Source organism: Talpa europaea, assembly GCF_964194135.1.
Source record: "Talpa europaea genome assembly, chromosome: 4".
Classification (NCBI taxonomy): Eukaryota; Metazoa; Chordata; class Mammalia; order Eulipotyphla; family Talpidae; genus Talpa; species Talpa europaea.
In genome coordinates, this window is record NC_140070.1 from 106,721,915 (window position 1) to 106,793,554 (window position 71,640).

General features: G+C 42.4%; 4 protein-coding genes across 6 annotated transcripts; 2 read left to right on the forward strand and 2 right to left on the reverse strand.

Annotated features, from left to right (window-relative positions):
- Positions 1-3,566: 3,566 nt before the first annotated feature.
- On the forward strand, positions 3,567-36,054 carry SENP5 (SUMO specific peptidase 5; the record flags this gene model as incomplete). 2 transcript variants are annotated; one of them, XM_084231919.1, is made up of 9 exons in its annotated part: positions 3,567-5,085; positions 17,542-17,647; positions 17,784-17,922; positions 18,201-18,248; positions 21,326-21,403; positions 29,694-29,831; positions 32,462-32,545; positions 34,057-34,107; positions 35,944-36,054. In XM_084231919.1, 9 exons carry the CDS (start codon positions 3,588-3,590, stop codon positions 36,052-36,054), a joined length of 2,253 nt encoding a protein of 750 aa, XP_084088045.1. The 2 variants fall into 2 exon arrangements, with proteins under 2 accessions (XP_084088045.1, XP_084088044.1); XM_084231918.1 differs by lacking the exon at positions 29,694-29,831 and having other exon boundaries at positions 3,588-5,085.
- Positions 36,055-41,107: 5,053 nt separating this feature from the next.
- Positions 41,108-47,710, reverse strand: NCBP2 (nuclear cap binding protein subunit 2; the record flags this gene model as incomplete). Of its 2 annotated transcripts, none has more annotated exons than XM_084232344.1 (4): positions 41,108-41,179; positions 41,990-42,111; positions 44,794-44,833; positions 47,633-47,710. In XM_084232344.1, the coding sequence occupies 4 exons, from the start codon at positions 47,708-47,710 to the stop codon at positions 41,108-41,110; spliced, it is 312 nt and encodes a 103-aa protein (XP_084088470.1). The 2 variants fall into 2 exon arrangements, with proteins under 2 accessions (XP_084088470.1, XP_084088469.1); XM_084232343.1 differs by having other exon boundaries at positions 41,990-42,128; positions 44,652-44,833.
- Positions 47,711-47,948: 238 nt separating this feature from the next.
- On the forward strand, positions 47,949-48,248 carry NCBP2AS2 (NCBP2 antisense 2 (head to head); the record flags this gene model as incomplete). Its single annotated transcript, XM_084232693.1, has 1 exon — positions 47,949-48,248. The coding sequence occupies one exon, from the start codon at positions 47,949-47,951 to the stop codon at positions 48,246-48,248; it is 300 nt and encodes a 99-aa protein (XP_084088819.1).
- A 3,859-nt stretch (positions 48,249-52,107) lies between these two features.
- PIGZ (phosphatidylinositol glycan anchor biosynthesis class Z) lies at positions 52,108-56,754 on the reverse strand (the record flags this gene model as incomplete). Its single annotated transcript, XM_084232694.1, has 2 exons — positions 56,622-56,754; positions 52,108-53,693 (listed from the first exon to the last, which is right to left on the reverse strand). Exons 1-2 carry the CDS (start codon positions 56,737-56,739, stop codon positions 52,108-52,110), a joined length of 1,704 nt encoding a protein of 567 aa, XP_084088820.1. The 5' UTR covers positions 56,740-56,754.
- Positions 56,755-71,640: the final 14,886 nt, after the last annotated feature.

Genomic DNA, 71,640 nt, shown 5'->3' on the forward strand with positions numbered 1-71,640 from the left:
TGTTTTTCATTTCTACTTTTAATTTTCAGGGCCGCTTTATTGTTTTTGATTGTTCTTTAAAAAAAAAAACAAAAAACACGTCCTCCCTGGTGGCGCAGGGGTTAGTCTCAGCACTGTCAAGCAATCACGAGCCACAGCGGCATGAGTTCAATCCCTGGCCAGGAAGCTAACCCATATATGGTGCAGCAGACCGCTCCTGTTTTGCTGCTATGCCCCTCAGCATTGTATTTCAGTAGATCCTCCTGTTCCTGCTCCCCACTCTATCTCTGGTGAATCTTCTCACCCCCACACATCTGGCCTATAACCCCGTTCTTTTATGCATAAATAAATAAATCTTTTTTTAAAAAAAGACATCTTACTCTTTTTTCTCCAGTGGCTGTACTATTTTCTTCTATAAGGATAGTATTGGAGGGCCTCCCTGGTGGCCTAGGGGTTAAGTCTCAGCACTGTTACTGCTATGATCTTAGGACTGAGCTTCATCCCTGGCCAGGGAGCTAACCCACATAGGGTGCAACAGACCTCTCCTGTCTCGCCCACTGCTACCCTTAGTAGTATATTTCAGTAAATCTGCCTGTTCTGCTCCCTACTGTGTCTCTGGTGATTCCTCTCACTCTCTGCATCTCTGGCCTACACCCCAGTTCTATGCAAAAATAAATTTAAATTTTTTTTTTTAAAAAGATAGTGTTGGTTTTGCCATCCCTCTTTTTTTTTCCCATTGTGGTAAAATATACATAATAAAATTTGCCAATTTTCTCATTTTTAAGTATATAGTTTTTTGGTTTTTTTTTAAAAAAGATTTATTTTTTTAAAAGATTTATTTATTTATGCATACAAGGGCTGGGGTACAGGCCAGAGATGCAAGGGGGTGAGAGGATTCACCAGAGACAGAGTGGGGAACAGGAACTGACTGAAACACACTGCTGAGGGAAGCAGCCGGCGAGACAGGAGAGGTCTGCTTCGCCATGTGGGTTGCTCCCTGGCCGGCCGGGGATCGAACGCGTGCTGCAGAGGCTGTGGATTGCTTCACAGTGTGGTGCTTAACCCCTTGCACCACCAGAGAGGCCCAAGATTTATTAATTTATGCCTTTGAGAACTGAGGTATAGGCTATCGATGTGGGAGGGTGAGAAGATTCACTGGAGATAGAGTGGGGAACAGAACAGGCAGATTAACTGAAAAACACTGCTGAGGGGAGCAGCGGGCGAGTCAGGAGAGGTCTGCTGCACCATGTGGTTTACCTCCCTGGCTAGGGATTGAACTCGTGCTGCAGTGGTTGTGGATAGCTTCATAGGTTGCATCTCAACCCCTTGCGCCACCAGGGAGCCCCCTGGTGTTTTCTTTAAATGATCAGTCTCCTCCTGCCTTTCCTCCCTTTGATCTCCTCCTTGGGAATATAAACTTTTCTTAGAAGCTGAACAGGGAAAAAGGTTGAGGAGGGAATTTACTGTGTAAAGTCATTGATCCTTCCAGTGTACCCCTGCCCTCAGCTATGCATCATGTGCCTTACTATCCTGGTTTATCCTTTCAGGAACGTGAAACTTAGGTTATCTCTGAAGATGGGAGAAGGGATCTTCGGGTTTAATTGCTTAATTGTTTAAGTCTTTCAGCTTTGATCAGCCACCTTCATACTCTGACCTTCGTGGGTATTGTTGCTTCTAATTCCTGAACCTTTTTGAGGTACAGTAATTTGCTTCTTGGCTTCCTCTGCTAGCTTAGATTTCAGCTCTTTTGGACTGCTAAGTCTGTTACCACTCATTCCTCTGCTTTCTTCTTTCAAACATTTTTGTGCTCTTATCTCCTTTTTCATTGCCTTTGAGAGTTTTGGCTGTTTTTAAATCCTCATTTTTGTCATCTTAATGGGATTTGAAGAGGAAACTGAGGTAAACATGTATTCATTCCTTTTTCCCCCAGAGAAAACTGATGCACAGAAAGGTAATACAGCTTTTTGTAGTTATTGGCGAGCTGAAATTAGAATATTGGTTTTTTTATTCATAGTCTAGTATTTATTCCACTTCACCTGTAGTGACTGGTGCCTTTTCTTCTAGCTAGCTAAAGAGCCTTTAGTAATATTAGCTCTTACAGATCTAGATCTAAGGGGAAATCATGTTGGTTTTTTTTTCAAAGATTTTTTAATTTATTGATGCATACAATAACTGGGGTGTAGGCCAGAAGTGCGGGGAGTGAGAAGATTCACCAGAGAAAGTGGGAGCAGAAAAGGCAGATCTACTGAGATAACACTGCTGAGGGAAGTGACTAGTGAGACAGGAGAGGTCTGCTGCACCGTGTGGGTTAGCTCCCTGGCCGGATCGAACTCATGCCTCAGTGGCATGAGACTTAACCCCTGCGCCACAAGGGAGGCCCCCATGTTTATTTTTTACTCTGATTTTCATCTACCATTTTCCATAGGTGTGTTCCTGAAGTTCATATATGGCATATGGTCTCCACCCTTCATCTTACATATAAGTCATTTAGCAGGGCCAAACTTAGAAATTCTCTTCTGACTCCCTGCACTGTGTACTCCATCAGAAACTGTCTGCATAGGGCCTCCCTGGTGGCGCAAGGGGTTAAGACGCAATCTATGAAGCTATTCACAGCCACTGCAGCACGAGTTCAATCCCCGGCCAGGTAGCTGCTCACATGCCGCAGCTGACCTCTCCTGTCTCGCCCACTGCTCCCCTCAGCAGTATATTTCAGTTGATCCACCTGTTCTGTTCCCCACTCTGTCTCTGGTAAATCCTCTCACTTCCCACTCCTCTGACTTGTACCCCAGTTCTTGTATGCATAAATAAATAAATAAATCTTTAAAAAAAAAGAAAAGAAACTGACTGCATATTGGGGATGTGAATTCCAAGATATGACTCTTGAAACATTTTTGTCAGAATCAGGCACAGCAGCTGGGGCATGTTGGAATACTCGTCTTCCTCCTTTCCAAACCTTGTTTGGGTAAGATTTTATTATGTCTGGTAGTTTAAAATGAACTTTATATGCTCTTTCTTCAATTTTCTAGCATATTACTGTAAATGTATGTACTCCTCCCCCCATAGAGTGTTCTATGAAACCTTTCATCAGATGAAATGATATAAAGTTAAGGAAGCAATTGACATTAATTTACACAGAAAAAATTTTAGCTTTCCCAGACACGAAACAATCTGCCAAATCATACCAATGATATGATACACAACCTGTGTAAAGTAGTCCTGGGGAAAGAGCTTAGTGAAGCTGTTCTTGCTGCTTTGAGTGTGCATAGCCTCTGACAACTGCTACAAAACAAATGCTGTAAGCTACTTTCGTTTTTTACATTTTAAAATGACAGGTTTATTAGGAAAAGGAGAAAGAAAAAGAGTGACACCTGTGTAGTCTTAGGCAGACAGGAGAGCTGCTATTTTAGTTTTTTACCTTTTACACTAAAAAAGACAGTGAAAACAAGTGATAATAATGGAGGTCTGTCATAAAAGGGAAGTGGCAGAATGTGAACTTTCAAAAAACAGAATTTACATGTTTATCTTTATGACCTTATTTTTAGGGTAGAAATGTAACTTTTCTTTCTCATCTTTACAGCTGCATCCAGATCTCATTATGCATCAGAAAAATGAAAAAACAGAGAAGAATTCTATGGAGAAAAGGAATTCACTTAGCCTTTTCTGAGAAATGGAATACTGGGTTTGGAGGCTTTAAGAAGTTTTACTTTCACCAACACTTGTGCATTGTGAAAGCCAAGTTGGGCAAGCCAGTTACCTGGAGCAGGCAGTTGAGGTATTTCCAGTGCAGAAAAAAGGCCCTTCAAATCCAGAAAACGTGGATCCAGGATGAACCTCTTTTTGCTAAGACAGAGTCCAGTGTGGCTGCTCAAAATGTTATGTCCTCTAAAGTAAAAAGAAAAGACTCTAAACACTTCATTTCAAGGACCTTCCTCAAACTCCCAACAGAGAAGTTGCTGTCATCAGCAGAGAACTCTGACCATGAATACTGTGGAGAGAAAAGTCTCTTGGAGGCAGCTGCTGACCTACCAGCAAATAGTGTTATAGATCAGGCTAATGGTCACAGATCTAGGACGGAGCCACAAGCTTCTGACTTTCCCATGAAGTTCAATGGGAAGAACCAGAGTCCAGGTGAGAGCGGCACCATTGTGGTCACCTTGAGCAACCATAAGAGAAAACGCTTTTATTATGGCTGCTACAAAAGGCTGGAGCACCACAGGAATGGGGGATCCCTGATTCCAAAAAAATTCCATCTTAACCAACATAGAAGGATAAGATTATCTCCTCTTATGATGTATGAGAAATTATCCATGATTAGATTTCGGTACAGGATTCTCAGATCTCAGCACTTCAGAACAAAAAGCAAAGTTTGCAAGCTGAAAAAAAACCAGCGAAGCTGGGTGCAGGTCACTGGGAACCATCAGGAGACCCTTAGGGAGAACGTTGAGGGTGCCAGTTGCAGCCCATTCCCTTCCCCAGAATCTAAAGACCCTCCCTGTCAGCATCAGCCGTGCTTCCCAGATATGGACAGCGATGCGGCAGTGAAGGGAAAGAACTCTCATGTGCCTGATGGCCACAGTAAAGGAAGCCCTTTCTTAGGCAAGGAGCTGAGTTTAGATGAAGCATTCCCTGAGCAACAGAATGGCAGTGCCACATATACCTGGGACCAGTCACCCTGTTCCTCTCCAAAGTGGGAGTGTAGAGAACTGATTCACGATAGCCCCTTACCAGAACATCATTCTAATAGTCTGTTTATCTCGGAAACTGAAAGAGAAGTTATGACTCCGGGTCAGGAAAATCGGACAAGTACCATCAGTGATGACAGAGCAGAACTGCCGGTGTCTGGTGCAGATCAACCTGTGAGTAGTGTAGACAGGGCTGTGTCTGAAGAGACTGTTCATAATGAGAGCTCATGCCAGATGGATGAGGATGGATGTCTCAAGCAGAACATTCTTAGTTCTAAGTTGCTGGACCACCCTTACTGTAAAAGCCCACTGGAGGCTCCTCTGATGACCAGTGGACTCAAACTAGAAAATCAAGTGGGAGGTGGGAAGAACAGTGAAAAAGCATCTCCAGTGGATGATGAACAGCTGTCAGTCTGCCTTTCTGGTATGCACTCTTCCTTTATTCTCTCCCACACTCCAGCCTACGTTTGCTGTCCATTATCCTTTCTAGGAGAATCTTATTTTTTTCCCTTCACACATGGATTTCCTTTTAAGCAGTTAGACATTCTCTTTGAAGCCTTTTATGTTGCTGTTACGTAGATGTTCCAACTTAATTCTTGGTTGATGGACCATTTGTTTTGCTTCTGATAGTTTTCTTCTATCAACAGTGGTATAATGAAATAACTTCTTTATACTTATTTGTGTAGTTGTTTTTGTAAGTTAAATACCTAGTAGTACAATTAATGGTAAGAGAATACTCACACTTAAAATTTTAAGAGAATTGTTAAATTATCCTCCAAAAAATTAAACTAGGTTACCTTTGTTAAACTTTGCCAGTTTTATATATCACATGAGAGTTTTGGGTTTAATTTGCATTTTTAAATTTAATGCTTAAATGAAATGTTTTTCTGTTTGTTGACCATTTTTTGTTTGTATATGATTTTCCTTTGGCCATGTTTCAATTGGATTGTTTGTATTTAATTTATTCAATACAAGCTCCTATGTACCTGGCACTGTGCTAGTTCTAAGAATGTAGTAATGAATAGATAACACCTTTATAGACCTTAACATCTTTCTAGTTTTAAAGATGTTAAATTCATCCTAGATTATAAATGTCATAAGAGTTTTAAGTTTTTTTTTTTTTTTATTTTTTTAAACAGAGGCATGTATTTATTTATTTATTTGTTTGTTTGTTTGTTTTGTTTACACATGCACTGGGTACAGTCAGAAGCGCGGGAGGGTGAGAGAGTTCACCAGAGCCAGAGCGGGGAGCAGAGCAGGCAGAAAGACCGAAGTACACTGCTGAGGGGAGCAGCAGGCGGCAGGAGAGGTCTGCGCGCCATGTGGGACTCTCCTCTGGTGGCCGGGGAGCAGCCGGGGATCGAACCGGCGCCGCAGAGGCCGCGGGCGCCACCGGGGAGGCCCCAAGAGTTTTAAGTTTTTTCCTTCTAGAAGGGAAAAGCTTTCAGCAACCCAACTTTGTGTATGTTTTTGCTTAGCAGAATTTTAAAATTATTTTGTAGTAAAACTTATCTGCCTTCACTTTTATGGCTTCTAGTTATTACATCATGCTTTAAAAAGTCTTACCAAAATCTGCCCCATGAAGTATGCTGGTATAAATATTTTGGAAGACAATATGGAAGTAGTCCATTTTGATCCATTCCCCTTTTTGCAATTTATCTAACATATAAATGAGTACAAAATAGATTTGAAAAGGGGCATTTTTTGTAGTTTTATTTTGGTAGTAAAAACTACAGATAAAACAAAACAAATGTTTGTATGGACGTACAAATTATGACATATTCAGACAGTATACTATGAAGCTGTTAAAAAACAAAACAAGCTGCAAAACAGAATGTCATTTTTTTTTTTAATAGAGGCATGTTTTTCTTTATTTGTTTGCTTGTTTGTTTGTTTTGTTTATACATGCACTGGGTACAGTCAGAAGCGCGGGAGGGTGAGAGAGTTCACCAGAGCCAGAGCGGGGAGCAGAGCAGGCAGAAAGACCGAAGTTCACTGCTGAGGGGAGCAGCAGGCGGCAGGAGAGGTCTGCGCGCCATGTGGGACCGTCCTCCGGTGGCCGGGGAGCAGCCGGGGATCGAACCGGCGCCGCAGAGGCCGCGGGCAGCTTCGTAACCCAGCGCTCTACCGCTGCGCCACCGGGGAGGCCCCAGAATGTCATTTTGTTAAAAGATATGCGCACATGTAGGATGAGTACCTTTGTATATGTGTGCACATACATTTCCATAGGAAATGTCTGGACTAATACATCTATTATCTCTTGGGGGGGGGGGATTAGAGGCATTAGTTTTTAGTGGTTTTAATTATTTAAAACACTTTATTTTTGTGTATAAAAAGTTTTTCCTCACAAAAACAGTCCTAGAAAATCTTTAAAAAAAAATTCTGTTATTATTGTCTTAGAGAAAGACAGATTTCCCTATAATGAGGTTAGCAGAACCATGATACTAAAACCCGAAAGAGTTAGCATTACCCATAAACACCAATTAAGTTATAAATATAGTTGTGTCACTTTCAAATACAATTGATAAATTGAATATACATATAGTAATGGTAAAACTCTAGTGCATTGTGAGAAAGGGGGGATTTTTTTTTATATATATATAAGAAGAACCCAAATTAGATTTGGCATGGATGGTCAATGATTTTTTTTTTTAAGATTTATTTATGCATACAAGAGCTGGGGTACAGGTCAGAGATCCGGGGAGTGAGAGGATTCACCAGAGACAGAGTGGGGAACAGAACAGGCAGACTGACGGAAACACACTGCTGAGGGGAGCAGCTGGTGAGACAAGAGAGGTCTGCTGTGCCATGTGGGTTGCTCCCTGGCTGTGGATTGCTTCATAGTGCAGTGCTTAACCCCTTGTGCCACCAGGGAGGACAGAGAAAGTGGGGATTTTTACAGAATTCACTTTTAGTGTTCAGTAATGTTTATTCATTGTTTTAATAGGTTAAAGAAGAAAAAAATCATGGCATCTCAGCAAACACTGAAACTTGCTACTAAAACTCAGCTTCCCTTTTTTAGTTTAAGTCTTTTAGAAAACTAGGAATGGGGCCTCTCTGGTAGTGCAAGGGGTTAAGTAGCAGCACTATGAAGCTAGCTGCAGTCGCAGTCACTGCAGCATGAATTCGATCCCTGGCCAGGGAGGTGACCCACATGGCTCAGCAGACCTTTCCTGTCTCACCCTCTGCTCCCCTCAGCAGTGTATTTCAGTTAATCCACCTGTTCTGCTCCCCACTCTGTCTCTGGTGAATCCTCTCACCCTCCGCACCTCTGACCTGTACCCCTGTTCTTGTATGCATAAATAAATCTTCTTTTAAAAAGCTAGGAATAAAGAAATCTTCTATTACTTAGTTAAGAATATCTGCTAGAAATCAGTAGCAGTTCCAATTTTAAGAGAATGAAGTAAGCACATGAAATTTCTTCCGCCTACAACATGCATTAAAGTTATGAAAAAAGCCCTTAACACATATGTGGAGACAAAGAGGATAGCTTCGATGAATCAGGACTTGAGAAACTACCACAAGACAGAAAGTAGAGGTCCAGAGGAGATCCCCGATGACAGAAAGATCAGTTCAGGGAAATGGTATAACACTAAGAGTATCCCACTTCTGGAGATGGGGAAGCTGGGAAGGAAAGTGAGAAACCATGGCAAAAGGCTGAATAGTTGGGGAATCTCATGGAAAGCATCTCTTCCTATCTGTGCCACATATATTTAATGCCTGTGCTAGAATAATATGTTATCCAACTGAAATTTCCCTCCTTCAATTTTATTGTGATATAATTGACACAGCATCGAAGTTCTAAGAATATGAAATCTGCATGGAAAAACAGGATATTTCCCATCCCCTTGCCCCATTACTTGTAACACCTGGCAAGACTAAGAAACATCAGTTTCCAAAAGAACAGTATTTGGGATCCTTAGCAATCCCACTCTGGTTGAAAATAGCTTAAGACCAAACTACAGTAACAGTTCACCCCAGTCCCCACACCACCATCCCCAGCAAGTTATCCAAGTAGAGGTGAACCTACAATCTATCACCAAACATTGAGGAGAGCCAATATGACTAAAGAGACAAATTCAGCAAATAAAAGAACTAAATCAGTAATCAAAATTGATAGAGCAGTAAGAATAGGAATCAATATAGGTAAATCAGCATGGTAGATGCTTTACTGACTTCTGTAGCATTAGCCAATATTGAGTTCCATGGTATGCTGAATGTTGACTCTTCCTTAATGTAACTGCATATTATGCTTTTTTCAGTTGATTTATATATTTATCAAGAGCCCATCATGCTTTTTACAATTTACTTACTGTGTTCATAATTTTTTGTCTAAACTAATGAAATGAGTGTTGAAGGATAGCCACTCCTTTAAAATCAAGATGAATGCAGTGTCAGTGAGTTGCTGAAAAAAAAATTAATGCTGAGTTATAATTGTGCAAGACAATTTTAAAAGATCTGATAGGGGATGTAAAAATCTAGGATTCTACACTGTAGTAGATTAGTTTTTTGGGAAGGAAAACAAATAAATGCTAGTGTTATATTCTAGATGGATTAAAAATTTAATTAGGAACAAATACAGACAAAAACTTATACATGAATGTTCATAGCAACATTATTCATAATAGCCAAAAGATGGAAACAACCTTCTTATCCACCAGCTAATGAGTGGATACATAAAACTTTATATATTTATCAATGGGACAATCTGTCAAAAAAGGAATGTGGTACTGATAAAGACTATTTCAGTGTGGATGAATCTTGAAAATATGCTCTATGAAATATTTTACATACAGAAGGCCACATATCATATGATTCTCTTGATTTGAAATGTCCACAGTTGGCAAATGCATAGAAATAGAAAGTAGATTAATGGTTACCCTGGGCTAGGGCGAGGGGGTGAATGACAAGTAAGTGCTAATGGGACAAAATTTCTTTGTGGGGTAATGTAAATGTTCTGGAATAGGTTGTAGTATAACTGCACAATTCTGAATACACCCAAGTAACCATTGACTTGTATACTTTAAGAGGGTCAGTTTTGTGGTATGTGAATCATAACTCAGGAAAGCTGTTATAAAAATACAAGACATATTGGTAAGACATTTTGAAGCATGATTAAAATATAGCATCTTGATTCCATAAATGTTAAAATCTTGTATATGTATATAACAGAAGTCATAAATAAAAATTTGGAAGATTTAGATATGCATGCTCTTAGACGCAGAAGTTTGACATTTAGGAAGTCAGAATTGAACAAGAATATATCAAAGGTTTTAACTGACATTATTTAGAGAACTAAAGATTAACAACTTTCATGGTTCTTAGTAGGGAATTGGTTAAATTATGGCATACCCATTTAATGGACCACCAGATTGTTTTGAATTAGGAAAAAAATCATGATGTATTGAATGGAAAAAAGGAGCTTCGTAAGAAGTAAGTATAGTATGCTATTTTGTGTTTAAGAAATGCATATTTATAAGGGCAGAAAAGTTCTAAAGGAAGTATGGGCTGACTGCCACTTTATTTTTAAATGTTTTTGGTCATATATTAGAAAAACAGCTTCTGCTTAAAAGTAAAGCTTGTTGCCATTTCAAATTTATAAAAATGTTTAACCCTGGTTTTTCCCCAGCTGTTAATGTATTGTTTTTACATTTAGCCATTTGGGAAAAAGTAAAGAAGGAATTCCAGCTATGAATAGTATAGTCAGTTCTACTATTTACTAATAGTAGTTTATGTTATTTATTAACTAATCATCTCATGGTTATGAGATGCTACCTGCCATTGGATGTCTTGCTGGACTTGGCTTCTCTATTTCTAAGCTAGCACTATTCTGTTCTAATTACTGTAATTAGTTTTATGATTAAGAAAAATCTTTTTACATAGAAGAACTGGGGTACAGGCCAGAGGTGCAGAGGGTGAGAGGATTCACCAAAGACAAAGTGGGGAGCAGAGCGGGCTGATCTACTGAAATACACTGCTGAGGGGAGCAGTGGGTGAGACAAGAGAGGTCTGCTGTGGGTTTAGCTCCCTGGTGGGGGATCAAACTGATGCTTCAGTGGCTGGTAATAGTTTGGTAGTGCTGAGACTTAACCCCTTGTGCCACCAGGGAAGCCCCTGGTATTTTATTTAGAGATTAGTATAGGAAAATTTGCATTCGTTATAATATCGAGTTTTCCTGTCTTAAAAACAAAGAATTATTTCCATTTGTTGATGTCCCTTACTAGAAGAGTAGGTCCCTTACTTGAATTTTATAATGCTTTTCACTTAGGTTTTGCATAGTCTTTTAAATTTCTTCTTAGATATGTCATGCCTCCCTTATGTTGTTTATTTTCTAATAGGGTGTAATAATTTTGCAGTATGTAAGTATCAAATCATCAGGTACACCTTAAGCCTTCACATCATAGGATGTGAATTATATTGCGATAAAAATGGGGAAAAGTACAGCAGCGATCTCAAAGAAAGTTTTCAGTAGCAAATCTGAAATCAGTAATCAAACACATAATTCAGTCCAAGCATTGATACTAATTGGCTAGGCAGTTTTGCAAACAGTAGACAAAAAGCATACATAAAATATCAAAGGCCGTGGGAAAAACAAGTATGTTAGAAAGAAACGTGACAAACAAGCTCATTTGAATTGTATAGCCTGAAGAGGTCTTGGAAGTGCAGGAGAATGGCCACTGGTCATGTTTGATGTTATGCTATCCTGTGGTCCCACCGTCATTTCATTGACATTAATGTGCTCTTTGGGACTGGGAGGAGTCTTTAATAATACTAATTGTGACAAGCAAGGTAAAATGAGCCACCTTTTTTGTCAGTTCTGTAGCCAATTTTTTCTTAAAGATTTATTTATTTATGCAAACAAGAACTAGGGTACAGCCCAGAGATGTCTCTGGTGAGAGGATTCCCCAGAGACAGAGTGGGGAACAGAACAGGCAGATTGACCGAAGTACACTGCTGAGGGGAGCAGCGGGCGAGTCAGGAGAGGTCTGCTGTACCATGTGGGTAGCTCCCTGGCCTGCCAGGGATCAAACTCTTGCTGCAGTTGCTGCCGATAGTTTCATAGGTTGCTTCTTAACCCCTGTGCCACGAGGAAGGCCCTCTGTAGCCAATTTTACTTTGGGAGTTCATTCTTAAAAGTACTAAAATTTTGAATGCAAATGATATCTGCAGGTCCTTAGATCTGATAGTGAAACATTTCTGCAAAGATACTTTCACAAGTGCTTTCATTTTTATATATTTTTATTGTGGTATAGTTGACATCCAGCTATGTATTAATTCTAGTTGTGCAACATAGATTTAATATTTGCATACATTGTAAAATGATCACCACAATAAGTATACCTAGTAACAAAACATTTTTTCTTGTGATGAGAGCTTTTAAGATCTATAGGTATGTCTAGTTTATTGTGTTTTGCTTTATTGTGCTCAGATAATCACACTTTTTTACAAATTAAAGGTTTGTGGCAATCCTGTGTTGAGCAAGTCTGTTAGTATCATTTTTTCAACAGCTCAGATGGTGGTTAGCTTATTTTAGCAACAAAGTTTTTTTTTTAAATATTTATACTAGAACTGGGGTGTAGGCCAGAGGTGGGGAGTGTGTGTGTGAGAGGATTCACCAGAGACAGAGTGAGGAGCAGAACAGGCAGATCTACTGAAATAAACTGCTGAGGGCAGCAGCTGTGGAGACAGGAGAGTTCTACTGCGCCATGTGGGACAGCGACCTGGCAGGGATTGAACTCGTGCTGCAGTGGCTGCCAGTAGCTTCATAGTGTTGAGACTCAACCACTTGTACTTTAAAAAAATGTAATGCTAGTCCACATTTAATAGATCACAGTAGACTGAAAACATAAGTTTCATATGTACTGGGGAAACCAAAAAATCCTGTAATTTGCTTTATTGCAATATTCACTTTATTTTGGTGGTCTATACTGTTAGCACCTTTCAAATAAGCAATTCAGTGTTAAGGACAGTCACCCTACTGTGTTTTACTTCCCCATAATTTACTTATTTTTATAATTGGAAGTTTGTATCTTTGAATCACCTTCCCCATTATGCCCATTCTCTACTCCCACCTCTGTCAACCACCAATCTAGTCTCAATTTATGAGCTTCAAGTTTTTTTTTGTTTTTTTTTTAAAGATTGATTTATTTATTTATACAAGCACTGGGTACAGTCAGAAGCGCAGGAGGGTGAGAGAATTCACCAGAGCCAGAGCGGGGAGCAGAGCAGGCAGAAGGACCGAAGTACACTGCTGAGGGGAGCAGCGGGCGGCAGGAGAGGTCTGTGCGCCATTGGGACCCTCCTCCGGTGGCCGGGGAGCAGCGGGGGATCGAACCGGGCGCTGCAGAGGCCGCGGGCAGCTTCGCAACCCTGCGCTTAACCGCTGCGCCACCAGGGAGGCCCCTTGAAGGGTTTTTTTTGTTTAAGATTCCATGTTTAAGTCAGATCATGTGGTATTTATCTTTTTCTTAGCATAATAATCCCAAGGTCCATCCATATTATTGCAAATGGCAAGATTTCATTCATTTTTGTGGCCAATATTCCATTGTGTGTGTGTTTGGTGTGTGTGGGAGGATGGGGGTGTAAGTTATTTCCCTCTCTTGACTGTTGCAAGTATTGCAGCAGTTAACATAAGTATGAACAGTTTTTTTTTTTTTTTTTAAGTATGAATAGATTTTTTCGAGTCAGTGTTTTTATTTTCTTCAGATAAATATCCAGAAGTAGAACTGCTGGAACATACGGTAATTCTATTTTTAATTTTTTGAGGAACCTCCATACTGTTTCCCAAATTGCATTTTTCAAAATGTACCAATTTGCATTTTCACCAATAGTGCACAATGGATTTCTTTATCTTTTTGATTATAATTATCTTATTGTGGTTTTGATTTGCATTTCACTGGTAATGATTAGTGATGCTGAGCACCTTTTGGATATCTGCAAATCTTCTTTAGGAAAATGTTTATTCAGCTCTTCTTCCAATTTTAATTGGACTTTTTTTTTTTTTTGCTGGAGTTTATGTATTTTGGCTCTTTACCACATTACCAAATACATAATTTGCAAATATTTTCTCCCACACACTAGGTTGCTGTTTCACTTTGCTGATGGTTTCCTTTGGTGTGCAGAAGCTTTAGTTGATGCAATCCTATTTGTTTATTTTTGCTTTTGTTGCCTTTGCTTTTGATGTCAGATTAAAAAAAAAATCACCAAAACCAACGTCAGGTAGCTTACTGCCTGTGTTTTATTCTAGGGGTTATGTCATTTTGAATCTTACATTCAAGTCTTTAATCCATTTTGAGTTAATTTTTATATACTTTGTAAGGTAGTAGTCCAATTTCATTCTTACTGTATTTTTTTGTTGAGGTAGCATTGGTATACAACAGTGTATATGATTCAGAGGTAACAGGTTCACACCTCCATTTTCCTATCACCATTTATTGAAAAGACTATCTTCTTTATATTCTCACCTCCTTTGCTATAAGTTAATTATCATGTATGTAGGTTTAAAGCCCCTTCCTTATTTTTGATGGGACCTTGCTGACATCTGTGTTGTATTTTGTTGGAGGACCAAGTGGTTACATTTCTTATGTGCATACACAATGGACCCCATTCCATATTCAGAGTGGATTCAGTAATTTAAAGAAAAAACTGTCCAATGTAATTGATTTAGCATGATGAGTAACTTCTAAGATAGCACCTCAGGTTCTTTTTTTTTCATTATTACCTTTTATACTTCCAGCATGGACTGTAATTTGGACTCTGGGGTTTTTGTTTTGTTTTTTTCCTAACGTATTTTTTTTTTTTTTTTTGGGAAAATTTTATGCCATTTATTCAGATAGGTATAAGAGCTAGGCAAAAATAAATATACTTTACTGTGAAAACTAAATAGAGTTTTAAATTAGTGTTCAAATCATTCTTTTTTTTTTTTTTTTTTTTTTTAAATAAATTTTATTGTTATATTCCCCATACAATTGCAGCCCCCCCATTCTGACCCCAATCCCTCCCCTCCCGCCCCTCTAAAAGTGTCTCTGGTTCATAGTTTTTTGTTGATTTTGATTTTCACTATCTTATAGTTATTCATTTTCCTGGTCCCTTATTTAAGTTTTCTAGATTCCTGCTATGAGTGAGACCATCCGGTATTTTTCTTTTTCTTTTTGGCTTATTTCGCTGAGCATGATCCCTTCCAGCGCCATCCATGTTGCTGCAAATTGCATGTGTTTATCTTTTTTGAATGCTGAGTAATATTCCATGGTATATATGTACCACATCTTCTTGATCCAGTCATCTATTTTTGGGCATTTGGGTTGTTTCCAAAGCTTAGCTATTGTAAACAGTGCTGCTATAAACATAGGGGTGCAGGTGTTCTTTGGAATTGATGTTTCTGTGTCCTTTGGGTAAATACCTAGGAGTGGAATTGCTGGATCATATGGAAGCTCTATGTTTAGTAGGTCCAGAAATCTCCACACAGCTTTCCACAGTGGTTGCATCCCACCTAACGTATTTTTTTAAAGATTTATTTATTTATGCATACGAGAACTGGGGTACAGGCCAGAGGTGTGGATGGTGAGGGGATTCACCAGAGACAGAGTGGGGGAACAGAACAGGCAGATTGACTGAAATACACTGCTGAGGGGAGCAGCAGGCGAGTCAGGAGAGGTCTACTGCACCATGTGGGTTGCTCCCTGGCTGGTCAGGGGATCGAACTTGTGCTACAGTGGCTGTGGATTGCTTCATAGGTTGTGACTTAACCCCTTGTGCCACTAGGGAGGCCCTGTTTTTTCCTAAGTTATGTTTTGTTTCTTGGCCCCATTGAAATTATAGTACTTTTGGAGTAAAAGAAATTATGTATTCCAAGTGCATTTTTCCTTTGGTTCATTAGTTTGGTGAAAGCTGGTGGGTAAAGAATAATGGATTTAGTTTTCACTTTAAGTGAAGTCTGTTTTCTGAGTAATTTTTGGTCCTACCCTTAATTATTAAAAGGGAAAGGTGAAGAACCAAGTTGCTTTTGTAATGAAAAAATAATAGGAATTTTTTGATTTGGAGGTGGCGCAGAATAGTTAACTGTAGTCATATGACCTACCACTAGACTCTTAGTTACTAACTGTCTTTACTTCCTGTTACTTTACTTCCCTAGACTTCCTGTTTCCCTTTGTAAAGTGGGGATAGTCTTTAACACATAGAGTGGTTATAAGGAAGAAATGAGATGTGTTAGTGCTTGATTTATGACAAGAGCTATTTAACTGTCATTTCATTTATAGTCCCAGTGAGATGATGGTATGCATGGGTGAGACATTGTCATCTAGAGTTCTCCTTCAAGATCCAGGTGGGGGCTTTCTACTGTATTAGGAATCCATGTTTATCATCTGAAAATGAAAAGAAAAATGCTGATAAGAGGGAAAAAATATAATAAAATCTCCAAAATATTAACTTCCAAATGTAACACTGTTAATGAGGCACCTCTTTCCAGTGATAATAGTTTGGGATAAGGGTACATATCACTTGTTAAGAGTACACTACTTTGTTATTTGAATAGTCTCAAGGTTGCTATACCTAAAGTTTAATCTTTTGTTATTAGGGACATTATTTTTGTACAACGTTTGTTTCTTAAATGCTATTTCTCACATGTTGGTATTACGTTTTGTTTGGGTTCATTCTCCCATGCAGACACAAGTCTATGCTTAGATAACTGTAATACTGATATAGTAAACACCAGAGGCAAACATATACTCTATTCCTAAGTTAGAAGCCCCGATTCATAATCCCCTTCTCTGATTAAACTGGAACATGGGACTACCCTTCTATCTTTTTTTTTTTTTTTAAAGATTTATTTATTTATACAAGCACTGGTTACAATCAGAAGCACCGGAGGGTGAGAGAATTCACCAGAGCCAGAGCAGGGAACAGAACAGGCAGACTGAGACTGACAAAATACGCTGCTGAGGGGAGCAGCGGGTGGCAGGAGAGGTCTGCACGCCATGTGGGACCCTCGCCAACGGCCCGGGAAGTGACCTGGAGCTGCAGAGGCTGCACACAGCTTCGCAGCCCAGCGCTCAACTGCTGCGCCACCAGGAGAGGCCCCCTTCTATCTTTTGCATGCCTAAAACCTAGAATAGAACCAGGTTTAAGCAAGCTGTGCCCTTACCTTTGCTTACCAAATTGGAAGCCACTTTTGTAGAAGACTAGCAGAGGAAAAAGGTTTTTTGCACCTTTGCTGCCCCTGCCCCATACGAAACAAAATACTCCATTCCCAGAACAGTTACTCTGTTGTGATCCTTTTTCTGTCTGTTTTGTATTGATTCATAGCAGAGACCATTCTTGAAGTTAGAAAGGGAGCTGGGTAAAATAAGTGGCTAACTGTTCTCATTTTTCCATTTTCACTCAGTAGACTTGTCAGACTGATGATTAGCCAGGCCAGTGAGCATTAGTGAATAGCTTAATTCATGCCTGCACTTTTGTGAGCCTGTGATCCTCCTTCCCTGTGCAGCCCCCCCCCCCCCCCGCCAGCTTCTTTGTATTTACTTAGAAATAATGTCCTGGTTTTATTTCTTAGGCCTTTTTAGGTATGTTTCTTTAGTGGGCCCCCTTGGAAGCCATTAAAAATGTATATGCTTATTCCTTAGATTGATCTGAAGACTATCCCATGTACTAGTCAAGAAATCACTCTTTGTTTCTCCTCTGAAAATACGCCTCATCAGCTGCTATACAACCAAGCTCACTTCATTGGGTTATTTAGTATCATGAATATAACTACCATAAATGAAAAATCAATTTTCTCCCAATTCTTAACCTATACATAATACTTAACACATACCTAACCTATATTTAATGACTGCTGAAAATGATTTGCTTTTTCCATCTTAATTTTTTTCTTCCTTTATTTAAGGATTCCTAGATGAGGTTATGAAGAAGTATGGCAGTTTGGTCCCTCTCAGTGAAAAAGATGTACTTGGAAGATTAAAAGATGTCTTTAATGAAGACTTTTCTAATAGGTCTGTCAATGATGCTTAAGTTAAACCTTTGAAAATAAAATTGTTGTTGTATGAATTTTATCTTGATTTGAAAAAGTTAGCGATAAATTAAGTAGAAGTCATTTTTTTCACCTTTTCCAAAATTTTTCTATTTCAGAAAACCATTTATCAATAGGGAAATAACGAACTATCGGGCCAGACATCAAAAATGTAACTTCCGCGTCTTTTACAATAAGCATATGCTGGATATGGATGATCTGGCAACCTTGGATGGTCAGAACTGGCTAAATGATCAGGTTAGTATATTGCATGGTCTTGGTGTGGAAAAGTTACAGAGAAAAAAAAATTGCAGAGGATGTTGGAGAGTAAATGTAATTGATAACCTCAAGGTTTGGCCTTACAGTTACCTTTTAGAATCAAGGATTCTTTATTCCTTACTGTAGTGACTCATTCACTAACTCCAGTATCCAAGAGGTTTGATTACTGTTTGCAGTATCAGTATGTTATTCATTCTGAGTGGAACGTTCTGAATTATATAGGGTTAGTAAGCTGGTTTTATGTTGACTTTTTATAGGTCATTAATATGTACGGTGAGCTGATAATGGATGCAGTCCCAGACAAAGTAAGTGAAAACTTACTCTTCTTCAGGAGAGAGACTCCTTGTGTATTAGAAGGAGAAATTACTTTTTTGAAAACTTTATGTTCTCATCTTAATACTCTTAGGTTTTTTCCAAGTGTTAGATCTTGTCTTGATCATGTGCTAGGTTTGGAGATAAGTTTTATTTTTTTAAAGATTTACTTATTTATTCATGCATAGAAGAACTGGTGTGTAGACCAGAGGTGCAGGGGGTAAGAGGATTCACCAGAAACAGAGTGGGGAGCAGAACAGGTGGCTCTACTGAAATACACTGCTAAAAGGAGCAGCAGGCGAGACAGGAGAGGTCTGCTACACCATGTGGGTTAGCTCCCTGGCCAGGGATTGAACTCAGGCCGCAGTGGTGGTGGCGCTGAGACTAAACCCCTATGCCACCAGGGAGGCCCTTGCAGATAAATTTTATAAAATCATTTGTTTAAGAAAGTCATCATAGTGTTTTTCTGCTTATTTGTTTCAGAGTGCATATTGCTTATTGAAGCATATCTTCTTGAAAAGGGTTTTTTTTTTTTTTTAGTGGAGAGATGCATTTTATTTTATTTTTTATTTTTTTATTTTTTTAAGATTTATTTATTTATTTATTTATTTATTTATTTATTTATTTATTTATTTATTTACACAAGCACTGGGTACAGTCAGAAGCGCGGGAGGGTGAGAGAATTCACCAGAGCCAGAGCGGGGAGCAGAACAGGCAGAAGGAGCGAAGTACACTGCTGAGGCGAGCAGCGGGCGGCAGGAGAGGTCTGCGTGCCATGTGGGACCCTCCTCCAGTGGCCGGGGATTGAACCAGCTGCGGCAGCTTCGCAACCCGGCGCTCAACCGCTGCGCCACCGGGGAGGCCCGAGAGAGATGCATTTTAAATTTAACTTAGTCTTACTCTCTTTCAAAATATAGTAAAGCAGTATTTATCTTTACTTTTTCTTGGATTAATCTTTGTTCTCAATTCAAATACAAACTAACTTGCCTTAAATGCTTAAATTCCCTTAAGAGTTTAGTTTCAGGGCCTCCCCTGGTGGTGCAGGCAGTTGAGCACAGCACTGTGACGCTGTCCACAGTCTCTGCAATGCGGGTTCAATCCCAGCTGGCTGATGATATACCCACATGGCGCGGCAGACCTTTCCGGTCTCGTCCGCTGCTCCCCTCAGCAGTGTACTTCCATCAGTCTGCCTGTACTGTTCCCCACTCTGTCTCTGGTGAATCCTCTCACCCTCCCGCATATCTGACCTGTACCCTGATTCTTGTATGCATGAATAAATAAATCTTGAAAAAAAAGAGTTTAGTTTCATATTAAAACTACTCTTTAATACATTAATTTTTCTTTCTGATTACTCAAATGCTTTATATTATTTTATTTATTTATTTTTTTTTTTGGCGTCCTTGGGTGGGCACGAACCTCATTACTCAAATGCTTTATAGGAAGCTTTTGGTTTCACAAAGCAAAACTTTTCCAGGTACTATGTAAACTTTTATAAATTGAATAAATTAAACAGGTACATATAATAAATCTCAGATTCCAGTATTATTTATGAATATAGGCAAATTATCTTATTGCTTTCCACATAACATCATAAATCTGTTATGCATTTAAATTGGAATCATGAGGCTAATCTTTCAGATTCTCTATTATGACAGATTTTCCTAACCATTTAGAAAGTTTTCATCTAAACAATTTACAGATGATTTTTAAGATGAAAGTATTAGTCTTAAGAATTTAATTTACCTTAATTACCTCTACATTGAACTGTAAACATTCACTTTATTGAAAGGACACTTATTAAGGCAGTGTTTCTCAAAGTATAGTCCCTAGATTAGCACCAGCAATGTCATCTGGGAAATTGCTAGGCAAATTACTATTTAATTTTAAAAAAAAAAGATTTCTTTCTTTCTTTATGCATCGAAGGGTTTAGGCCAGAGGTGCAGTTGGTGAGAGAATTCTCCAGAGACAAAGTGCAGAGAACAGCCGGTTCTACCGAAATATACTGCTAAGGGGAGCAGTGGGTGAGACAAGAGGTTTGCTGTGCCCATATATGGCTTAGCTCCCTGGCCAGGGATGGAACTCAGCAAACTCAGGCCTCAGTGGTGAGGTGATAGCGTGCTGAGACTTAACCCCTACACCACCAGGGAGGTCCACTAGGCAAATTTCTATACTCCAAACTAGACATAAAGAATCAGAAACTGAAGTGGGGCCCAGCAATCTGTGTTCTTGTGCAAAGTATGAGATTCACTACACCAGAGAAATCTACTTTTTATCCATATCTTAAGCTGCATGGTTCTCAAAACAAACTTACATCAAAAATCATCTGGACGGTTTATAAAACTAGCTTGCTAGACACCACCCTCAGAGTTTCTCCCTTAGTTGGTTTGGGGTGGACCCTGATAATTTGCATTATAACCAGTTCTCAAGTGATTCCAGTACTGCTGGTCTGGTGACCACATCTGAGAACCTCCACTCTAAGGAAACAGTTTTATCATCTCAAGTGAGTAGGAGTAACTAAGAGAACATTTTAAGGCCACAATATGTTTTTATTATCTCATATGTGCTAATACTAATTTATAAGCCAGAGATTTGAAACTGAGAACACAGGGCTCGATGCTGATATGCCAGCATAATTCTTTCTGTGCCAGAAATGATCATGCTAAGGCCTTTTTGTGGTGGTTGTAACAACAGAAGTCTCCAGCTCCACATTCTTCAGATGGGCTAGTTTTGTAATCTTTGTCCCTAGTGTTCTGGGTAATCAGTACTTCATTCTTTCATAGCCTCTTTCAAGTTTATCACCTGATTTGGAGAGTTTTGTCACATTGCTTCTGATTATGGATCATAGCTGTAAGGTCATTGTAATAAAAATTTAGAACCAGAATCTTCTGTGAACTATGTATTGTCTATATTTTGATCATTATTTTTAAGAAGAAACTTTTCCTCACCTTTTATCGATCAAGTATTATCAAATTTCCATTTTCTTCTGAAATTAAATCTGAGTATAGCCTATTATAATCTGGATGCTTATCTTTTACTACTTTCCACTTAAAATCACAAATATCTCTTCTAGGTTCACTTCTTCAACAGCTTTTTTCATAGACAGCTGGTAACCAAAGGATATAATGGAGTAAAAAGATGGACTAAAAAGGTATTCTCTTTATTTCCTTTTTATTCTAAATTTGAAATGCAGGTTATAAGCCAATTTGGGTTGAAAGATAAGAACTTTAGTGCTAACATGATGTTAATTAGAAACAGTTGTTTTTGTTTCTTTTTTTTTTTTTTTAAAGGATTGATTGATTTATGCATACAAGAGCTGGGGTACAGGCCAGAAATGTGGGGGGTGGTGGTGAGAGGATTCACCAGAGACAAAGTGGGGCAGACTGACTGCAATACACTGCTGAGGGGAGCAGCGGGCAAGACAGGAGAGGTCTGCTGCACCATGTGGGTTGCTGTCTGGCCGGCCGGGGATCGAACTCATGCTGCAGAGGCTGCGGATTGCTTCATAGTGCAGTGCTTAACCCCTTGCACCACCAGGGAGTCCCTGTTTTTTGTTTCTTTTAAATCTTAACTATTTGAAAGGCAAACACTAAAGAAACTCTTTAATCTATCCAGAGTCTATCAGTGGTTCTAGCATAGCTGTTGGCTTGCTATGCAACTTGGATAAGACAGTTAGTCTGGGCTTTAGATTGCTTATTTATAAAACAGCATATAATCAGAGTAATCCCTAAGGATCCTTCCAACCTTAATTTCTCTCTATATTCATTGACTATGTCAGAAATATTTTAAAAGCCCATTTATATTCTACTTTTAATATTTTGACAAAATTACCAGCAAGTTCAACGTCCCTCATTATAGGTCTACAGATATGTAACTTTTCACTTTTTATATGGGTTGGAGAAATTAAGAGTAACTCCTTAGTAGTTTTGGATGGAAATAACTTCCAAGTTACAGTCACCTGACTCAACATTGCTATTTAGGTAATATGTAAAAGGCATCATCAGTAGTGCCAAGATGAATGAAATGTGGTTGCAGAGGGCAAATCAGGGAAATAGAACTAATGAACTCAGGAATCAGCCAGGGGACAGAGCCTAGTTTAGCCTAAGACTGAACTTCTTTTTTTTTTAAGATTGATTTATTTATTTATACAAGCACTGGGTACAGTCAGAAGCACGGGAGGGTAAGAGAATTCACCAGAGCCAGATCAGGGAGCAGAACAGGCAGACCGATGAAATACACTGCTGAGGGGAATAGTGGGCGGCAGGAGAGGTCTGTGCACCATGGGGGACCCTCGCCTGGCGGCTGGGAACCGACCCTGCGCTGCAGAGGCTGCTGGCAGCTTCGCAGCCCAGTGCTCAACCGCTGTGCCAGCGGGGAGGCCCCTAAGACTGAATTTCTGTAAAATAGGAATATCAGTATACCTTGTTGTAAGGGTTGAGAAGTATTATCTCATTAAGTCACATGGTAAACACACAGTAAGTGATACTCATTATAATTGTAGAAGGATGGGAGAAGGCTAGTGTAGCTGGAATGCAGAGAGAAAAGAAAAGATTGATATGAAGTAGACCTGATTTTAAAATGTTGGGCCTTTAGGTCTATGATTTGAATTTTATCTTAAATGTAAAGCATCTGTTGAAGGATTTTAGGTGACATGATCCAGTATGTCATCTTTGCTATAGCAACACTGAAGATAGTGAATAGGTGTGGCAGCAGAGTTGATGTGGGTAGAACAGGAAGCCAGTGCAAATTGCTTCTATTTTGGACTAGAATGGTAAAAGAAGAGATGGGATAAGTACACAAATATGAGTGTGTACTTGTCACAGTAAAGTACAGAGACAGTAAAGTTAACAGGACGTGGAGATGGGTTGCTTATGAGGATGAAGGAGAAGAAAGCGGAAAGGATGAAATGCAAGTGTGTGGCTTGTACCACGAGATAGGCTATGGTGGTGTTCATTTTAGAAAATTGAGGATAGCTAATTAGTAGGGAATGCTCAGATTAAAAATTTATATCCACGGGCCTACCTGGTGGCACAGGGGGTTGGGATGCAACCTATGGAGCTCTCCGCAACCACTGCAGCATGAGTTCGATCCCCAGCCAGGGAGCAACCCACATGGTGCAGCAGACCTCTCCTGACACGCCTGCTGCTTCCCTCAGCAGTATGCTTCGGTCAATCTGCCTATTCTATTCCCCACTCTGTCTCTGGTGAGTCCTCTCACCCTCCATGCCTCTGGCCTGTACCCCAGTTCTTGTATGCATACATAAATAAATCTTAAAAAAAAATTTATATCCATATAATAAGTAGGACAGTACTTAAATCACAAAAGTTATGTAGATGAGGAAAGAGGATCATAATGTGGAACAGAGAAAGGTTATAAATAGCATGAAAAAATATGCATTTCATTCATAGAAAAATATGTGAATAATAAGAGTGTGAAGTTCATGAGTAATTTCATTAAATGAAATAAATTAAATCATAACAGCCTCTCTATTATCTCAGATTGGGCTAAGTCACAGCTGTATGCTGTATATAAGAAATAAATATAAAATATGAAAAGGAAACATTGAAAATAAAGTGGCAGTTGAAAAGGTACTAGATAAATGCAAGCCAATGAAGAAAAAGCAAAATTAAGAGCAAATGAGTTAGAATTTAAGGTGAAAAGCAAACTGTGATAAAATCTTAATACATAGAAGATAACAATGATTATAGAAGCAAGGAGACATTGATAAAATGGTGAGAATGGAAATCCTCTCATAGTTGGACAAATCTAGTATAGAATAAAAGTATAAATAATAATATATAATACACCACTACAATTGATTTAATAGGCATATATTACATCTTCATGTCTTTCTAAAAGAGTACATACATTTATTCCTATGTCCAAGAAACATTTGTAAAAGTGTACTATGTAGTTGGCCACAAAGAAAATGATTACATACATTATTCCTTGATCACAATTCAAATTAAATGACAAAAGTTGACTAAAAAAAATAAAAAACATTGAAAAATGTGCAAATACAACATAATGTTATAATAGATATAACCCTTGTATCTAAGAAATTGAAAAAGGAAATTGTCTACAAACTATCTACGAATGGAAGGAAAATTATATACAAACTGTCTAGAATGGTTGAAAAGAGGAATGTATTTTACCAACCACTATGGGACATAATGAAAGGTATTTGGAGGAAGAATAATCTTTTTTTTTTTTTTTTTAAGATTTATTTATTTATTTATAGAAGAACTGTGGTATAGACCAGAGGTGTGGGAGGGTGAGAGAATTCACCAGAGACAGAGCGGGGAGCAGAACAGGCAGATGGACCGAAGACACTGCTGAGGGGAGCAATGGGTGAGGCAGGAGAGGTCTGCTGGGCCATGTGGGTTTCTCCCTCGCCGGCCGAGAATCGAACCCATGCTGCAGAGGCTGTGGACAGCTTCACAGCGCTACGCTCAACCCGCTGCGCCACTGGGGAGGCCCAGAATTAATAATCAAATAACTTTATAGTTAGAGAAAAAATGAAAAAGAGAAGTCTAGACAATCCCAAACTTATAATGGTTCAACTGACCATTGGATAGTGGGAAAGTGATAAACATTTAGAAGAAACTATACTTTGAATTTTCATCTTTTCCTGGGCAAGTGACGTGCAGTATGATCCTCTCCTGTGCTTCTGGGCAGGGGCCGTCAGCTGCAATTCCCAGTGACACAAGAGATCATAAGGGTAAATAACTGATATGCCACAGTATTTTTCACTTTCAGTATAGTATTCAATAAATTACATGAGATAGTCACACTTTATTATGAAACAGGCTTTGTGTTAGATGATTTTGCCCAACTGTATGCTAAAATAAGTATTCTGAGCATGTTTAGAGTAGGCCAGGCTAAGTTTTGATGTTTGGTAGGTTAGGTGTATTAAATGCATTTTCTGTTTATGATAACTTTAAACTTTCAGTGGGTTTATTGGGACCCCACTGTAGTTGAGGAAGATCTATATTCAGTATGTTAGATTACATTAAGATTACAACATGGCTGAGGATTTGAATGCAACAAAAGAGAAACAATGAAAGTATTGAGAGAATCCATAAGGGAACTTAAAAAATATCAAAATAGTGAAGGCCTTTCATTATACAAGTTAAATTTCAGATGCTTTAAAAGAAAAATGAATTAATTCAATTATATAAAAAGAAAAACCAGGCCTCCCTGGTGGCGCAAGGGGTTAAGCACCGCACTATGAAGCAATCCGCAGCCTCTGCAGCACGAGTTCGATCCCCGGCCAGCCAGGGAGCAACCCACATGGCACAGCAGACCACTCCTATCTCGCCCGCTGCTCCCCTCAGCAGTGTATTTCAGTCAGTCTGCCTGTTCTGTTCCCCGCTCTATCTCTGGTGAATCCTCTCACCCCCCACATCTCTGGCCTGTACCCCAGCTCTTGTATGCATAAGTAAATAAATCTTTAAAAAACAAACAAACCTAAAAATAGGAGTGATGTTAAAAATTAAGACAAGTGTAAAAGTGGGGAAAATATTTGCAAATAATACCACAGAACTAATTTTCCTAGTATAAAAGGTAACTGCAAATCAAGAAAAAGACCCCACCAACCCAGTAGAAAAGTGAGTGAATAATATGAATGGATGGCTTGTAGTAAAGAAAGTATTATCACTAAGTTGTCCTGGTTATAAATCATTTGTCAAAGCTATATTTTGTTATTATCTAATCTCAGTCTCATTTTTCTATTTTTTTTCTTAACCATGTCACTGGATGAATTGGCATTATTTATTTGGATGAAATCTAACTTATTATTTTTTTCTTTTGCAGTTTTTGCTTTTTATATCCAATCTAAAAATCATTTTATTAGGTATTATTCTTCTGATACTTTTATAGATTTAGGTTTCATGTTTATATCTTTGCTATAGATATATCTCAAATTTACACGAGTAAGAATCATGGTTCTCCCCCCATATAGATATTCAGTTGTTCCAATGTTGATGTTATTTGTTAAAAAGATTTTTCTTTTCCTTCTTAATTCTTTTAGCACCTTTGCAGAAAGTCATTTGACTATATATATGTATCTATTTCTGGACTTTCTGTTCCCCTATATTGACCTCTTTGTTCTTATGCTAATACCATACAGTCCTGATTACTGTATCTTTATGATGTGTTTTAAAATCCAGTGTAAGATGGCCAGATTTATCCTTCTTTATCCAGATTGTTTTGGCAGTTCTAGGTCCTTTGCATTTTCATATAAATTTTATAATCAGCTTGTTAATATTTTTTTAAAACTGTTGGATTATGAGTAGGAATGTGTTTATTGTGTACATTTGAGGAGAATTAACATCTTCACAACATTGTTTCTAGTCTATAAACATGTTTTTCATTTATTTAGATGTTTAACTTTTTCCAGCAATATTTTATAATTCTAGTGTACAGGTCTTATACATATTTTTAAAATGTATCCCTAAATATTTCCTATTTCTGAAACTTCTGTAAACAGAATTTTGAAATATTTTTTGATTATTTGCTTGCTCTTAATGTAGAAATAGTTGATTTCCTTATATTGATCTTATATCATGGGACCATTCCAAACTCATTCACTGGTGCTAGGAGCTTTTTTGTAAAAAAATATATTTTTTTAAAGATTTATTTATTTATTTATACAAGCACTGGGCACAGTCAGAAGTGGGGGAGGGTGAGAGAATTCACCAGAGCCAGAGGGGAGAGCAGAACAGGCAGAAGGACCGAAGTACACTGCTGAGGGGAGCAGTGGGCAGTAGGAGAGGTCTGCGCGCGCCATGTGGGACCCTCGCCCGGCGGCTGGGGACCGAACCAGCGCTGCAGAGACTGTGGGCAGCTTCACAACCCTGCGCTCAACCGCTGCGCCACCGGGGAGGCCCTATTCTGTAATATTTTTATAGACAATCATGTCTGCAAGGAGTGACAGTTTTAGTTCTTCCTTTGTAATCTATGCTTTTTTTAAAAAAAGCCTTACCACAATGGCAAGGTTTCTAGTACTATTTTGAATAGAAGTAATGAGATAGGTATCTTTGCCATGTTCTCAACCTTGGGAGGAATGTATTCAGTCTCACTTCTGTGGTGTCATTTATAGGTTATTTTATAGATTTTTTAAAATAGATGCTCTTTATCTCTACTATTCCTACTTTGCGGAGAATTTTAATCATAAATTGATGTTGAGTTTTATGAAATGATTTTCCTGCATCTAAGGAAATGATGCTAAGTTTTTCTTTTTTCTTTTAATGAGACCCAAACTAAAGGAGCAGTACCTAATCTCAAGATATGCCAGTCTTGTGGTCACGTGATGGCTCTTGAAACTTCAGCTTGTCATGACTTCACTTTTGTTTACAGCTGATTGGTTAAAACAAATCACATGACAGGATGACATTTCTTCACCTGAGAGGGGCAGTGACGCCACAGAGCAATAGACTTATTATATAATTTTTTTATAGGGAGTGCGATAAATAATTGGGGTCAATAATATAATTTGTCATATACAAGTTATTAGTCATATACAAACTATAGGAATTATCCTTAATTCCTATAAAGTGTGTGAAAATTAATATATTAAGAAAATTTGGAAGGATATACTAAGAACATAAATTTGGTCTCATTTCATACAGTATTTTAAATAATCCCTTGTTTTAGATACTCAGAATTTTTAAGCTGCAGAGGACCATTTGTCTATAGTCTAATATTTTCTTCTGTCCACCTAACTTCCCAGGTTTTATGGATAGACAGAAACTGAAAAGTGAAGTGCTTAGTTAAGTGCTTTGCTTCAAGGTCATGTATACTGTTGATAGTAATGTTCTACTAGCAGGACATTTTCTAACAGGAAGAAAGAAAGAAAACTTGAGAAATAGTTTCTAAGAATCTGATGTAATTTAAAATAGATTTTAATTGTTTCAGCCCAAGGAATCACTAACATTCTCAGAAAATACCTGAGAAAAGAAATTCATTCACTCTTACAGATGTTGAGTGCCTACTACTTTATCATCTACTTGTTTTATACACAACTGCAATTGAGTAGAATAGCATTATTTTTAGATTGTAAAGGGTATGTATCAGGATAGAAAGGATGTATTAGAATATAAAGGATATGTAAAGAATTATCAAGGATAGGGCCTCCCCGGTGGCGCAGCGGTTGAGCGCTGGGTTGCGAAACTGCGCGCGGCCTCTGCGGCGCCGGTTCGATCCCCGGCTGCTCCCCGGCCACCAGAGGAGGGTCCCACATGGCGTGCAGACCTCTCCTGCCGCCCACTGCTCCCCTCAGCAGTGTACTTCGGTCCTTCTGCCTGCTCTGCTCCCCGCTCTGGCTCTGGTGAATTCTCTCACCCTCCCGCGCTTCTGACTGTACCCAGTGCATGTATAAACAAAACAAACAAACAAACCAGCAAACAAATAAATAAAGCATGCCTCTATTAAAAAAAAAAAAAAAAAGAATTATCAAGGATATTTTTCTCAATTTTGACATCTCAAAGAGCAAAGTTAATGATAATAGGTGAGGTTCATTAGCTACTCATACAAAGGCCGGTTTTATGCATTTTATATGTATTCTCTTATCACACACAACTTTATAAGATAGTCACTATTGCTACATTGAGGAACTCAAGACACAAAGAAGCTTTTACAAAAATGTCCAAAGTTATTTGGCCAAGAAGTAGAAGAGCCACAATTTGAACTTGACCAGACTGACTGCAGCGTCCATCATTTTAACTATTATGCCAAGTTTGTAGAAAGATGGAAGGCTTATTTATAGATTATGCTGTTTTCTATTTTTTTAATTTTTTAAAAAGATTTATTTATTCATGCATACAAGAGCTGGGGCACAGACCAGAGGTTGGGGGTGGGGAGGAGGGGTGAGACAGTATTCACCAGAGACAGAGCAGGGAACAGAACAGGCAAACTGACTGAAGTACACTGCTGAGGGTAGCAGCGGGCAAGCCAGGAGAGGTCTGCTGTGCCATGTGGGTTGCTCCCTGGCCGGCCGGAGATCAAACTCATGCTGCAGCACCTGCTAGTGCTTCTAGTGTGATGCTCAACCCCTTGCGCCACCAGGGAGGCCCTGTGCTGTTTTCCAATGCCATGACTCCTCCCTAGTAAGAGTGTAGTCTATATCAAATGTGTGCATAAGAAAATTAGCATAAAAATAAAAAAACAAGTCATATTAGGCAGTTGGTAAGCATAGGTCAAACAGCTTAAATGTAAAATAATGCTTTCTGTATCTTCAAGGGGTGTGTGTGTGTGTGTGTGTGTGTGTGTTATAGCTTAGTTGGTTACAAGCATTGGCTTGTAACTAAGACCTGGGTTCAAATTCTGGCTTCACCACTTGCTAGTGTTAGGACCTTGGGCAAGTCAGTGCAAGCTGCTGTTTGTTGTTGGTTTAAACAATCTGTAGTGATGGCTGCATTTCTTTTTCTCTTCTTGTTTAGGTGGATTTGTTTAAAAAGAGTCTTCTGTTGATTCCAATTCACCTGGAAGTCCACTGGTCTCTCATTACTGTGACACTCTCTAATAGAATTATTTCATTTTATGATTCCCAAGGCATTCATTTTAAGTTTTGTGTAGAGGTAAGTTAATATACTGCCTATTTTTTCATTTATCCATAGCATAAGGGATTAGTTTCTGTCATGAACGTTTTCTGAAATATTGGCAGAGAAAGAGGAAGCTCTAGGTAGGGAGAATAACTATATGAGGTCTTGAACCCTCTCTTAGGGACATGCCCTATTTCAGCATATCTTTTTTTCCTGCCTTTCCTTTGAAACTACATTTTGTATGTGAGTAGAAATTGTTTTCCTTGGCTTCTCTTACAACTTGACTTGATTTTCAAAACAAGTTCTACAGAATTATGAATTATAATTCAAGAGAATCAAACGGTAACATTAGAGGTTAGCTAGCAAGGATTCAACAAGAATAATCAGTAGTTTTTCTGATTTTCCTGTTCAAGTAAGAACTAGTAAGAAAATGTTAACTGAAAAAAAGAAATATTTCATTTTCAAAAGCAACAAAGATGTAAATTATACGGGAATATACCCTAGCAAAAATGTAGAAGTTCTTTAAAATGAAAATTTTGAAGTACTTAAAGGAAACCTGAATAGACAGTAAGAAAGGCATACTCAGTATTGGAAAGATATCAGTTATCTCCAAAGTAATATATACCAATTATTGCCCAATCAGCTTCCTTATAAGATTCTGAATGAAATCTGATAAGCTTATCCTAGAATTCACATTGCAGAATTCATGTGCATGAATAGTTTTGAACTAGAACAGTGAAGGAGGGAATATTTGGTCTATTAATGTCAAATGATTATCACAGTGTAATTAAAACTAGTTATATGGGCTATGAATAAACAAGGAGAATGGTAGAACAGCATAGAGAATCTAAAAATAACTCATGTATAGTAAGAATTTAGTATATGATGAAGTTGGGAAAGGACAGGGCTTTCAGTATATGCCATTGGGAAATTAGCCATCTATTTGGAAAAGGAAAATACATATTCTTCATATTATTTATGAAAACAAACCAAAAAAACCTATCAAAAAATAAAAATTAAAAACAAATTGCAGATGGAATAATGACCTAAGTATAAAACATAAAACTGTCGATGTTAGAGTAAAATATAGAAGATGTTATATTCTTAAGAGTAATGAAGGCCTTCTTACACAGAACAATAAAAGCAAAAGATGTAAAATAACAAGTTGATAAATTTGACCATTATCATTATATAAAAAAACTTTAGTATGCCATAAAGTTTAGATAAGAGATTAACTTGGAAAAAAAGTTTCTGAAATATATAATAAACAGTCACTATCCAGAATGTATAAATAACTTCTACAATGAAGAGAGAAAAGCACTAACAGAAATGAACAAAGGATAAAATAAGTTTTTTAGGAAACTTTTGGGAAAATTGTAAATGTGATATAGGAAATACAGAGAGGCTCAGCCTTACCAGAAATAAAAGAAATGCAAATTAAAACTGTACTAGGGTTTCATTTTTCCCTTTTACATTAGGAATAGTTTGATGGTATTGAAATGTATGTGGGTGTAAGGAAGCAGACTCATATTTTCTTAGTGATGTGGATCAACTGATATTGCCGCTTGGAGAACAACTGCAGTTCTAGTTAGTTCTAAGTACCTTATACATTAGAAAAATGATGGGATATGTTCTGTTTCTTAGTATCTACCTCATAAAATGAAAAATATGCATACCAAGATGGGACATGCACCCAGATATTTATTGCAGTATTATTGATAATGTAAAAAATCAAAACGGCCCAAATTTAGTTCCACAAAGAGAATAACTAAATACATACACCACAGTATTTTCATACTATTAAACAGACCATAGCAGTTAAAAAGAATATAGCACATCTTCATGTCCTGACATGGAAGCATCTCTAAGACATACTGAGTTTAAAAACAAGTTGCAGAATGGTAGTGTAATATGTTTATGGAAAGAAAACATACTTGGCATGTATGTATGTTTATACAAATACACTTTCATGTATACACATAAATACATACATCTATTCACACTTCAACTTCTACTCTATCTTCAAGGGGATTAATTTAAGATGTAATCTCTGACTTAACCCTTAGAAGAAATATGCCGAGAGAGAGATGCAGAGAGAGGTTGAGGGCATAAGAGTAAATTTGAAACTCCAGTAGACTTAATCATGATAGAGTTCAGCAGTGAAGTTAACTATATTTTACAATCCATAAGGGTCTAAGTATAACTTTCCAGAAATTGAATCACTCCTTTACCTGTAGCCCTCAAGAACATTCAGTAAATCTGAGGCTGAAAGTTTTTCATTTAGTTTCAGCTAGTGATTTCTGCCAGTTTCCTTCCTTCTGTTAAGCACTGGCAGTAATTAAAACTTTCTTTTTGTCTTGCCAGTATTTAAGTTTCAAATTCAGCAAGTTGACTTACTGTTGGAAAAGGCTGATCATCTCATAAAAACTTTTATTTAAAACGTGTCCACAGCCCAAATACAGAATCTGAGGACAGAAGGTTTGAGTCCTTCTTAACAATATTAAGTGAAAGGTGTGAAATAAAGTTCCAGCTTTAAGCTTTTTAATGCATACTCTGTCCAGTGGTAGGGCCACAGCCCCTTCTTTGCTTCTATTTGCTGTGGGCAGGTTCCATTTTTCACCAACTGATGGAACACAGCATCTGTGTTGTGGTTTCTTTTTAACTAGAATATAAGAAAGTATTTGCTGACTGAAGCCAGAGAAAAAAACAGACCTGAATTTCTTCAGGGTTGGCAGACTGCTGTTACAAAGGTAAGTGTAATAAAAATGAAAACCAGGCATGTGAAGGGGATGGAGTTACCTATGGGGTGGGTGTCTTCAGAGCATTTGAAACTGGTGACGAAGATAGCAACAGAGAACTGCAGCAGGAGGCAGTGCAGCATAAACCTCAGCTTAGCATTCATCATCTGGCTGCTCTATTTTTCAGTATTTGCTGGGAACAAAGTCAGTCTTTTCATACCTGGAGCAGCTGGTTATGTTGTATTTACTTTCTTTGTGTGTAAATATATATATATATATTTTTTTTTTTTTTTTTTTTTTTTTTTTTTTTGGTGGTACCTCATAGCTCTTATTTCCAGAGGACTCCAAGAAATACTAAAATGACTATTTGGATCCATTAATGGAGCAAGTGCTGCATTACTTTCCAGGCACTAGGGGAAGACAGTGGCCTGAACAGTCAGAGAACAGTACTAGGTTTGGCCCATAGACATTAAAAAAGCTGTATGTGGGCGAGTGTCAGGCAGAACCTCTCAATCCTGTCACAGATACCACTGTCTTACATTTCTGGTCAGTGCTTGTTTTCAGTGTGTTTCACAGGTATGATCTCATTTGATCCACACAACCGATGACGTAGGCAGGCCATTCAGGGCTAATAATCATCTTTATTCTTCAGATGAGAAATTAAAGTTGATAGACTTCCTCAAAGTCTATCAAAACTATTGATGGAATCAGTCCTTGTGTCGGAGTCTGTCTGATCAGTGACACAGTATTAAAGAGGCAGGGTCTTAAAATAAACCTTTAATTCAAAGCCTTAAACTTAACCAAATTTTTAATCTGTTTTATATTGTAGATAAACTAGTACATTGGTTTAAACCAGATCTGAATATGTGCATTTTTTAAATTTACTCAATTAGCGTATCCAGGCATTCTCTTAAATTTATTCAGGGTTTTTCATATTCCTGTTTCAGGTAGAATATAGTAACCAGTTCTTTTATAAACATTCTGCTTAACTTTACAATTTCTCCCAAAGAATAGGAGAGTTATGTAATATCAGATGAAAAGTGGAGTATCTAAGCAGGGTTGATACCATCTAAATATTCTGAGTCCAAGTGTGTGCTCTTAAACAATTCCATGATCAGTGAATTGATAGCAAACTAATGATCCAAAGAAAAGTTTTGAAAATAGGACTTTATGTAGCTCTATACCCATAAGACATATTGTTGTAAACCAGTGTTACCTCAGTAAAAAGTAACACAACAAACCCATAAAAATAGAATTTTGATTTCCCATTTATACTAGGCAAAATGTTCTTCTATAAATTTGTGGTTAGTTGATAGCTATTTTCATGTGGCCAGATACTGCCGTAAAATTAAGATGCTTAAAATACCAGAGGTATATATACCAGCTGTCCTGGATAGACAAGTTTCCTGCCTCACTCATTTTTCCATAAAATACTTTTGCTTGGGACATTGTTTTGCTTCCATAAAATAGTTCTGAAGAGTCTTTGGTCTTATTTTAATAATCATTTTATTTTTCTCCTCTAGTGTATTCCACAACAGAAAAATGACAGTGACTGTGGAGTTTTCGTGCTCCAGGTATACTTTTTTTTCAGAATTTGTAAGGTGTGAATTAAATGTGCTAGTTTTAGAGGAGATGGGAATTCAATGATTTGTACATGGTACTAGGTACAGGCAATAGACTTTTCTCCCTCCCTTTTATTGTTGAGAAACAGTAGTTTCTGCATTTTCAAATGCTCTCATTAGAAAGAACCACTTTCTAAGGCCAAGAATGAGTAAAGTATATCATCTGTGTCTTATCAGACCTGAATTAGTCCATATCATAGACCCTTGACACTTACAGAGTAAACTTTGTATTTTTTAAAGATTTATTTATTAAGGCATACAGGAACTGAGGTACAGGCCAGAGGTGTGGGGGATGAGAGGATTCATCATAGTCAGAGTGGGGAACAGAACAGGCAGATTGACTTAAGTACACTGCTGAGGGGAGCAGCGGGCAGTCAGGAGACGTCTGCTGTGCCATGTGGGTAGCTCCCCGGCCAGCCAGGGATCGAAATCGTGCTGCAGTGGCTGCGGATAGCTTCATAGGTTGCACCACCAGGGAGGCCCTAACTATGTATTTTTAACCTTTGGCAAATGTTCTTCAACCAGAGTGAAAACTAGATTTAAAAAAAAAAAAAAAAAAGATTTATTTTTAAGATTTTTATTTATTTATGCATACAAGAGCTGGGGTATAGGCCAGAGGTTTTGGGGGGGCGGTAAGAGGATTCACCAGAGACAGATTTGGGGAGTAGACCAGGCAGATCTACTGAAATACAGAGTTGGGGAGTAAAGACAGAGTTGGGAAGACAGAGTTGGGGAGTAGAGCAGGCAGATCTGTTGAAATACACTGCTGAGGGGAGCAGCAGATGAGACATGTGGGTTAGCTACCTGGCTGGGGATCAAACTCATGTCACAGTGGCTGGCGATAATTTGAAAGCGCTGAGATTTAACCCCAGCACCTGACCAAGTTGGAGCAGATGGTTTGTTACTTGAATCTCCAAACATGTATTTGGATTTTTACAGATATTGCAGATCAATGGTGTGGGGCCACCAAGGAGGCCCCTTAAACTAACTAGATTTTGAATAAGGGCTACACTACAAATCTGCTTTCGTTCTAAGATTTCCTTCCTCAGTGGTCTAGAAGGCTATTCAAATATTTGTTATGTGTTTATGAGGGGAATTTTAGAATATAATCCATGACTTTAGAAATATGCAAGGATCTTGGAAGATGGGGCTTTTTTTTTTTTTTCATTTTTGAGTGTGTTTTATTTATTTTTTTTTAAAGATTTATTTATTTATTTATACAAGCCCTGGGTACAGTCAGAAGCACGGGAGGGTGAGAGAATTCACCAGAGCCAGAGCGGGGAGCAGAGCAGGCAGAAGGACCGAAGTACACTGCTGAGGGGAGCAGCGGGCGTCAGGAGAGGTCTGCACGCCATGTGGGGCCCTCCTCCGGTGGCCGGGGAGCAGCCAGGGATCAAACCAGTGCTGCAGAGGCTGCGGGCAGCTTCGCAACCCAGCACTCAACCACTGCGCCACCAGGGAGGAAGATGGGCTCATTCTTATGGCTCATGAATGAATGGTGTTTGTAAACAAATTCAAGTTCTCACAGGCTTCTCAGGCCTGGCTGTATGTCAGCAGGTTGCACCCTGAGAACTTGAGCCTGGTCAGCAGTTTCAGCTTTTCACTGTATTGAGAGGGAGGTGCTTCCCAAGTCATGTACTTGCCTGCATAGTTGACTATAATTTGGATAAGAATGTCTCAAAACTGTGTTTTACAAGTTTAAGCAAACTTTAAAATGCCACTTTAGACCACCTACTGTGCTGGTCCAGCACCTCACATGGCGCTTAAGCATTTCTTCCACCTTTGCAGTACTGCAAGTGCCTCGCCTTAGAGCAGCCTTTCCAGTTTTCTCAAGAAGACATGCCCCGAGTGCGGAAGAGGATCTACAAGGAGCTGTGTGAGTGCCGGCTCATGGACTGAAACTCAGCAGGGACTCTGGGAAGTCTGACCAAGTTGGAGCAGATGGTTTGTTACTTGAATCTCCAAACACTTATTTGGATTTTTACAGATATTCAGATCAGTGGTGTTGGGCCACTATTGTTACCTCAAATTTATTTTTTGCCCTTATTCATTTCTCTAGCTACCATATACTATTTTTTAATGTTCAGTTTGGTTTCATTTTTAATTTTATGGATTCTGTGTGTTCCCCTCATATTTAATATTTATTATCCAAGCGCATGCATATAGACAGAGCATGCAGTGCAGAGTATTAAAAAAAAAGCCTAGTAGATTTGGTGCAGCTTTTGAAACTTAGTTAGATGTGAACTGAATACAGGTTTAAAATTTAACCCCAGAACCTAAAAATGCAGGATGTTTTTTTTCCGAGAATAGATGTTCCTCAGCAAGGGTAGCTAGGAGTGGGTTTGACAAAGCCAGTCCTGTTTTACTTTTACCAGCAGCACCTTTCACTGACCTCCCTCTCCAAGGGAGTCTTGAAGAGCGAGATGCATTCCTTTTGAAGGTGAGAAGGAAGTGGCTGTTAACTCACTGGTGTTTCTACTCACGGAGGCACACCTGCGAGCAGTGCCTACTGTGGGAAGAGTTAAGGTATGAAAAAGACACAATGACCTTGGGGGCCTGTTATCTTAACACATGAGAGATTTCAATTTTGTTAAGAAGAATGACAATAAATGGCTAAATCTTACAAAGGCTTTTGCTGGAAAATTGAATTCCCTGGATTTTTCTGTTTTTGACCCTTTAAAAAACTTAACATTCATCAAACTGGTGGTCAAATACATGAGAACGCAGCCTATCTAAGAGTAATATGCAGGTTGTCTCTTCCCTTGTGTTGTCTCCCATGTGGGAGAAATTAAGATTTACCAAATGCCTTTATATCTCAAAGGTATTTAAGATAAAAAATTCAAAACTGAAGACTGACTTCAGGCCCCTGGCAGGTGGCCAGGAGGAGAGGACGGTCTAAAGACTTGACTCCACAGGAGACGCGCGTGCTAGTGGGGGTTCTTTCCGCTCTTCAGTGACCTCAGTAGCGACAGGGCTCCTCCCGCGGCTGCTGCCTGACCGGCCCTGAGACTCTAGCACAGTTCTTTTTCTCCTATGAACCTCATTCTCTGAGGAAAGGCAGCAGTGTCCTTACACGTAGCTGCATTTGGATTTGCATCATTAACCTCTTTTCTATAATATTTGGAAAGGAAATAAGGAAAGATGCACGTTAAAACTTCCCAATTTATCTGCTCTGAACCAGGGCGGATGAACAACAAATGTGTATATAAGAAACTCACAGAGGCTTGTACAGTACATGGCAAAAGGCACTTGTGATTTCTGAACAGTTAGGTGCGGGGTGTTGAAACAAAAAATGCGGTATAATTTGACCTTAAGGCTGACTGCCGGCAGTTGAGGCGTGGAGTCAGAATGTGTTTACATGCAGGGTTCCTGTCCCCACACATTCCAGTACCAACACCAGTGTTTACATTGTAAACAGCCCCAGCACTTTCCTAAGTCCCCCAGACTCCTCAGGATAAAACCAGGTCAGTATTAGTTACTGTGCTTCAAGTCCTTAGAGACTGAGATTAGAGGCACTTTATGCTGCTACAGGTAGGATTGTGTCAGCATCAGGAAAATGACAATTTAAAGTGGGGAGGATGTCTTGAGATTTTCAGATAGCATTATGCAAACATGAGATTTTTCACATCTGTATGGGAAACATTGGCCTTCCTTACCTTTCGGGGTAGCTAGACATTGTAGCTAGGCTATTCAAAATACCCTGTACTTTGAGTTCCACATTATTCTTCCTCACTGACAGAACCAGGCACACAGGAGAGACAGAATTGTGTTCTGGCAAGAATCTTAATTTTAATGACCAAAGCTTGAGTTGCTGTTTCCTATAGCATGTGAAATGGCTGTCCTCGGCACTGAGGCACACACACGGACGAGCAGAGAGAACTTAAGTGAGCAGTTCCAGCCTGCTTCCTCCTTCACGTCCAGCTAATGGGATACCTGAGGTGCACTGACCAGCATGATTTAGCCTAAATGTCAAATATATTAAGTTTGTTTAAAATGTTTCTGTCATTCATTGAAACTTGGTTTTAGCACACAATCTCGTTCCCCTCTCCCCACCTTTTCCTGTGACTTAGGTATAAAATCTAATAGTACATTACAGTGGCCCTTGTCCTATTTGCAAAAATTGCTTCCTTGCAACAGACATTTTTGATGTAGTCTGGGCTGTTGGTGGAAAAGACAGGCATTGTACTGTCACTAGCTGGGCACTGAGCTGTTTGGGTGCTCACAAGGTGGGGAGACCTTATGCTTTTGGGGTTGAGTGCAGGCCTTGTAGAAACCAAAAGCTACTTATGATGTGCCTTTAACAAGCTGCCCAGTTCTCTCCACCAGCAAACACCGGGCTATAGTTGCTTCTTTCCAGAGCTTTTTCTTCATTAAATCTATAGCAATGAATGTAGATTTGATTCAACGTATAGTTAAGTTCTCTCAAGAAACCTAGAGAACCAACCTTCTCTTAAGGGAAAGGCAGCAGTTGCTGCCTGTACTCCCATATCACTTTTTTAATTTTAACATACTATCTACTTATCACTGAACACAAGTGACAATGGTCATCTTGAATTCATAGTTGGAACAAAACAGTAACAGGCCTAACTGGGACACAGCCAGCAATTAGCTTAAGTTGAGCTGCCCTTCTTTTCTGCAGCTGTGCTTTCCTGGGTTAGAAAAGATAACTGAGGCCTCTGGCAAGAAAGTTTATTACTAGTGTGAATAAGAGACACCGACAACCCGCTCTGCTTAATTATGGTAAGAAACTGAATTAATCAGCAGTTTTAAGCACATACTCTAGTATGTGCTAGGCTCTGCCTTCTGGCCTGTAGATAATTAAGAAAGGCATAGGGAATACCATCAGAGAAGTGGAAACTGTATTTGGGTATTACAAAAGCAGACCTAGACAAGCTGTTCACTTAAGTGATACTTTTTGGTCAGAAAAAGAATTTATTTAAAGATTGTGATCATGTAAAATTACTCAAACCTTCTAGCAAAAATATTTTTTTGAAAAATAAACTAAATGCCTTTATAAATGTGTGTTCTCTTGTGTTGAATAACATGTACTACTGAGTAGCAATTTTTTCCAGTGATATTCTACTCATGACAGAGCTTTATGAACCATCAGGGAAGGCTCTAAGCAGCCTCCCCTTAAACAGCACCATCCATTGGTATTTTCTGTAATGATGTAAATGCTCTGTATTTTCATCTACTACAATGGCCACTAGCTATTGTGGCCACTGAAATGTGGCTAATGTGACTGAAGAACTGAATGTTTTAATTTTAGTTAAATAGCTACATGTAGTCAGTGGCTACTCTCAGGTAACTGTTAGATCAAAATGGACATGCAAATTCTGCACATTTATAGATTTCCCCCCATAATGCATTCATGATATTCCAGAGTAAAAGAATTCCAATGTCCTTTACACGTAAGGAAATGGGCGCAGACAATAAGTTGGTCCAACTTTATTGAAATCTATTACAGAAGACACAATTCAAATAGGAACCACTGTCTGTGGTCTTAAGGCCTGTAGATATCAGTTATGTTTTACTACAAAAGAATATAAAATACATTAATTCGCACGATAGTGTAAAAAAATTTTAATGAATAGTATATCCTCATTAAATTAAATGTTTGCAAATGTGTTTTTTTCCTAAGCAGTTTTTAAAAATTCAAATAACCAGTTTGAATTTAATGAGAAAAATCTACACTTAGTGTACATGAAAGATGCTCACACTGAGATACTTCAGCCCCAATTTTCACAATTATTGGAAGTTAGGAGATGCTCTGTTGCTAGATGAACATTCCACTTACATCAGGGGAAATGATACCAGACTAGCAGTTTTAATGAGCAACAGTTCACCTATAATATCAGAGAAAAACCACCTCCTGCTTTACAAATGCAAAATAAATTCTGTAGATTCCCTTCTCTGTAGAGACCATTAACTCACTATTAAGGCTCTGAAACTCAGTAAGCACCATTAGGGGAAAAAAAGATCAGTATGAGAACTGGCCAAAGCACATTTCCTAAGAATCATTGCTGATCTTTCTGTTACATATTTTCGTATCTTCAAGCCTTTTATTTTTAAGCCCATTCCAATACCAAGATCACTCCGAAAATGAAAAGAATGAATCTGGTGGCCCTTATAGCAACCATCATGATGTCAAGGTGGTGTTTTAACCCACATCTCCCTTGGTATTTCCTCTCTTCTCTTACTGACAGTGTCTCCCCTTCCCCTCATTTAAGAGTATTAAGTTGAACTTATATAAACCCCTTGCCTTTTTTTTTGCTTTAGGTAAAACATTTACATCTTTTGAAAAATATGTTTGGTAAATAGCCGTCAAGTCCCATATCTCATTTTCTGATAGAAAGCATGGAAGCAGGTGGTGTCCCCTGGGATTGTCTAAGGCTTGCTTTTGCACCAACTATTTAGGAAGTTCCCTTGTCACCTAAGTTTGCCTTTAGAGATTAGAATTGAACCCAGAAAACCAAACCAGCTGTCAAACACCTGTTCCTAAGTTAGAACAAAAATAAAACTCCACTTATTAAGCTTTAGCTCATGCAAACTTAAAATTGAAGAAATGTAATTTCAGGTCCAAATGTAGACCATGAACTTACTGAAACAGTAAATAAGTTTTTTACTTTTTCCAGCCTTCCTAAAAGAAGCATGGTGTTTTGGCTCATAGATCAATCAACAATACAGAATGAATCTGTTGCCAAGGAACACAATTTTTGACCTGGTAACAGAAACTCATTCTGGAAACCTGACACATGGTCAAGATTCTAAAACTATAGAATCAAAGGCATACTTTTGGATGCTGTCCTTTAATTTCTTATGAAGAGGCTTCTGGCTTGGTAGGGACATTGATCAAAGCTTGGTAAAAATGGGCAGGTTTGTAGACCTTGGTATAAACGTCAACAAATTCAACAGGCTAACAGACTGTTTTTCATGATGGGGCTCTCACCACTCACTGGTTTTGGGCCAGTTTTCCGTAGCCTCCTCTCCCAGCATCATAGTCTTGCCGATACTCATCTCGCACCTTAATTAAAAAGAACACAAATTACAGCATACAGAAGACTCATGTAACAAATATGCCTCCCACCAATACATCAAACACACAAATAAAGCCTTTGCAGTCACAATGTGAAATTCAAGCAGGACATTTTTTAAAAACTGTTACAAAGCTCAATCATCTAAGACCACCTATTTTTTTTTCTTTTTAATCAAGCATCAGGCTCATACTTCAGCAGCATTCAAAACTAGTACATTCCAAAGAACATGCATTTAAATTAGGTTATTTAAAAAAAAAAAACAAACTCATTTCAGTGCTGTTTGCTTGTTTTAGACATTCCTGCAGTGGAAAATATCTGTCCCCTAGTAGGCCAATAAAGGTGGCTTGTAGAAAATATATAACATACTTAAAAAAAAATCAGGGCCTCCCCAGTGGCACAGCAGGTTGAACGCAGTACTGTGGAGCTGTCTGCAGCCTTTGCAGCACTGGTTTGATTCCTGGCTGGCCAGGGAGATTCCCACATGGTGTGGTGGACCTCTCCTGTCATGCCCACTGAATCCCCTCAGCAGTTTATTTCGGTTGTCTGCCTGTTCTGCTCTCTGCTCTGTCTCTGGTGAATCCTCTCACCCTACCGCGCCTCTCGCCTGTACCCCAGCACTTGTATAAAAATAAAATTAAAAAAAAAATTAAAAAAAAAATCATCAATCCTAATGGGTGGTTTTAGGGTCATTTTAAGCCAAGGTTTTAGGCAAAAAGTTACTTTCAAAAGAGCAAACATATGTTGTTGGAGTCTAGAACTCCAAGTGAAGGCTAAGCTCAGAGACCCTTCTGGCATACCTGGCCCCCAGATCGCCCACGGCCATATTGCCTGCCCTCCTTAAAGCCTGCGTCCCAGTCTGTGCGGATGATGCGGTCATCCAGACGAGTTCCATTTATGTACCGCATGGCGTTTTCTGCATCTGCTCTTGAATAGTACCTGAAGTTCAGTGTTAAGGAATACTTCAAAACATTTCTCCAAACATTTTTAGAAGTACAAAAAGCAACATGGTTGAGTTGTTAAAAAAAAATACAAAATTGAATATAACCAGATGCAATTCAAAAAATTTGGTTTGCACAACAGGCCTATTTCAGTTGGTTCAGAAACACTAAGGGTATTATGTATAATACTTATCCATGGCTACACTGATCATGATTTCCTGAACAGTTTTGTTAATAAGTATTGGGTCCCACTAGCCTCATAATTTGGTTTGCAGAATATAAAATATTAAGTGTACATTTAGACTGCAAACTGCATACCTTTTAGCCAATGAAACAGGAGCATCCAAACTTAGAGCTGTATATTCGAGAACGATCTTAATAAAAAGGTGAAAGTGCATATGAGCTGCTATTGTATTTCATGAGAAAGATTCAAAGTATTGCCCAGATTAGTAGTTTCCAAAACTACTTTTTTGTCAGATCCACTATATCTATCTTTGGGGTGGTTTTTTTAAATAAAAAAAAAAAAAGATCTGAATAAGTAATTTTATTTATTAGCTGGGTTTAGGAAATGCTTATCTAGACCTTCTTCCTAGTCTTTAATTATACAGGGAAACATTTGCTGAAACTCCAGTGTCCAGCACCTAAGACAATGCCTAGCGCATTGTGGGCCTTCAATAATTTTTTGTTGAATGAATGAAATGAATGCTCTCACTAGAAGGGCAAACTGAGAAGGGGGGAAAAAAAAAAGGCTGGCAATGACAGCCTCTCAGGTATTTGCCACAATTGCTGATTTATTTATTTATTTTTTATCTACAAGTGCAAAAACTCCAGTTTTTAGAAACCAATGATTATTATCTATGAGGTGAGTTTCTTAACTTTTTTTTTTTTAAGTTGCTCTGTTGTCCCCTATGAAAAAGTTTATACCTTTGCTAATTGAGGGAAAAGTAAAACTTGGGCAGTCTGACCCCTTGTGTTTGGAGAATGGAAGAAGCTTGCAAAGCCAAGAAATCAGACACCAAAATCAAAAGTGGGGAAAAAATTAAAGTAGATAAGAGTGAGCACAATTTTCTCCTTTCCTTAAGACACAGATTAAAATGACAGAAAAGAAGCCAAGAATAGAAGTGAGCATCAGCAGGTTAGTCAACAACAACAGATGGATGGAACAAAGCGTGAAATATTCTTGAAGGTGCTTAAAGGAGAAGGCAATCTCAGGAGGCTCTTAATTCAAATAAGTAACGTGATGCAAGTAGCATTTAATTAGAGTTCTATGTGGGAAGAGCTGCTAGAAAGAAGGCATTTAATTCTAGGCAAATGAAAACAGAATACACGGTTCTGAATGAATTGTCTGGAAGAACTAGGGCAATATCTTTGATATTAACCAGTCAAAATAAAATCCCTTTCATTCTGGCATTAGGGAAATCCACATATCCACCTAAGAGAGCAGTTCTGCCAGAGTCCACAAAGTCAACTTTTTTCCCCTGATAATGTAGAAAACACAGCCAATTTCAGGAAAATTTACAGCAAAATACAGCCAAAAGAAATATAATTCAGGGCATAGGAAAAAAAAGTTCAAGTGATATATTAGATCAGGTCAAGGAATTTCTCAGAATATAAACTAAAATGACCAAAAAAGGAAATATTAGTAAAATAAAAACAATCCAAAACACACCAAATTATCAGTCCAGGCAGCACCGTATTCAGTCTTCAGAGAGAAAATAAATGATGACAAATTTTGGTTTTGACATACAAAATCAAACTTCATACATGTACATAGTGAAATATACAATCATTTTAGAAAGAGGCACAGGTACATGAATTGACAGAGCACTCTCTAAGACAGGTGAAAAATCAAACTGCAAGGTGCATCTACACATCTACACAATTACTTCTGACGATACCAAAGAGGCTGGTAATTTATTTGTCTCTGGACTTAGAATGGTAGAGTGATTTTATTTTCACCATACCCCTTTCACTTTGTCTTAAAACCAAGAGCATAGGGCCTCCCTGGTGGCGCAAGGGGTTAAGTCTCAGCGCTATGAAGGTATCCGGTAGCCACTGCAGCACAAGTTCGATGCCAGAGAGCTACCCTCGTGGCACAGCAGACCTTTCCTGTTTCACCCGCTGCTCCCCTCAGCAGTGTATCTCAATAGATCCGCCTGTTCAGCTTCCCACTCTATCTCTTGTGAATCCTCTGGCCTACATCCCAGCTCTTGTATCCATAAATAAATAAAATAAATTAAAAAAACAAAAAAATACCAAGAGCATATATTCTTGAAAGATTATTCTTAAAGAACAACAAACAAAGAGTGGATTTCAGAATGGAATATAAAAATTATCAATAATCACAATCTAAGAGTGTAGCCAGACACACTGAAAAGAAGGTAGGTGGTAGATGAAAGTAGCAGAGATAAAAGTGTTGGGATGCTAATTAGCAAATATCCACACTCATGTTTTCAAACACGTGACAGCTACTCTCTGCCCCTCCCTCATCTAACAGGGACATATGACCCACAAAGGATACTCCACAAAGCAGAACCCACATGCTGTCTTCTTAATTTTATCCAGGCCCATAATGATTTTCTTTATGTCACCACTTTTGCTGAAGAGTTCATAGATTTGTTCTTCAGTTGTGTAAAAGGAAAGATTTCCAACATATAATGTACAGCTTTTCTTCAGTAGTTTTTCCTGTTCTTCATTGTCACCCTAGAATTTCAAACAGAAAAAATTAAGCAACACAATCTAAGGAGAGTCCAGCTTAAATAGTATTCCTATTTATACAGGAAAACCTTTCATTAATTCTGACTTGGGAATCAGCTTCTATCATCCCAATTCACAAATTCCTGGCGAGGGAGAGGTGCACAAGGTGCAGACTGCTTTTAGTATAGGGCCAAGGTTTGGAAGTTACTTTGCTGGTAAGCCCTTTTTCTCCTGCACCATATTGCCACACAAGTGGGATGCTGTTCTCCTGCACGCTCTATCCTCAGCACTGGCTCTCATAGCCCACATTTAATGCCTTAACCTTGACGCAATACATTAGGAAGGGCTCTTTTAACCTTTATAGTAAAAAAGACCCAGGTTTTCAGAGATAGGTACCAACTGTAATACTCCTCATAGAGAATGTTCAAACAACTGCTTAGATGGCTTACACACTCATTATTTTTTTCCGATTTTAAGAGAAAATGCAGTGATCATTAAAAACAAGAGATCTCACTTTGTTGATGGGGTTCCTAATGTGGAAGACAGGGTGAAACCGAAGACAGAAATATAACCAGACTTCAGCCAATACACCTGGCTCATCAAAGGGCCCTATGTCCCTGGGCCTTCTCTTTTAGCCTCCAACTGGGGAAGACAAACACCGATTAAACCGAAGGTCTATTGAGTTCATCTGCTCTCAAGTCCTTTTGACCCAGTAGGGCTCTAACATCAACCACACCGCAGTAGGTCATGCTTGGAAGGTAGCTGAGGATACCTCCCACATTATGGCCCTCAGAGCACTTTCCAAGAAGCCCCCCCTCTTCATTTACTACACGGGTAATGCTGATCCAGTTTCCTTAGCTCAGAGAACAAGATTGTATTTCCCTCTGAATGTTTTGTAGCTCAGTAATTAAGAATAATAGGTCTCATGTCATCATATTAATTGATAGAGAAAAAGAGAAACTACCTAAACTCACATCAAAAGGAAACTGATAAAATTATGGTACACCAATACAAACAATGCAGCCTCTCGAAAAATGTACACTCGCAATACTGTGCAGATTGCAAAATACTACAAAATGTGAAAGGTATGCTCCAAATCATACTTTTTATAGCATGAATATATACCGCTATCATATACAAGAAACAGGTAATTATGTTTGCTTCTAGGGAGAACCAAGGGACTGCAGATCAGACTTTCATGAGAGCTCATTTAGAACTTAGTAAGATCCTAGTTTTATTATCCCCATTTTACACTTGAGGAAAGACAATTAACTTGTTCAAGGTCACATAGCTACTAAGTATAAGTAGCTGGAATCCAAACCCAGTATTATCCCCAGCCCCACACTGCCTTAAAATGTCCACAGGACAAGAGTCAGTCTATGTCAAAAATAGGCTTTTGGAATCTTGGAATGACACATTAAGGAAAGCTAATTCACTTTTTATTTTACTGATTATTTATTTGTTAAAATTTTGGTCAGAAGGCATTTTTTTTTCCTTTCTGCTTTTCTCACACATGTAAATAGTGTCCAAACAAATAGCTTTATGGTTTAAAACAATTGTGGTGTAGTACTTTCTTAAAATATGGCATTAATGTAAATTCCATTTAAGGAACACTAGAAAGTCTGCAGAGCAGTATCTTACTATTATCTAAATAAAGTTAAAGGCTTTAGACTGCAGAGACAAATAACAGCAAAAGTCATATCCTTTCAGTTTTAATCTTGCAAGATGCTTGAAACTGAAGTGGAAGTGGAACTTTATAAAGTAATGAAAACTAAAAGTTCTAGAAGCGAAAAGCACATCTGGCATACAGTAAGCATTTAAAAACTGACGACTGGTCAAAGAATCTAAGATTCCATTCACCTAGGCTTCAAAAAATATCCTTTTCCCTATCCTACTAACATAATTTACACATTCTTCGCGTCTACCATCTCTGATGACTTGCTCCCATTCCCAATCATACGGGTTCTCTATCCTCAGTCTCGCCCTTTCCACTCATTTCTGCTCTAGATTATGATTACTTGCCTCCATTTACAATTCCAATTAAAGGATTAAGAGCTCTTGAGGATAGAAACTGTTTTCTCTTCCCCTACTAGGGCGGAGCAGAACTCAGCGCAACTCAATAAAAGGTTAGCAAGTAGCCAGAGGTTAATGAGTGTCGCCCTACTCCACTCCTTTGCTGATACTGCAGAGCCCACTTTAAATATGTGCCGCTACCCTTCTCCACATAACCCACTATGCCAGTTCAAACTAAAATTTCATTCTTCTGAAATACAGCAATCATCACTGAGACACCCCACGTGCCGAAGTTGGCCGGTCCGGGCTTTCCAAGGGTCTCACACCCTCCGCGTCGAACTTCGTAGGGCCATCTCACCAGGCCAAAGAAAAGGACCCGCGGCGCCAAAGGGCAGCTTAACTCACGTAATTCAAAACAAAAAGTAACAAACGCCCCGGAAGCTGGGTCAGGAAGGCGCTTTCACAGACTCCATTTCCCTCATCACCAAGTCACCCTCCCGAGGCACGGCGTGGAAGCGCGAGCCCCACGACGCCGCCGACCCGACTCCTCGGCCCGGGAACAGCCCCGGCAGCTGGGAAATGGAAAAGCGGGCCTCAAACTCCCTTTATATGAGAGACGGGGATTTTACTGCTCTCCAAACGCCCGTCCACCATCTACTCCCCAGCAGACACGGGGCCCCATGTCGCGGGACGGGAACCCGCGTACGGGAGACGACACAATGAGACAAAAGCAAACGGCTCCCCGGCGTCCTGACCCTGGGCCTCCCCTTCTCGCGGCCCGGCCTCTCTCACCCGGAAGTGCTGGTCCCGGTACTGGCTCAGTTCCACGTAGGAGTCGCTGCGCAGCGCCTTCAGGAGGCCACCGGACATAGCGCAGACAGGTGGACAAGGACGCCGCCACTTCGGGAACAACGAGGACGCCGCGACGGCCGAGGAACCGGAAACGCAAGACGCAGGGGACGAAATTGGGAAGCGTGTGCACCAATCCCGGCGCGGCAGTGTCGTCACCTCTCAGCGCCGGCGCAGACTCGGTCCTCTCCCGGGCTCTGCCGATCGGAAGCCAGGGCGTCGTGCTCCGGGTTCCGGGAGCTCGCGACGCGCCCCGACGATGGTTCTTCGGCGGCTGCTGGCCGCTCTGCTGCACAGCCAGCAGCTGGTGGAGCGTCTTTCCGAGTCGCGGCCCATCCGGCGAGCGGCGCAGCTCACGGCCTTCGCCCTGCTGCAGGCCCAGCTGCGCGGCCAGGACGCGGCGCGGCGCCTGCGAGGCCTCGCGGCTGGGCCCGCGAGCTCCCTGTCCCGCCGCGCTGCCCGCTTCAAAGACACCTTCACGCAGGAGCTTCGCCGCGGCCTCCGGGACCGCACGGGGCCGCCGCCCGGTAGTCAGCGGGGCCCGGGCGAAAACCGCTAAACTTGGACTGGACCCGTTGAGGTCACCTGCTTTACCTGTTAGGTTCGACACAGGCCTCGGCCCCAAGGAGTAATCCAGGTATTGCGCACGACTTCGAATATGGCTGAGATCGTCGGCTTGCGGAGCTCAGGCCAAGGCCACATCCCTGTGATCGCACAGGGCACGATTTGTGACGAGCCGCCGAAGCCTGGCAGAATTATAAGTAGGCTGAACCCGATGCACCTTGTAGAGAACCACAAACCAAACCACAGCACGAAAGGGAGCCTGCCTTCTGTGAATAGGACTGACTCTTGATAGATGGTGCTGCTTTTGCACTGATGAAGGGTGATTCCAGGAAGAGCGTGGATGGAAAGACAACTAACTTTGCAGCTGCCAAAATTCTCTGATTAAACGTGTGAGCTGAGTAATGGGTCTGAGTGTGGTACTTCTCCGGCAAGATGAATTAGGTTTCCTGAGGACTGTAGACCATAATAATACTGGTTAAAACATTGAGTACTTACTGTGTGCTGGTGCATGCTTATTGCACTCTGTGGTTTATCTCACTCCTTACAATCACTTTCATGATGAAGCATAGACTACTTAAGTTGTTCTTGGCCTCCTTAATCACAGCTCTCTGCAGTATTTACCCAGATCTTCGTGCCCACCTTCAACTCAGAGATAGGACTACTGCCTACCGTAGGACACGTTGGATTCCCGTGCCTGTTCATTAAACAGTGTCTGGAGACAGTCTAAAGACCATGATCCTGTTAATGGACCCATGGTTAGGAAATACCTTGTATAGAGAAATGCATTGTCATTTGAGGGTTCTGAGTGAATTTCTGATCACCTCTCTTTAGGCTACAGTCATGCAATCTAGGAAGTTCAAAGGCACAGGAGAAGTCACAGAGAGGGAGTTGTTGAGTGCTAGAAACCTACCCTGGGGCTAGAGAGCGTAAGACAGATTACTTTCCACTTTCCTAATGGTCCAACATCTGATTTGACACCCCACCTTCCAACTTTCCTGTCACAGGTACTGCTATTTAATCCTCTCTGAGGCCCGAAATCTCACACTCCTAATGACCAAAGCCTTGGTTTGGTGTACATGCCCTCTCCTGTCTTCCCATCAGACAAATCCCCCCTCTTTTCAGAGCGGAGGCACCTCACTGGATTCCCCTTTGAGCTTGAGTAATTATTCTACTGTCTTGTCTTATTGATCTCTGGTTATCAGAGCAGCAGAATATTAGCAGTCCCCAGCCCAACTACCTACCCTCCACATAATCATACTCACTGCTGTGTCTTTTCCTAGATTGGTAGAGACAAAAAGGGTAGCAGCACACAAAGCAGTGAGCTGCAACTTGGCAGAAAGGAAGGAAAGCAAGAAAAGGGGGAAGTTGCTAATTTTTAGTGGAAAAGATGTATAAGAACAAGTTCCTTCCGTTTTTGTAGGAGTTGGACCAGAGAGAAAACTGGCTGCTTTTGGTACAAGTTAGAGGTGACTTGGTTGCCCCCACTTTGTAGGAGACGCCCTGTGTTTATAGCCAATGGTTTGCCAGCCCATTAATTACTGAAGAAACATCAAAGTCTTCACTCCAATGGCATACCTTTCCCAGCATACCTTTCAAGCTCTTCAAGTTCTGCCAAAAATGAAGTAGGGAAGCAATCAACCCACTCTCCTACTGGGTAATTTGTGTTCACCTCTTGACGCTACACAGATCAAGATACCAACACTTCATGGACAAATTAGTGCCCAGGGACCACCACAATCTTCATGGGCCACTAGGCCAACAGTTCCTCTAGGGAAGTCTGGGTTGTGGCCTCAAGTGGGGGAGGGAAGAGGCAGAAGTCCAAAGAAGCCCAGAGTAGTTTGGGATCCTAGAGACATAGTGTTTCTCCAAGATGCACTTGGCTTTTAATCTACTGGGCAGAAAAGCCATCTTTGGCTGCAAAGAAAACGTGCTTGTCATGTGCCAGATATGCTAAGTAATGAGGGAATGGAAAATAATCCAAATTAGGAACAAACCACAAGGAGAAAGAATTCCATGAGTGGGTACTATAGTTTAACAGAGGGAGATCCAGTTGTGTGGTAGATTCTACCTACATTCGCTCACGAGGGCAGGTCCTTGGCATCTCCTCCCAACTCAGAACCTAATAACATCATTTTAGTAACTTGAAATCAGCCCCGGTGGGAATGTTTATATGACAAAAATTGGCAAAAGCTAAAAGTTGGGGCTTTCCTCCCTAAGAGACCAGGTTTCTGAGCATTTCCCAGCACATGCCTGACTTCTTCCTGAGGTTGAAGTCAGGGCACTCTGACAGCAGTCAGAGAGCAGCATGCCCAAGAGGAGTGGAGATTTTCCCCTTGTGAATCTTGCTATTGTTGGCGTGTAGAAGATGGGTTGGGAAATGTCAGCATGGAGTATGCCCCGTGAGGGAAATAGACATTCTAATCTTCCTGGGATCATTTCGGGAAATTTTTTTTGTTTGTTTTCAGAGCTGCTGCTCTTGCCAGCAGCTTCTTCAGGTCTGCTGCTGAGTGGTTCCCCCTTGGAAGAGAATTTGCTCTTTTTGTTGGAGACAACCTATTTCCTCCCTCTTATGGCTAACTGGCTCCTGCTTGGGGAAGGATTTCTTCCTCTCAGAAAGACTTGAGAGGGTTGAGGTTTTAAGATGACCCAAGGTTTTAGCCACAGAAGACAGGACTAGAGAAGCACTCAGACTTGATCATTTGTATAGGTTTGTTTGCCTGCTCTGTGCTGGCCTCCGGTTCACTCTCCCTTGTGGCATGGGTGCCCCTTGTTCTCATTTGCGATGGTAGCGATGTGAAAGGAAGAATGAGCAATGGGCTGGTGCCACCGCTTCCCACAATGGAGGCCTGGGTAGAGGGTACCCTGTGTTGTGGGGATTAACATCCCAGGGGACATAGGGGTGGGAACTTTACCCAGAGCCTTTGGTTTGGCATGGGGTTTGCTTTCCATCCTGTTTCACAGGTTTCAGACAGGCATTTTGTGCTTGGAGAGTGACCGGGTCACACTGAAGAAAAGTCTCTGATAGTACCAGGTTGTCCTCAAGTGCCACCAGATACTGACTAGCATTGTGTGTTCTCCATTCCCACTGGCAGACGGGGGAGAACATCTGGGCTTTCTAACCTGGAGAATGATCCTTAAAGGGTGAGCTGCAGAAATGGCCACTTCTCAGGGATAGGAGTTGAAGAGAGTACAGAGAAAAGTTCCAGAGTGACTTGTTTTGGTAATAATAGAACAGCAAATAAAAGAATACAACAGGCACCAAAATGCCATTAAATACACCACCATACCCACTTCTGTGCTTAAAAAGGCTTTAGGAAAAACATGCCTTGCTCCCCGGGGGACATGCTGCAGACCCAGGAATGATTGCGCTAACTGGTAGATACCTCCGCGACCCTCTGATCCATATACAGACTGGAAAACTGATCTGTATCAGTAAGGGTAAGGGACTTCCTTAAGATCACACAGCCAGTGAGTTCAGCAAGGGACTAGGATTCACTTCTGTGAACCTGAGTTATCTGCGTGCTCCACAGCTTGTCAGTATCTAGGATGCTAAAGGGTTGTCATGACAGCAAAGAGGTAAGGCATTCTTGGGTTGGGAGAGGTCACTCAGGTGTCCTCTCTTCTGTCACCAGCAGAAGTTCTCTTCACCACCAGGTGCTACTATATATTTAAAACATCACAGTGGCTAGAAGGAATAGGGCAGAGACAGATAGAGATTCTTTGGGGACCTTGAGTGACTTGTCTGATCTTTGGTCTTTGAGGGGAAAGAGTGGCAGCTCATCCAGAAGGACAGAGCAGCCAAAGGCTGTGCACATCCCATTCCTGCATGGAGTCTGCTCTTCCTATCCCTTCAGCTAGAGTGATGCCTTCGCCTGTGGCTGAGAGTTGGGTGGTGCCTTTTTGGTCACATTGGCAGGCTTCTCTCCCAGCTCCAGGATGTGAAGGCTGAGATGGTCCCTCCAAGCCCCACTCAGCAGAGAGGACAGGGCAGGTGGGTCCTCCATGGTCAAGTGGGGAAACATGAGTGTCTCATTTTTGAGGGGGAAGCTGCACTTCTCCATGGCAGGCCTGGTGGTGCCAGGGGTCACCACAAAGAGACGGCAAAGCCATGGCCCACCAGCCACCTGGCAAGCTGGTTGACTGGTGAAGTTGTTCAGGGCTTGGCACAGGACCTGGTCCTCCGTCCCCCCCAAGTCCACCACTTCCACGGGCGATCCCAGGCCATGGAGGTATAGGAGGTGCCGAGGTGGCATGTAGGTATGGGTGAAGAGGAGTGTGTAGTGGGTAGGGATGCTTGGAAGCCCAGGTGTATGAACTACATGCTTCAGGTGCTCCAGGCCAGGCACTAGGCCGCCCTGGTGCAGGCAGCCAAAGAAAAGGGCACCTAGGGTATTGAAAAGGACAAGCATACCCTTGCAGGGCACACGCTGGGTCTGTAGACTGCAAAGCAAGACCAGAGGAACTAAAAGGGGGATGAGGAACCTAGCTTCCTGGTGGCTAAAGGCAGACAGTAGGGCCAATGGCATGAAGTAGAGGAGCAGGAGTTGAATCCTGGGACTGGACAGCAGGCCCCTGTCACCCAGTGCCTTCAGGATGCCCATTTGTGCAAAGGCTTGGAGGCAGGCTTGTAGCTGCTGCCATGCAGCCTGCAGGGCCTGGGCATGCAGCACCCCAAAGAGCAGGAAGCCATTGACTGCCAGGTGAGTGAGCCGCATATGTGTGCCATGCCTCGCCAGGTTTTGAGGATTCAGGTTATAGCGCAAGAAGTTGGCAGGTGTGAGGACCAGGAAACTGGGCCTGGAGGGACTGGAGAAATACCAGCTGTCCACAGCCACAAACACTGCTGCTGTGAGGGTCGCCCCTGGGAGAAGCACCAGAGCTTCCTGGGTCAGTGACTTGATGCCAGGATTCGTGGCTCCACAAACTCCCCAGAGGAAGAGGGGGACCACAGCGAAGGCCAGAAATGTGGGCCGGTTGAAGAAACCAGCAGCCACGATGCCCCCGAGAAGCCAGTTGTGCCACTGTGGGCTCAGAGCAGCCCTCTTGGTTCTGGGGCTCCAGAATAGACGGTGGGATACTAGTACCAGCAACCATGCAAAGAGCAGCCCCTCGATGGCATTGGAGAAGGTCCTTGTGTAGAAGACCAGGGTGACATAGGAACCAGACAGCAGGACCAGGGCATTCCAGCGATCTGCTCCCCACAATGGGGCCAGATGGTACACAGCCATGTCCAGGGCAAAGGAGAGGGCAGTGAGGAGGAGTCGGGGCCCCACCAACAGTACATAACCACTCACAGGGCCAGGCCATGGCCCCCACTTTTCCCAGAGCCTGAGCAGCCAGAAGGCAGAGCCAGAGGTCAGCAGTGGGAAAACCACTGTGCGACAGGAGCTGCTGGGGAGAAATTCCCAGGGTCGTGCGGCCTCTACACCCAGGATGTCCTCTGCAGAGAGAGAGAGAGAGGTGAGCCTGTTTCAAGATCAGAGAATATGGTGGGCAAAATTCTGGGGAGGCACCCAAAATTTCCCAACCCCCTAGTATATCAATACATGCCCTGATAATCCCTGGCACTGTGAAAATGGTGAATTTTATAGGGAAAAGCTGACCAAAAAGGCCTCTCTGGTGGCTTAGGGGTTAAGTCTCAGTGCTATCACTGCTGTGGCCTGGGTTCGATCCCCAGCCAGGGAGCTACACACATGATGCAGCAGACCTCTCCTGTCTCGCCCACTGCTTCCCTCAGTAGTGTGTTTTAGTAAATCTGCCTGTCCCTCTCCTCACTCTGTCTCTGATGAATCCTCTAACCCCTGCACCTCTATCTTACACCCCAGTTCTTCTGGGGAAAAAAAAATTAAAAAATAAAAATAAAAAAGCAGACAAGTTTTCTCCAGATGGTGGCAGAAGAGGAAGCCTCAGAGATTCAAACCTTGACTAGCGCTGGATGCATCATTACTGGCTGAAAGAAGAAGGGGCCCTTGGGAAGGAATCTGGGTGGCATTTAGGAACTGAGTGCAGCCCCTGGCTGACAGCCAGCAAGGAAATAGGGACTATAGTTCCATGGCTGAAGTAGACTTCTGCCAACAACAAGAATGCACTTGAAGTAGTTTTCTCATCCAAGCTTCCAGATAAGAACCAGCCCAGCTCTCCCCCTGATCTCAATCTTGTGATCCTGTGGGCAGAGAGGGCCTCAGGACTTCTGATTTATAGAACTGTCAACTTTATACATACAAGAACTGGGGTGGGTCCTCCCCTGGTGGCGCAGGCGGTTGAGCACCGCCCTGTGAAGCTGTCCGCAGCCTCTGTAGCGCCGGTTCGATCCTGGTCGGCTGGCGAGGGTCCCACATGGCGCAGCAGACCTCTCCTGTCTCGCCTGCTGCTCCCCTCAGCAGTGTATTTCGTCAGTCTGCCTGTTCTGTTCCCTGCTGTCTCTGGTGAATCCTCTCACCCTCCCGCGCATCTGGCCTGTACCCCAGCTCTTGTATAAATAAATAAATAAACAAACAAACAAATAAATAAATTTTATTTATTTATTTAATTTTTTTTTGTGGGACCCTTGGTGGTGGCCAGGGATCAAACTGGCGCTGCAGAGGCTGCGGGCAGCCTCGCAACCCAGCGCTCAACCGCTGTGCCACCAGGGGAGGTCCTAAATAAATAAATCTTAAAAAAAAAAAAAAAGTACTGGGGTGTAGGCCAGAAGTTGGGGGAATGGTGAGAGGATTCACCAGAGACAGATTAGGGAGCAGAACAAGCAGATCTACTGGGATACACTGCTGAGGGGAGCAGTGGACAACATAGGAGAGGTCTGCTGTGCCATGTGGGGATCGAACTCATGTTGCAGTGACTGGCGATAGCTTAACAGCGCTGTGTCCTTAACCCCTCAGTCACCAAGTAGGCCCAGTGACCTTAGTTTTGCCTGCAAAACTTATTTTTTTTTAAATAACTGTAATGTAACCAAGCAGTACATTTAAAAAAAAAAAAAAAAACAACTTGCTGCTTAGGGCTCGTCTGTGACCCTGTATCCCAGAGTCCCAGAGCTCTGAAGGGTGGAAGGAGGGGACCAGCCTTTGAATTTCTGCAGCTCAGCTCTAAGCCCCCCAACATCTCAGGCCTGATAATACTGTGAGTTGTTTAGGGCTCTTTCTTTGTCCTACTTATTACTCTAGGCTTTTGGTCATTTTTTCTCTTCATGGTGAAAGCAAAAGGGACATAAAATCTAAGATCAGATCCACCTGGCTGCTTCTTACTGGGTCAGGTTAAAAAAAGAAGTATAGGAAAGAAGACTGGAACTTTCACCTTAAAAAACAAGTCCACCTGTTGAACCCTGTGGTGGAGATGTCTCCCCAAAATGTTTCCTTCCTTCTTCCTTAGTCTCTTTAGATGGGCATTTGGTCAGGTATAAAGATTACATTTTCCAGCTTTCTTTGCAGTTGGATGTGTCCATCCATGATGTTATCTACTCTGACCGATGGGATGGAAATGGGCAAAAGGTGTGTGACTTGACTTTCCTTATGCAAATACTAACTGCGACTCATGTTAACCATCATTCCCTTCAGTGTGGGATTCCGGCGCCCAGGCAAAACGATCCTAACCACCAGCATGACCTTGATTGCTGTGGCTTCCCCATCTACTTCCACAATCCTTAATATTCATTTGTCCAAATTCTCTTCAGCCTAGTATAGTAATTCATAGCATGGAACCACCATGACTGCCTGCACTGGAATCCCAGCAGTGACCACTGGTGAACTGTATTCTTGGACAAGTTAAGTATGTCACTTTCAAAATATGACCTTAAAGGGAGCAGGCATGTCCATCTTTTCTCTGGTGACTGGCGGAAAGACTTGGTTTTAGACTTGATTGCCAGAACCATCTGGAACCAGGAGGAGGAAGCCATGTGCACACAGCATCTGAAAAGCCTCAAATCCCTGGCAAAACATGGTCCTACCCTTGTTTTGTAGGCCCCTCGTGGTCCTGCATGACCTAACAGTGAGCATTCCAGCCTGGGCTCCCTCAGCCCTCCCAGGAATCCACAGAAGAGAAGCTTCATTATCTTGGACTGCAGCCCTGTGTAAACTTCCCCACCTACTGGGGAAACCCAACACTAAACTTCTTCCACCGAACAGTCAGCTTTTGTTCTGAATGACCTGTGCTGTTGGTTCAAGCGGGGAAACACCTACGAGGCTGTCATTTCATTAGTATCATCTGAAAGGTCAATTTGGAAGGGGACATGGTGTCCCCACTCCCTATTTCTTCCTTCACAGAGGTTCCTGGATTTACTGCTCATCTGCCTGGGCACATTTCTCCCTTCCCACTCAGTATCCACCCAGTCAACTCCACTTCAGATTTTGCTTCTCTGAACTGTCCTCGGGAGCTTTACCTGCCATGACCTCAGGGGACTGGAAGAATTCATCTGGGTGCACGTAGCCTGTCTGCGGAAGGAGACACCACACCAGGCGGAGCAGGCCGAGGCTACCCCACAATACCCTTGCTGCCATCTTCAAATCCAGTTGCTGCCAAGACACAGGGCTGAGCTCCTAGAATGACCTTCCAGCAGCTGTAGGTGCTATTCTGGATCCACAGACCTGCACATGTTGTGAATTACATTTGTTAGTTATTGTAACGTAAATTGTATATAATATGTTCAGTTGTCTTAACAAACTCAAAGTGGATCTACATGCAATATAAATGTATGTATGTAGCTGCTAATTAGTATGTATGTAGCTGCTATTTAGTGTCTACTAAATGCTAAGGACTTTACACACATAACTCATTTAATCCTTCCCAGTTTAGAATCTTGGGTCTTATCTCCATTTTATAGATGGGAAAACTAAGGCTTCTGTTGAATAACCTGGTTATTTGCTAACCATATATGATAAGCAACTAACAAAATATGACATTTGTAAGAGGGATGAGGGTGCCCTCCAAATCTGTGTCACAAGTTGTGGTACCCCACAACTCCTTACCACTCACAGGCAACATTCTTGCACTTCTGAAAACTTGGAAACCTAGTGGATTTCATCTCCTTCCCTGCACAAATGAGCTACATTCAACCTCATAATCTCCAAATACGCCCTCCAACTTTCACAGGTGAGGGGCATTTACTGCTCATATGCTAAGATCACAGGTATGCCTACCTGATGTGATGGTGTTAGGGGGCAGGCCTTTGGAGTTGTTTAGGTCATCAGGTGGAGCCCTCATGCACAGATTAAAACTTTTATAAAAGAGACCTGACAGAGCTCCTTCACCCGCATCAGGAAAAGCATCCTCACCAGAACGCGACCAGGCTGGCAGCTTGAACTTCCCAAGCTCCAGAGCTGTGAGAAATAGATTTCAGCTATTTATAAGCCAATCAGCCTGTGGTACCTTGTTATGGCAGCCCAGATGAACCCAGGCTTATGTCACACCTCTGGTTGGCGATTATCACTTCATCGACGCAATGAGTGGGAATCTGAGGCCACTGTCTGATGGAACTGTATCAGCACATCTCTGTGGACACAAAAGCAAGTGTGTGACATCATAGCCTCAGACAAGAGGACAAGAGAAAGTGAAGCAAGAGAAGAGGAATCTGGCAGATGTTGACAAGGAGCCTCCTGATAAAATCATTAAAAATTGTAGAGCTTAAGAGATAAGTTGTGCAGCCTCTGCTCGAACTTTCCAATTGAACTGCACAAACGATTTTTCTTCAGAGCCAGTCAATATCTTACTCAAGTTTTCAGACTGAAGATAAGGCCAGACTGGGTGGGATGAAGAGGGTTGAATCAGGACAGTTTTCTTCATCAGTAGGTGATATGATACTGCAAATAGGGGCCAGCAGGGAGGGGATGAGACACAGTGGGGTGAAAAGCAATGTCTATGAGAGTTGAACAAACTTTGGGGTCCTACGGACATGTTTAAATCCCAACTTTGCTGTTACTAGTTGTGCTATGTTGGGCAAACTGCTTTTATCTCCAAACCTCAGGCTCCTCCACAGAAAAGTCTGATGATAATGCCAGTCTCAGAGAGTTGAGGGATTTTAAAGCATTTTAAAAAATGGACTGTTTTTTAGAGCAAATTTGGGTATGATGCAAAATTGGGAGGAATGTACAGACATTTTCCTTGTAGTCCCTACGCCTGCACACGCACAGCGCCCCCCATCATCAACATCCCTCACATTTATTACAATTGTAAAACTATGCTGACACATCATTATCACCCATAGTTCATATTTTCCAGTTCACTCTTGGGGTTGTACATTCTATAAATATGAACACGTGTACAGTGATATATGTCTACCATTATAGAATTATACAGAATATTTCACTGCTCTGAAAATCCTCCCTGGTCTGTCTGTACACAGTTCCCCCACCTTTTGTGCTTATCCCTTGTGACTTCCAGCTGGGGTTTCTCAGAACAGGACCAGCTCCAGCATGACAGCTAAATTCCACCTCACACTCACCTGCTTCTCCACCATGACCAGGGAATCCCTTATGCTGATACCATCCACTGCTTCCTGTGTTGGGTGGGGGGGTGCCTTGTTACCCTTCTAGGTCTTCTTGTCTCTGGGTCCACCAGCCACAATCTGTGCCACCTGTGGAGAAAGTGCACCGTCCAAGGGCCCAATCAACCCCTCCCACAACAAGTAGATAGAAACAATCTATCATTCTAGTTTTTATATCCAGATCCTCCCCACAAGAACTAAAAGTAGGTGAGTAAATAAATAACTGCCAGTTTATCCTTTATGTACAGAAAATAATAATATATCAAGAATGAGGACAAAATAAATATATTTTCAGGCAAACTGAAATTGAAAGATCTTCAGTGGACCCTCAGAAAAATCCTAAAGGAGATAAATATATTTATCAGAAGGAAAAATTATAAAATTCAAATGGATATGTATCAGGCAGAAGGTAAGATGGTTCTAAAATTCTAAAGGATCTATCTGTCTATCTATCTATCTATCTATCTATCTATCTATCTATCTATCTATCATCTATCTAATTTGTGGGTATAGAAAGCATTTATATATCCTTTAGGCTTTCCTTTCGTTTATATGGAGAAGGAAAAGTGATTACAGATAGAAAATCGTGGGCTCCTATGAGCTGGCCACTCATGGGCAACTGTGAGTACTTGCTATTTGCAAATCACAGCAGAGCATTCCTGCTTGACTACCTATGGACAATAGCCCATATCACAAGGCAGGCCTGGGGACGCCTAGACCTCCAGTGACCAGATTGCGTCACCATCTCCATGGTGGTCTCAGAACAACTCTGCCTGTGATAACATCAACATACATAATTTGCTGACACAAATGTCTCTTGACTTATGGTCACAAAGTCCATTCTCTGTTCCTCGTAAAACTTTATCTCCCATTCCAATCCCACCCTCCGGACTTTGTTCCTCATAGCACTTCTGCGTGATCATCCATTATTAGCTTCTGTACACTCAACAAATAGTGCAAAAACTTCTGCTCGAGCAGCAGAGTCTTGCCTTGTAAACCTGCTCCAGTGCTGATGTGCTTTATTCATTGTGTTTTACACGACAACAGAAGATCTGAAATGGAGGTAGGACTAAAGAGCAAAGAAGTTGGTCATTAGATAGGGAATATGTGGAAGGTGGAATTCAAGTGAAGGCTTCTTCCTCCTGCTTTGTTTTCTTCTGGCAAGTATGGTCTAGGAGATGAGTAATTTTTCTGAAATCGAGTTCCATGTTTATTCATCAGGTTTTGGAGGCTGACAGTTTTCACTGTGGCTTTCTGGTCCTTGGATCACAAATAAAGCACTGTGTTCTTGAACGCAATGGTTCCCGTGGTGACCTCCTGAGTCCCCACTCTCTGGACAGGTGGACAGAGGTAGTAGTTCCAACAAGGAAGGTGTCATTCCTGGGGGTTCAGCTAGAGTCCGACCATCTAGCACCTTGAAACTTTTCATAAGCAGTTACTTCCTCATATTAAATCCCTTTGTGATTACAGCACTTAGTTCGCAAACATCAATAGCACAAAATTTGACTCACTTTGGCTTAAATAGTGCATCATATAACAAGATAAGCAGGATTGCTGTCAGGCCTCCACTGCTGCTTCTCATTGATCCTTGTGATTCTGCATTTCTCTTTGGGTGTTCATTATCCTCATGCTAGCAGTGAGATCACTGGAGCAGTTCCAGGGTTTTTTGTTGCTATTTATTTAAAATATTTATTTATTTATGCATACAAGAACTAGGGTACAGGCCAGAGGTGTGGGAAGTGGGGGTGAGAAGATTCACCAGAGACAGAGTGGGGAACAGAACAGGCAGACTGACTGAAATACACTGCCGAGGGGAGCAGCAGGCGAGTCAGGAGAGGTCTGCCGTGCCATGTGGGATGCTCCCTGGCCAGCCGGGGATGGAACTTGTGCTGCAGTGGCTGTGGATTGTTTCATAGTGTGGTGCTTAACTCCTTGCGCCACCAGGGAGGCCCCAAAACCAAAGAAATCTTTCCCACAAGCCTTTCAGCTGATTTTCTATCAATTCCCATTGACCAGACCGCATCAAATTCACCTTCCTAAACCAATCACTGGTGAGAGAAATGGGATCGGAGCGAGGGAGGACTCAACTCCTGCTTTGAACCGGGACTGTGTGCCTTCTCTGAAGCACACAGCTGTCCAGAGGAGGGTTTCCCTAACGTCAGGTTCTGTTAGGAAGAAGATCAATTGCGTGGCCGCCGGGTGTGACTTCCACGACGCCAGGCTCTTGTGACTTTGCTCCTTCTCTGCCCATTTGTGCTCAGTGTCTTCTTCCTCTGTCTATCCCTAAATGTCCGTGCTTTGGGCCTTCAGCTTCCTCCTCTCCATTATCTGTGCGTATTTATCCTCATGGTTTCAGTTTCCACTTGATGACTTCTGAAACGGTTTCATTTCCAAGCTTCATATTTGCTGATAATAGTCATAATTAATAGCAATATAATAGAGTTGCTATTATTGGATTCTGATTATGTTCCAGGCGCTGTGCATTTATCTCATTTTATTCCCCTAACAGTTTTATAATCCTATCATTATGCCTATCTTGTAGTCGAGCTAACATGTTTAGAAAGATCAGTGTTTTCTGGCCCAAAGTAAGAGAACTAGTAAATTGCTGAACATAGCAAATGGACCCAGTCTGACTCCAGAACCCTGATCCATCACCTGTTGGGCTTCTGCACATACATCAAGACTGCATATACCAGGCCTCCCTAGTGGCCTAGGGGTTAAGTCTCAGCGCTATCACCACTACAGCCTGAGTTCAATCCCCAGCCAGGGAGCTACCCACATGGCGCAGCAGACCTCTCCTGGTCTTACCCGTTGCTCCCCTCAGCAGTGTATTTCAGTAGATCTGCCTGTTCTGATCCCTGATCTGTCTCTGGTGAATCCTCTCACCCGCCCGCCCCCCACCCCCACCTTCCCCAACCGCCTGACGCCACACCTTTGGCCTACATCCCAGTTCTACACAAAAAAGAGACTGCACATACTGTAAGGGTGGCCAATGATGAATCCCACAGGATTCATGTTCCTGGCGACAATGAAGAAGCAGTTTGTCAGGACATTCAGCTCAGGAACCAGGGATCATCTTTTTTTTTTTTTTAATGTTTTTATTTATTTATTTATTTATTTATTTATTTATTTATTTATTTATACAAGCACTGGGTACAGTCAGAAGTGCGGGAGGGTGAGAGAATTCACCAGAGCCAGAGCGGGGAGCAGAGCAGGCAGAAGGACGGAAGTACACTGCTGGGACCCTCCTCTGATGGCCGGGGAGCAGCTGGGGATCGAACCGGAACCGGTGCTGCAGAGGCTGCGGGCAGCTTCGCAACCCAGTGCTCAACCGCTGCGCCACCGGGGAGGCCCAGGGATCATCCTTTTTACCTATCACTATGTGCTATCTTGCTTTCTAATCACTCTCTGAATCCAGTTCTTGTTCTTCATCCCCCACTGAATCTAGGTACACACTAATGTAGGTACATGTTTGTTGGAATTCCTCAGCCCCAGGGGTACCTGTGCACCCTGGGTTGGTTGCATTTAGCTTCAAACAGCCCCCAGCTTTGACATGCAAAAGGAATAGTTTTCTCTTTATGCATAATGAGAAGAATACTGAGAAGCATGTTCTAGAGTAGCTTGCACTCACGTCTCTGCTTTCTCTCCCCTACCTGCACCTACGTTTCTAACTGTAATCAGAGAGAGCGCATTACTCTGCTGAGTAAAACTTCTGGGGGGAAGTTACAATCCCTTCATCACCCTCAAGGCCAAGTCCACGTTCCTGATTGTGGTTTATAAGACTTATAAATACTTTACTTATAAATAATTACAAATAATTCTCTATTGTCCTCTCTGGACTCCGCTCTTACCTCTTTGTGCACAAAACTCATGCTCCAGAAATGTCACTGTCCTGCCTCTCATCTACACTGCTTCTATCGCATGTCCTTGCTCACCTGACTTCCTTTGCCAGATGTGTTTATGATGTGGAATAGTGTTAAGCCAAATAGCTTTGGCATCGAGTACATCTGGTTTCAATTCCTTGCTCTGTCATGGTGAAAAAACACTTAATCTCTCTGAACCCCAATTTATATCTTATCTATATGAAATAGTACCTACCTCAGGGCTTCTGTGAAGACCAAATGAGAAAAATAAAAGCTAACATCCATTTTGTTTCAACTGCCCCCACCTCCCAAGAAGCCCTTCCTAACCATGTTTCCATGGCACCCTGTGGCAGGCTTTGCAGGGGCCAGTGTCCTGACCCCCGGGCCACCTCGCTTCTCTGTCTTGCCTGACTCAGGTCCCCGAGGTCTGGGATCCATTCAGTTTCATCTTAGCCCCTTGATTCCACCTGCACCGGCCCTCTGAGAGGCGGGGTCCAGGACAGAGTCTACAGTCCCCAGAGGAGGGCCCCCCTGGTGGCGCAAGGGGTTAAGCACAGCAATGTCATGCTGTCCGCAGCCTCTGCAGCATGAGTTTGGTTCCTGTCCAGGCAGGCAGCAACCTACATGGCACAGCAGACCTCTCCTGTCTCTCCGCTGCTCCCCTCAGCAGTGCATTTCAGTAGATCTGCCTGTTCCGTTCCCCACTCTGTCTCTGGTGAATCCTCTCACCGCCCCCCCAATACTCCTGGCCTGTACCCCAGTTCTTGTATGAATAAATAAGTAAATCTAAAAAAAAAAAAAAAAGTCCCTAGAGGATGTAAACACATAGTGGGCACACAACATTTAACTAGTATAGGAATTGTCTAGAAAAAGACTCACCAGGTGTGACAGACCTCTCCTGCCACGCCCGCTGCTCCCTTCAGCACTGTATTTCGTGGGTCTGCGTGTTCTGTTCCCCGCTCTGGCTCTGGTGAATTCTCTCACCCTCCTGCGCTTCTGACTGTACCCAGTGCTTGTATAAATAAATAAATAAATAAATAAATAAATATTTAAAAAAGAAAGAAAGAAAGAAAGAGACTCACTAGCTGCTGTCCTTCGGTTCCCCAGGCAGAGGGAGGCCAGGCTGGCTCTTATGCTTAGGCCTCAAGCAGCCTCCCTCTGAGTTTCCGGGGGGTGGAGCCAACACCACCAGCAACTAATCACCTAAACCTAATCAGAATGTGAGCTTGCTCATTTATGTATATAAGCACACTGGGCTCCCACGGTCCTCACCCTGCCTGGTGCCCAGTGGGCTGGCGGTTGGTCTCAAGAGGGCTGGGGAACCAATGGCTTTAGATGGGAGGGAAGGGTCTGAGGAGTGGGTGCTGATGACCACAAATAGGGGCATCCCTGTGCGTGTGCAGATGTGTGAGAGCAGGCTGCAGGGAGAGACCATCTTGGTGGCAGGGGTATTTCCAAGCTGAAAACACTGTACTATCTAGGGCTGGGGCTGGGGTGAGGGTGGCAGGTGGGGAGAGGGAAGTTAAGAAGAGAGCACATCAGGGGGGCTAGAGGAAGGAAGTAGTGGGTAAACAGAAATACTTAGCTTTCTCCAGGAAGTGGTGTGTGAGAGGAGATACTTGTCTTTTCCCTGAGTCAGGTACCCTGCAGGTCCTTGGTAACCCCCCCCCTTCTCCAGCACCCACAGTGTGTGCAGCAGTGGCATGTGGCATCTGGGGACACAGCTGTGAACGAGTTATCCAAATGGCACCCATCACGTGTGCCTCGCTCCAAGTAACGTCCCTACTTTCAAACTTAAATTTCTTGACAAACTGCTGGGTCATGTCTTATGGGAGAAGTGGCAGGCCCAAGCTCAGAAAAATAGATTTTGGGGCAGGGTTTAAAGATTGCAGGCGGGGGCCTCCCCTGGTGGTGCAGCAGTTGAGCGCTGAGCTTTCCTGGCCACCGACGAGGGTCCTACATGGCGCGCAGACCTCTCCTGCAGCGCCCGCTGCTCCCCTCAGCAGTGTACTTCGTCAGTCTGCCTGTTCTGTTCCCTTCTCTGGCTCTGGTGAATCCTCTCACCCTCCCATGCTTCTGACTATACCCAGTGCTGAAAGAAAGAAAGAAAGAAAGAGAGAGAGAGAGAGAGAGAGAGAGAGAGAGAGAGAGAGAGAGAAAGAGAGAGAAAGAGAGAAAGAGAGAAAGAGAGGAAAGAGAGAAAGAGAGAAAGAGAAAGAAAGGGAGAAAGGGAGAAAGGGAGAAAGGGAGAAAGGGAGAAAGGGAGAAAGGGAGAAAGGGAGAAAGGGAGAAAGGGAGAAAGGGAGAAAGGGAGAAAGGGAGAAAGGGAGAAAGGGAGAAAGAGAGAAAGAGAGAAAGAGAGAAAGAAAGAAAGAAAGAAAGAAAGAAAGAAAGAAAGAAAGAAAGAAAGAAAGAAAGAAAGAAAGAAAGAAAGAAAGAAAGAAAGAAAGAAAGAAAGAAAGAAAGAAAGAAAGAAAGAAAGAAAGAAAGAAAGAAAGAAAGAAAGAAAGAAAGAAAGAAAGAAAGAAAGAAAGAAAGAAAGAAAGAAAGAAAGAAAGACAAACTGCAGGCGGGAGTGTTGGAGAACTGCCAAATGAATCTCCGCTGGCTCAAGATGCACAAGGACCATGTCTCTCAAAGTCAAGATCTTTCTTCTAAACTCTTGGGTCCCTCTCCCCCACAGAGGTTGAGCATGGCTCCCCCAAGTCCATTTTCTGGTTGGTGTGGCAAGTCTTCCTCCCAGGGCCCAGGGGCGTGGGCGCGGTAATCTCTGCAGAGCGCCCCACCCAGTAAGCATTGGAAAGTGTGACACCAGCTGCCTCCTTTGATTGCCTGGAGGGAATCGTGCCTATTCTTGCATTAAGAGAAGGCAACACACAACATTAAACACACATAAGGGAGAGCGGCAGAGTAAAATATCCATTAGCTGATACACATCACTTCACTCTCAGAGACTCGGTCATTCCCATGTGTGCAGTGGGAATTCTGCTCTGTGGTGGGAGTTTGCAGTGTTTGTTTTCACCGTGGTTTTGTTTTCTGAAGTAGAGATGTGGGGGGGGGCGGTGAAAAATGACATTTAAGAGGGAATGGTGAGGGACGTCCACAGGAGAGCTGCAACTGTCTTGCTATACTGCGTGTCCCAGACAGCCAACAAGCAGGGCTCCTCCGAAGGCTTGCCTGGGGCATCCATGCTGACAGGGCTTCTACCCTACTCCATTCCCCAGACCACTCCCCGCAAGGAGGCCATCTTCTCACCCACTGGGAGTGCCCCCTGCAAAGCCAGAAGTGGGGATTCTTCTCTGGCAAGGGAACAGGGATCCGCCGGTATCCACAGGCTTTCACGCAGCACTTGGCATCATCTTTTGGTTTCATCCTCACAAGGACCCTGGGAGGCAGCAGCATAGTCCCCTTTTATAGATGGGGAAAGTGAGGCTTGGTAAAGTCACAGAGCCACCCAAGAACGCCCTCAGTAGCAGGAGAGGATTCAAGTCTAGGCCTCTGACTGGGCCCAAAGCAAGCGCACCAGTGAAGTGTCCCCAAGGCCTCCTTTCACCGTGAGCCGCCGGCTCCCTTCCGACGGGGCAGATCAGGGCTCAGAGCCGTGACTCCTTTTAGGGCAAGTTGCCTGCTAGAATGTGGGGGCCATCGCTCCCTTGCCGGCCTCCCTAACCTCTACCCTCTGCTGGACTCCCAGCAGCTGGCGAAGAAGGTAGGAAATGAAACAACTGTCCGCCCGACACCCCCCCCCCCACCCCTAGCCGCTCTTCTGGGGCTGTTCGGCAACTCACCCGAGCGTCGCGGCGGGGCTGCAGCTGCGTCGCCTGCACTGAGGGGGACCCGGAGACTTAGACCAGCAGGCTGGAGGGGGCCGGGTGCCCTCAGCGCGGCCTGCTCCGCCGGGCCCTGGGAATGGGCAAAGCTCCCCGCGAGCCGGGCGGGGCGGAGAGGACCGAGGCGCGCGCGGGGGCGGGCGGGGCCACCCCAGCGCGCCCGGGTCCTCCCCGGCGGCCGGAGGCTACGGTGGGGGTGGGGAGGACTCCGAGGGTCCGGGTGTCCCCGGGGCGGCTGCACGCGGGGTAGACACGGGTGTCCCCCGCCCCGCGCACCCCCTGGCAGCCCCTCCCTGGAGAGCCCCTCCGGGGAGACGCCTCTGCAACCCCGGGCTCGGGGACACATCTCCGCGCCACGCTCCTTTTGTCACTGAGACGGGCCGGGCGCTCTGGGGGTGGGGGTCGCTCGGCGGCGGCGAGCGCGGGGCGCCGGGGGCGGGGGGGAGAGGCCGGCGCGGCGGCAGGTCCCGCAGGGGGCGGCGCGGGAGGGCCGGGGTGGGCGCCCCGGGACCGCGCCCTCCGGGGCAGCCGCGCCGCCGCGCCCCGGGCGCCGGCGCATGCAGGGGGCACTGCGCCCCCTTCTGCATTCCGCCGGGGGCCCGGGCGGCGGCTCGGGTCTCGGGCAGGCGGGCTGGAGGGAGGTCGCCGCGTGCCCCGAGACCCGGCTCCCTCCTCCCGCGCCGGCCCCGGCGGCGGAGGCCCGGGCGCGTGCGGGCGCGCGAGGCCGGCTCTGCGGCGGGAGGGCTGGGGAGGGGCGCGGCCGCGCCTCGCGGGCCCCATCCGCGCTGGGCGCCACACGGGAGGCCCTTCCCCTTCCTGGTCCCCCCGCGGGGTGGGCGCCCCCGATCGGGGCTCCAGGGCGGAGATCCGGGCGCCTTGCGGGGAGGGGCGCGTGACTCGCCGGGATCCTCGGGGGGGCGGCCCGGGCGCGGGGACTGCGGCCCCGGAGTGCGGTGTCGGGCCGGGGCGACACTGCCCCCTGGCGGGGGGACGCGTCCCCGCGCCTCACGGGCGAGGCCCCCGGGGTGTGCAAGCATCTCCCGCCCTTCCACGTCGAGTGCTTTTTGGAGGATCCTGATTAGCAGCCTTTCACCTGTGTTTCCCTTCATGCTCCACAGAAGCCCTCACATGCACAAGAGCACTTTGAGGTATTGTTTATGTCAAGTGTGTGCCGGAAGTTTTAAGTACCATGAGTGGAAAACACCAGGATAAACCATCAGCCCTCGTTCCAGGCGTAGCACATTTCTATTTCTCAAAAAAAAGGCCCTTTCTGGATCATGCTCAGCGAAATAAGCCAGAAAGAAAAAGAAAAATACCGGATGGTCTCACTCATAGCAGGAATCTAGAAAACTTAAATAAGGGACCAAGAAAAAGAATAACTATAAGAAAGAAAATATCAAAATCAACAAACAACTATGAACAAGAGACACTCTATGGGGGGGCGGGGAAAGGAGGGACTGGGGTCAAAATAAGGGAGTTGCAGTTATATGGGGAATATAAAAATAAAATTAAAATAAAAAAGGCCCCTTCTGCCCCTTTGCAGTCCATCTTTTATCTCTCCCCACTTTCCTGACCTCAGACAACTGCATTTAATTTCTATTACTATATTTTGATTTCCGTAGAATTTCATATAAATAGAACTACACAGGATGCAGTCTTTTATGCTGGCTTCTTTCACTTAGCACAGTGTTTTTAAGAGTCATCCATGTGGTGCGTGTGTCAACAGTTCCCTCCTTATCATTGGTGTGTAATATTCCACTGTGTGCCTACACCACAGCTTTTTATCCATTTGACATTGGTGGGTGAACTGGGTGAGGCCCAGCTGGGAGCACTCTCAGGATCCCAAAGAAATTTGGTTGTTGGATATTTAGGTTGTTTCTGGTTTTCAGATATTGTGAATGAAACTGCTTTTCACATTCCTATAAAAGTCTTCATGTGGATATATGTTTTCATTTCTCTCGGGTAAGATACCTAGGTAGTAGGTATGGCTTGATTGTATGGTGTTTTTAGCTTTATAGGACGTTGTCAGATTGTTTTTCAAAGTGGTTAGGCTATTTTATACTACTATCATCAATGCACGAAAGTCCATTGTAGTCTGAGTTTATCTTCTCATTTTCCAAAAAGTCAGTTTCTAATTGTAATAACATTACAATTAGATGTAATATAGCATTTAATCGAATTTTTCCCTTGATGGTTCATAATTTATGTCTTCAAAAATCTTTACCTACTTTAAGGTGAGGTTACAAATATGTCCTCCCAAAATTGTATATTTTGAGCTTTTTGTTTAGGTCTATGATAACATTTAAATGAATTTTTGTGTATGGTATGGAGTAAGGATAAGTTTCAATCTCTCCCCAACCCCTCTCATAGATATCCCATTTCTTAGCATTGAAAAATATTCAATATCGGGCCCAGGACTACACTGCCCCCTGGCGGGTGAACGTTTCACTGAGCCTCATGTTTCACCGAGCCTTATCTTCAAACAAACAAACAAAAATCAGTTATTTCACTCTCAAAACAACAAAAAGGCAATTTGGAAAGTGAAATCTCATGGTAAAACACAAATGGATTTGCCTAGAACAAAATCCAGGGTCCCCTTATATAACTTTTTACTGGGCAAAAAGTCACCTCCTTTTTCCTTTTCTGGGGCAGGGAAGCAACATCACTTGTGCTGAAGATGCAAAGCTTGTTGGGCCCTGTAGTTTGCTTATTGCAGGTGCCTGGGAATGCTCTTCTAGTCTCCCAACCTCCCTTAAATAGGGTTTATGTATATTAATTTTCCTGGTATCTTTATCAAAAATCAACTGTGGTTAGTTTAGAGCTAGAGATAAGCAGAAGGGGTTCTGGGTTCTGTCCAGGTATGGCTCAAGAAAGCTTCCCAAAGGGACGATGAATCTAGGCAGAAGGACTATGAGCAGCTTAGTGAGCAGCCATTGTGGCTGTGTGTTAAACTGTGTGAGTGGTAGTGGGCTAGACCTGCTAGAAGTAGGCAGGAGCCAGACCCAGGTAGGGCGGGGCCCGGTGCGTTTTGTTTAGGGTCTGCACTTTAGCCTGGGAGTCAGGAGGGGCCACAGCGCTGGTTTAGGCAGGAAATGACATCATCAGATTTGCTTTCAGAGTTTTCACTCAGGTTGTAGGGGAAGGACTGCAGGAGGAGGTCAGACTCGGGGTGGCAGACTAGCAAGGAGGCTGCCACGAAGGTATACCTAGAAATGACCCTGGGAGGAGAACTTGCCTCTGATTTTTAAAAATTTTTAAAAGATTTTATTTATTTATACAAGAACCAGGGTACAGGTCAGATGTGCGGGAGGGTGAGAGGATTCACCAGAGACAGAGCGGGACACAGACCAGGCAGACTGACTGAAATGCACTGCTGAGGGGCGCAGCGGGTGAGACAGGAAAGGTCTGCCATGCCATGTGGGCATATCCGCAGCCAGTGAGGATCGAATTGGCACTGCAGAGGCTGTGAACAGCTTCACAACGCTGCGCTCAACCGCCTGCGCCACCAGGGAGGCCCCTTGTCTCTGATTTTTTTAACCTGCGATTTTGGTATCATGTTTAATTAAGAACTAGTTCAAAATAAATGAAGTCTGTGGGCAGAAGCCACAGGTGACTGGAGCGAGGTTGGGAGAAAGATATTCTTCCTTCTCCTAGGGCAGGGAAGCAACATCACTTGTGCTGAAGATGCAAAACTTGTTGGGCCCTGTAGTTTGCTGACTGCCTGGGGATGCTCTTCTAGTCTCCCGACCTCCCTTAAATAGGGAGTTCTCAGGTACCCTTCAGACTCCAGGCTGGACCCACTCCCAGAGGCGCTGAATCAGAGGCCAGCCTCTGTATATTGAAACCCCCCCACAGTGTATTCTGATACACACCTAGTGTCAGAGCCACTGGTTCCGGTTGAAGGTAGTTCTCAGACTTGGGTGAATGAGGGTTTGAATCCCTAGTAGGGAATATGGGACATGGAACAGATTTAGGAGGAAAAAAATTAAGTTTGGGTTTTGGTTACCTTGCACTTGGGAGATTTTTATGAAAGTTTGCAGTAGCCAGTATAATCCAGGGTAGAAGCTCAGATAGAAGGTCTGGACAGGAAAACCAGTATGTTTCCATCAGCACAGGGAACAGGGGTGTTAGCTTGCAATCTGTGAACCCAGGAAATTCCATGGAAATTTCATGTGTATGCATATTTGTATATTACTTTCCACTGATCACTAGTGTGTGACCTTGAGCAAATTGCTTCCTCGTGGTGTGGCTGCATCCACATCTGTGAAACACTAGAAAGCCTCACAGTTATAATGTCTTAGAGGTGAGTTCCTTAAAATAACCCTGACCCTGTCTGTCAGAACGGTTCTGACAATGTCCCATAGTGTCAGCTCCTGAAACAGCTGCGGAGACTGGCCACTGCGGCTCCCTCCCACCCCATTGTACTCAGCTTGGGATCCTTAGGTGACAGAGAATCTGCCTGCTTTGCCTTTCTTCAGCCTGCCTCAGAAGGCAGCTTCTTGCCTTGGTCCTGTTCGCACAAGACAGGAGGAGGCAGCTGTGGCATCACAGGAGGGAGCGCATGGACCTTGCTATTTGGACAAGATATTGGATTCAAAGGATACTTTCACCTGCTAGGAAGATCTGAATCAAAACATTAAATCCAAATTACACTAACACTGATTCATTTTGGACAGAGAACTTTCTAGAGTAAACTTCACTAAACAATTACTGGATCAATATCTTTTTTGTTTTTAAAGATTTATTTATTTATGCACACAAGAGTGGGGTACAGGCCAGATGTGTGGGAGGTCAGAGGATCCACCAGAGACAGAGTGGGAAACAGAACAGGCAGACTGACTGAAATTCACTGCTGAGGGGAGCAGCGGGTGAGACAGGAAAGGTCTGCTGCGCCATGTGGGTTGCTCCCTGGCCAGGGATTGAACTCGTGCTGCAGAGGCTGCAGACAGCTTCAGAGGTTGCGTCTTAACCCCTTGCACCACCAGGGAGGCCCCTAAACTTTAATACATCTTATTTATTTTTTTAAAGATTTATTTATTTATTTATACAAGCACTGGGTACAGTCAGAAGTGCGGGAGGGTGAGAGAATTCACCAGAGCCAGAGCGGGGAGCAGAGCAGGCAGAAGGACCGAAGTGCACTGCTGAGGGGAGCAGCAGGTGGCAGGAGAGGTCTGCGCGCCATGTGGGACCCTCCTCCGGTGGCCGGGGAGCAGCCGGGGATCAAAC